This window comes from Miscanthus floridulus, chromosome 17 (genome assembly GCF_019320115.1).
Source record: "Miscanthus floridulus cultivar M001 chromosome 17, ASM1932011v1, whole genome shotgun sequence".
NCBI lineage: Eukaryota > Viridiplantae > Streptophyta > Magnoliopsida > Poales > Poaceae > Miscanthus > Miscanthus floridulus.
The window spans coordinates 81,560,630-81,631,007 of record NC_089596.1 but is presented as its reverse complement, the minus strand read 5'-3'; the positions used below and the strand labels follow the sequence as shown (position 1 = coordinate 81,631,007).

The window sequence follows — 70,378 nt, the reverse complement described above, 5'->3', positions numbered from 1 at the left end:
AAATTTTTTCCCATTGTCACTTCTTATCTTCTTGAGCTTCACTTCAAATTTATTTTGTGCTCTCTTGGCAAACTTCTTGAAGCAAGATGCAACTTTGGATTTGTCATGAAAGAAGAATACCCATGTATACCTTGAATAATCATCAACAATCATAAGACAATAAAGATTTCCTCCCAAACTCTTGTATGTTGTTGGTCCAAATAAATCTATGTGAAGGAGTTCTAGCACTCTTGCGGTTGACATGAAAGCTTTTGTTGGATGGGTATTTGCAACTTGCTTGCCGGCTTGACATGCACTACAAAGCTTGTCCTTCTCAAACTTCACATCCTTCAACCCTCTCACCAAATCATTCTTCATAAGCTTCTTGAGTGAGCTCATCCCAACATGAGCAAGTCTTCTATGCCATAGCCATCCAAGTATTGTTTTGGTGAATAGGAATGTCTTCAAGTTTGCATCTTCGGAGGTGAAGTCCACTAGATATAGGTTGTTGTATCTAAATCCTTTGAATATCACATGATCATCATCCTTCTTAGATACAACAACCTCCTTCTCGGTGAACAAGCATTGGAAGCCAAGATCACACAATTGTCCAACGGATAGCAAGTTGAAGCTCAATGAAGCAACATATAGCACATTTGAGATAGAATGATCATTTGATATTGCTACTTTGCCCAATCCTTTAATCTTGCCCTTTGAATTATCTCCAAATGTGATTCTTTCTTGTCCATCTACTTTTTCATCTAGTGAGGTGAACATACAAGGATCACCGGTCATATGTTGTGTGCAACCACTATCAATAACCCAATGACTTCCACCGGTCTTGTAGTTCACCTACACACAAGAGATCAAGCTTTAGGAACCCAAACTTGTTGAGGGCCCTTCACCTTCTCAACAAGTGACTTTGCAACCCAAATTTTCTTAGGCCTAATCTTATTTGGAGGTCCTAAGAACATCACTTTCATCTTTCCACTAGAATCCTTTCTAAGCATGTAGTGAGCATTGAAGGCAAAGGGTCTAGCATGCTTGGTCAAGGGTTATGGTGGTGGAGTTTGGCACTCATGAGCAAAGTGGCCTTCTTGTCCACACTCAAAGCATCTCTTTGGCTTTGATTGTTGTTGTTGAGCTTGAGCCTTCTCTTTGTTTGCCATGTACCTAATGCCACTTCTATCCATCTTCATGATGGTGTTCATTAGAAGCTCACTTTGAAGATACTTGCCTCTAGTGAACTTGCTCAATCCAATCTTGAGATGCCCTTTTTCCAACTTGAGCTTCTTGTTCTCTTCCTTGAGTGCATCACTACTTTTATCTTCCTTGAGTGCAACATTGTTTCTCTCTTCCTTGAGTTTCTTGTTTTCTTCTTTTAGCTTCTCATTCTCAAGAATCAAGTCACCATCATGATTAAGAGTTTCTAGCACAATGGTGTTGTGAATTTTGAACTCTTCAAACTCTTTCTTTAGCTTTTCATTGTCATGCTTGAGCTTGACATACTCATCATAGTCATTGCACTCAACCACTTGCTTGCCTTTGCCACTAGATCCTTGCTCAATGCTCTCATCAATTAAATCATCACATGATGTAGCTATATCAATCTTAACAACATCGTTAGTAGCATCATGTGGCTCATTGGGTAAAAATTCTTGAGTAATAACAAGATTGTCATGATTAATCTTGAGAGTAGTATATTCATCTTTTAGCTTGTTATGGCTAGTGATGAGCTCTTTGTGCACCCACTCAAGTTTATCATGTTTATCTTTAAGCTCTTTCTTAGAAGATTTGAGCTCCTTGAGTTTGGATGACATAGCATCATTTGCTTCTCTAAGCTCAACACTAGCCTTTTTTACTATCTCACATTTAGCTAAAAGAGAATCATTCTTAATCTCAAGCTTTTCATTTTTAGCTCTAGTCTTTATAATGATCTTAGTGTATTTCTTTAGCAATTTAGCAAGATCATCATAAGTAGGTGACTCATATTCATCATCATCGCTATCACTATCACTATCATCATTATGAGCATGATCATCACCACTACTATCATTATCATGTGATACCTTTCGTTCACCTTTGGCCATAAGGCATGGGTGTGTAGAGGATGATGGCGGTGGCGGCGGTGAAAATGATGAGTCAATAGCAATGGCGGCCACCTTCTCGTTGTCACTCTCATCATCGGATGATCCACTAGATGAATCAATGTCCATGAGCCAATCACCGACGATGTAAGCCTTTCCACTCTTCTTCTTCTTGTGGAAGTCCTTCTTGCCATCTCTCTTCTTGTATGGCTTATTCTTTTTCTTCTCATCTTCATCTTCATTGCTTGAGTCATCTTTCTTGCCCTTGTTCTTGTTCTTGAACTTGTCTTTCTTGGGCTTTGTGCATTGGTGAGCTAGATGACCAAGTTCTCCACAATTGTAGTAATCCATTTCGGAGATTGGCTTCCTTCTAGAGCTAGTGAAGAACTTCTTCTTCTTGCCATCAAACTTGATGCTACTCTTGTTTAGCTTCTTTAGCATCTTGGTGGTCTTCTTCACCATGAGAGCAAGACTTTCATCATCAACTTCATCATCACTTGAGCTCTCATACTCAAGTCTTGCTTTGCCCTTCTCTTGACTAGCTTTGAATGCTAAGTCCTTATCTTTCTTCTTGGTAGAGGATGAGCTATCTTGTAGTGTGATGTGCATGTACATCTCATGAGCATTGATCTTTCCCAAGATTTGTGTCGGTGTAGCGGTGGAAAGATCACCTTGATGTAGCACGGTCACAATATGCCCATATTTATCAATGGGGAGGACACTCAAGATCTTTCTTACAACATCGGATGGTTGCATTTGAGTGAGTCCAAGCCCATTGACTTTCTCTACAAGAACATTCAAACGTGAATATATTTCATTAGCACATTCTTTAGGAAGCATTTCAAAAGAGTTGAGCTTTTTCATGACAAGATGATAGCGTTCCTCACACTAAAAGGTCCTAATGGCTAGAGGGGGGAGTGAATAGCCTAATAAAATCTCTACAACAACACTTAACAAAATGGTTAGACAATTATGAGGCGAAGCAAGTGTTGCGCTAGCCTACTCAAAATGTAAGCCACCTACCACAATTCTAGTTTAGATAGTGTCTATTCACACAATAGCTATGACACTATCCTATGTTAGTGTGCTCTCAAAGGCTAACTAAAGAGCCACACCAACCAAGCAAGCAAGCTCTCATAACTAGCTACACTAAAGAGCTTGTCAACTAGTTTGCAGTAAAGTAAAGAGAGTGATCAAGAAGGTTATACTGCCGTGTTGATGAAGAAACCAATCAATCACAAGGATGAATAACAATGAAGACCAATCACCTCGGAATCAATGATGAACACAATAATTTTTTACCGAGGTTCACTTGCTTGCCGGCAAGCTACTCCTCGTTGTGGCGATTCACTCACTTGGAGGTTCATGTGCTAATTGGCTTCACATGCCAAACCCTCAATAGGGTGCCGCACAACCAACACAAGATGAGGATCACACAAGCCACGAGCAATCCACTAGAGTACCTTTTGGCACTCCATTGGGGAAAGGTCACGAACCCCTCACAATAACCACGATCGAAGCCAGAGACAATCACCACCTCCGCTCAACGATCCTTGCTACTCCAAGCCATCTAGGTGGCGGCAACCACCAAGAGTAACAAGTGAAATCCATAGTGAAACACGAACACCAAGTGCCTCTAGATGCAGTCACTCAAGCAATGCACTTGGATCACTCCTAATCTCACTATGATGATGAATCAATGATGGAGATGAGTGGGAGGGCTTTGGCTAAGCTCACAAGGTTTCTATGTCAATGCAAATGGCTAAGAGAGTGAGCTTGAGCCGGCCATGGGGCTTAAATAGAAGCCCCCACGAAATAGAGCCATTGTACCCCTTCACTGGGCACAACACGGGGTGACCGGACGCTCTGGTCCGATCGACCGGATGCTGGTCCTTAGTGTCCGATCATGTGATTCACGCCACGTGTCCCCTACTTCAAATACTATTCATCAGATTTCAACGGTCGTCTATTGACCGAACGCGTCAGTTAGAAAGTGACCGGACGCTGGACCTTAGCGTCCGGTTGTTTCCAGTAAGGTTCCAAACGCAATTTTTCCTGACCGGACGCGTCTGGTCACACAATGTCTCCTCTGTACGCCCTACGTCAGCGTACGTCAGCACTGACCGGACGCACCCAGCCAGCGTCCGGTCGCTGAGTGACTTAGTGTCCGGTCATGAGACCGAAACGCATGTCCTCTGCTGCCACTGACCGGACGCTCCGGTCCAACCGAGTCCAGCGTCCGGTCACTCACAGTGACCTTCGTCTTTTCTATCTAGGGCGCCGGTGGCACCGTCGGACTGTCCGCGCTCTACGGGCGGACACTCCGCCGGTGGAGTTTCTTACCCTTGCACCCAAACTTCACCACCCTTGATCAAATGTGCAAACCACCAAGTGTATCACCTTGTGCACATGTGTTAGCGTATTTTCACAAACATTTTCAAGGGTGTTAGCACTCCACTAGATCCTAAATGCATATGCAATGAGTTAGAGCATCTAGTTGCACTTTGATAACCGCATTCCGATACGAGTTTCACCCCTCTTAATAGTACGGCTATCAAACCTAAATGTGATCACACTCTCTAAGTGTCTTGATCACCAAAACAAAATAGCTCCTACAAAATATACCTTTGCCTTGAGCTTTTTGTTTTTCTCTTTCTTCTTTCCAAGCCGAAGCACTTGATCATCACCATGCCATCATCATCATCATGCTATGATCTTCATTTGCTTCACCACTTGGAGTGTGCTACCTATCTCATGATCACTTGATAAACTAGGTTAGCACTTAGGGTTTCATCAATTCACCAAAACCAAACTAGAGCTTTCACACGCTCACTCTTAGTTCCCTCATGGAGCACACAAACGTCCGACCATAGTGCATGGGCATCTTTGTGGTTCCTCACCCGATTGAACACATCTTTACAAAGGCCTCTAAAGATAGTGTTTCGAGCCTTTGCATTCCACTTCTCATAATTCACCTCATCGCCTTGTAGGTTAGTGGCATCCCGAGGTTTTGGGAAGCCTTGTGAGGCGGCTCTAAGTATACCAACATCTAGAGCTTCTAGATACGCCTCCATGTGAATTTTCCAATAAGGAAAGTCATCTCCCTCAAAGATAGGAGGAGGTCCATCCCCGTGAGACATCTTGCTCTAGGCGGTTAAGCCTAAATACGTGAGCACAAGGCTCTGATACCAATTGAAAGGATCAAGATGTCCAAGAGGGAGGGGGGTGAATTGGGCTAATTCTAAATTTCTTTGCAATAATTAAATCATATGGTTAGCCCAATTAACCTCTTGTGTCTAAAAAGTGGTTCTAATTGTTCTACCGCACAAAAGACTTGCAACCTAAGTTCCAATCCTACTCTAGCATGGCAATTCTAAGAATGTAAATACATGAATTGAATTGCTCAAAGTAAATAGATAAGGAGGAAAACGGCGATGTTTTGTTGAGGTATCGGAGAGTTGCCACTCCCCAATAGTCCTCGTTGGAGCACCCGCGCAAGGGTGTAGCTCCCCCTTGATCCGCGCAAGGATCAAGTGCTCTCTACAGGTTGATTCTTCGACACTCCATCATGGTGAATCACCCACAACCACTCACAACTTGAGTTGGGTCACCCACAAGCTCCGCCGGGTGATCATCAAGCTCCCAATCACCACCAAGCTATCTAGGTGATGGCGATCACCAAGAGTAACAAGCATGAACTCTCACTTGACCATGACAAACCTAATGAGAAGGTGGATGCACTCTTTGCTACTCTTGATCTTCACTAATGAGGGCTCTTTTTGGGATTCTCAAATCTCAATCACCTCACTAGAACCTTGCTCTTCTTGGCACTCTCTAAGGTGTTTCTCAGCTGTTGGAATGAGCAAAAGTACCCCCACACACGAGTGGAGGTTGTATTTATAACACCGGCTGAAAAACGAACCGTTATGTGCCTCTGCGGGGTGACCGGACGCTCCGGTCATGTTGATCGGACGCACCGGTTAGTATACCCCGAGCTCCAGTGGTTAAGAGTAGACCGGACGCGTCTGGTCATGTTTTCCCCTCACTAGAACCTTACTGATGTCGACCGGACGCTGGACCTCCAGAGTCTGGTCACTTCCTGAGCAGCGTCCAGTCAGTAGTCAGAACCTGATCAGCGTCTGGTCAGCATTGACCGGACGCATCTGATCAGGATTCTCCCTCTTTGGGACCTTACTGGAGTCGACCGGACGCTAGCCCTCAGCGTCCGGTGCCATGACCTCGCAGCGTCTGGTCACTTCCAGACGATTTCACCTTGTTCAAATGAATCTAACGGCTCTCAAGGAGCACATGAGAATCTTAATGATGTAGGTGATGAACCATTGAGGGAGGCTATGAAGAACATTTCGGTTGGAGACATCAAGCCTAAAGATGATGAAGATGATGTACAAGTGATTGATCCACCTTCTTCATCAAGTGTGCCATAAGATGATGATAAAGATAGGAGAGTAGAAAATGAAGATACCCATGTCTCACATGATCAAATGGTGGCACAAGCACAAGATGTTGATGCTCCACAACCTCCTCCTCAAGTGGTCAATAGAAGAAATACACATCTACTACAAGATCATCCACAAGATCTCATCATAGGGAGTCCATCAAAGGGTGAATGACTCGCTCATAAAAACTTGCTTCATTTATTGCTCATCACTCTTTTGTCTCTTGCTATGAGCCTACCAAGGTAGAAGAAGCTCTTCAAGATCCGGATTGGATAAATGTCATGCATGAAGAGTTGAAAAACTTCACCCGCAATGAAGTTTGGACTCTTGAAGAGTGGCCAAAAGGTGCAAGAGTCATTGGAACAAAGTGGGTGTTCCGCAACAAGCAAGATGATCAAGGTATAGTTGTGAGGAACAAGGCAAGACTAGTTGCAAAGGGGTTCTCTCAAGTTGAAGGATTGGATTTTGGAGAGACCTTTGCATCGGTTGCAAGACTAGAAGCCATTCGTATCCTCCTTGCATATGCATCACATCATGAAATGAAACTATATCCAATGGATGTGAAAAATACATTTTTAAATAGCTTTATTAATAAACTAGTCTATGTTGATCAATCTCCCGGATTTGAAGATCCTAGATATCCTAATCATGTTTATAGGTTGTCCAAAGCACTATATGGGCTTAAGCAAGCCCCAAGAGCTTGGTATGAGCGCCTTCGGGACTTCCTCGTTGAGAAGGGCTTTACCATTAGGAAGGTCGATACCACACTATTCACCAAGAAGCTTGATGGGCATATCTTTATTTGTCAAGTGTATGTTGATGATATCATCTTTGGATCATCAAATGAAGAATCTTGCAAAGAGTTTGGTGAATTGATGTCGAAGGAGTTTGAGATGTCAATGATTGGAGAGCTTACATTCTTTCTTGGTTTTCAAGTCAAGCAAATGAGAGAAGGGATTTTCATCTCTCAAGAGAAATATACAAATGATCTTCTCAAGAGATTCAAGATGGATGAATGTAAGCCAATCAAGACACCAATGCCAACTAATGGACATCTCGACCTAGATGAGGGAGGTAACACGGTTGATCAAACTCTCTACCGCTCTACGATTGGTAGCTTGTTATATTTAAGCGCATCTAGGCCCGACATCATGTTTAGTGTGTGTATGTGTGCTAGATTTCAAGCCAATCCTAAGGAAACTCATTTAATTGCCGTTAAAAGAATCCTTAGGTATTGAAAGGATCAATATGCCCAAGAGGGGGGGTGAATTGGGCTAATTCTAAATTTCTTTGCAATAATTAAATCCTATGGTTAGCCCAATTAACCCCTTATGTCTAAAAGTGTATCTAATTGTTCTACCGCACAAAAGACTTGCAACCTAAGTTCCAATCCTACTCTAGCATGGCAATTCTAAGAATGTAAAGACATAAATTGAATTGCTCAAAGTAAATAGAGAAGAAGGAATGCGGCGATGTTTTGCCGAGGTATCAGAGAGTCGCCACTCCCCAATAGTCCTCGTTGGAGCACCCCCTTGATCCGCGCAAGGATCAAGTGCTCTCTACAGGTTGATTCTTCGACACTCCATCATGGTGAATCACCCACAACTGCTCACAACTTGAGTTGGGTCACCCACAAGCTCCGCCGGGTGATCATCAAGCTCCCAATCACCACCAAGCCATCTAGGTGATGGCGATCACCAAGAGTAACAAGCATGAACTCTCACTTGACCACGACAAACCTAATGAGAAGGTGGATGCACTCTTTGCTACTCTTGATCTTCACTAATGAGGGCTCTCTTTGGGATTCTCAAATCTCAATCACCTCACTAGAACCTTGCTCTTCTTGGCACTCTCTAAGGTGTTTCTCAGCTGTTGGAATGAGCAAAAGTACCCCCCACACGAGCGAAGGTTGTATTTATAACACCGGCTGAAAAACGAACCGTTATGTGCCTCTGCGGGGTGACCGGACTCTCCGGTCATGTTGACCAGACGCACCGGTCAGTATACCCCGAGCTCCAGTGGTTAAGAGTTGACCGGACGCGTCCGGTCACGTTTTCTCCTCACTAGAACCTTACTGATGTCGATCGGACGTTGGACCTCTAGAGTCCGGTCACTTACTAAGTAGCGTTCGGTCAATAGTCAGAACCTGATCAGCGTCCAGTCAGCATTGACCGGACGCGTCTGATCAGGATTCTCCCTCTTTGGGACCTTACTAGAGTCGACCGGACGTTGCGGTCACTTCCAGACGATTTCACCTTGGTCAAATGAACTGACCGGACCCTAAGCCAGCGCCCGGTCAGTATTTGACCCTCTATTCACTTCCAACTCTCGAACATATGTGAATGAATTTGCTCCATTGGATCAAAGGGCTATTGTGGAGCTACCTAGTGCTAGTTTTAACAAGTGTTCACCACACCTAACTCACTAGACTCACCTAGGTCAAGCTACCCATTTATACCCCCTTAATAGTACGGCCAAAGGAAAAACAAAGTCCTAAATTACTCTAAGTGTCTCTCCAACTCCAATCGACACTTAGAACTAGTCCATCCTTAACCTTGTCGTCCATCCTTTGAAAAACCGAAACGATTTCCATCGTAGGGGCATGACAACCTTGATTGCCCAATCGATCTCCATTACCGTGAACTAACTCAATTGTTTCTGCAAAACACACGTTAGTCACAGTAATCATGTATTGTCATTAATCACCAAAACTCAACTAGGGGCCTAGATGCTTTCAGGTATCTTAAGCACACACCAAGCATTGGCCTTTGGTATCCCAAAGGAGCTAGATTTGAATTAATTGGCTATTCCGATTCGGATTATGCCGGTTGCAAAGTTGATAGAAAAAGCACATCTGGAGGGTGCCATTTGCTTGGTAGATCACTTGTGTCTTAGTCCTCGAAGAAGCAAAATAGTGTGGCTTTGTCCACCGCCGAAGCGGAATACATTGCCGTAGGTGCTTGTTGTGCACAAATACTTTACATGAAACAAACTTTGCTAGACTATGGTGTAGTTCTAGACAAAGTACCTCTTTTGTGCAATAATGAAAGTGCGGTAAAACTTGTAAATAATCTGATTCAACACTCTCGCACCAAGCACATATTTATCCGCCATCACTTTCTTAGAGATCATGTTGCTAAAAATGATATATCATTAGAAGGTGTAAGGACTGAGGATCAATTGGCGGATATCTTCACTAAACTGCTAGATGAGGTGACTTTTTGTTGATTGCGGAATGAGCTCAATGTTCTTGATTTTAGTAACTTCACTAAAAAATAAGCTTGTGTTGTCCCTTGCATTGCATTGTAATATACAACATGTTTAATTTTTGGTAATGCATATAGGGTTTGTCTAACATGGTTAAGATAACCGCCATAAAGCGTGTGAAGAAGCTTAACCTTGGATCAAACTTGACAAGCAACTAGGTTTATCTTCAAGCATTGCATTACATATGCATGAATGTTGATTTATCGTTTATCTTCAATTGCCCTCTTATTCCCTATTTTCATAAAAAGAATTATAGCCTAAGGCAAAATATTTTTAAAAAACATAAGGGTTTGAGAGAGGTCACTCATATCAGTGCCAATTTGTGTTTATTTGGATCTTATTGAAGTTGGGACTTGATTGGGAACAGGCAACACGAAGGACTTTGAAGTTTTGCTAGAAAAAGAGTGACCGGACGCTGCACCGGACTCTGATGTCCAGCGTCCGATCAGTTCACAAGAGGTGAACCTGCTATGAAGGAGTGACCGGACGCTAGAACAGTGTTCTCCCCATGTCTGATCAGATGGTGATCCAGCGTCCGGTCAATCGAAGACGATGATGGCAGCTTGCACTGGACTCTGGCTGCATCTGGTCGCGATTCCAGGGGATTTGGACCTCTCTGGAATCGATTGGACGCTGGGTGGCAGCGTTCGATCGCTGCCACCGAAGCATCCGGTCAGTAGAAATCGTGCGGGATTCCAACTCTTCTCTGTTTCCTTTCCCGTCACGTTGGTGGCCACTATTTAATCACACTGTGTTCTGCTCTTGAGCCGCAAATCCGCTGCCTCTGCGCCGTCATCGCCTCGAGCTCACCTCTACCCTCGCCACCGTGCTGCCTAGCTCCACATCACCGTGCTACCTAGCTCCACACTGCCGCACAGCCCTGTCCTCCTGCGCTAGAGCCGCCCGAGCCACCGCGCCAGCCTCCCCGCGTCTCCTCCGCTCGAGCCACCGCGCCAGCCTCCCCATGCCTCCACTGCCCGAGCCGCCGCCAAGCACCACAGCCGCAACACTGCTCCCATGCTGCACCACCAGTGCCTCTGCCCTAGCCGCCAAGCTCGTGCCCTAAGTCAGTTCCTCCACATCATCTCGGTCGCTGATTTTCGTTGAGCCAGAACCCTAACCCTAGCTGATTTGGTGGTTCCCCGCGTGTTGCTTCTCATCTCTTCGGATCGCCGGTTCGTCAGGTAGCAAGCCCTCGATTCAATTTCGTACCTAATCGCTTGCTTTCTTAGGGTTTCGTATCTCTAGATGAATAATTAAGATTATTTGTATATCCTCTATTCTATCGTGCAGCGAGTCGGTGCCGTTGTGGTCCTATTTGTAGTTGTCAGTCAACTCGGGGCCAAGCTCGCGAGTACGGATCGAGGCCAAGCCTCGGAAGTGACAGTTGACAGTTGTTTCTTGTCAGTGGCAGTTGTTCTTTTCAGATCCAATCGATGGTTCGCGTCAAGAATGTTGGAGGTGGTCCCAAGGATGAGGATCCGAGACACCCACCTCGCTTGCCTACAGATCCAAAAGGCAAGGCAACGAAGAAACTTGCAACAAACAAGCGGAAGTATCTAGATGCAGACATAGCTAGAGTAGCCATAGTTGCAGCAGTAGCAGAGTGTGCGGAGGTAGGAGATGCTAGGAGTGGAGTCCAGATCGCAGATCAGCTCTCTCCATCTACGAGTGCCGCTCTAGAGCAGGTTGAGCACCGTCATAGTGGTCCAGCTGGGACTATCATGGTTGTGGGATGGCGAGTTGTCTTGGATGAGAGTCAGTCTCAGGGGGGGGTCACAGCGGGAGCCACAGCCAGCAGCACAGACTTAGGAGGTAGAGCAGGCCATGGAGATAGAGCAGGCTCCTCAGCCGTAGCTTCGCCGCTCTAGACGTACCCGTGTGCCAATCACTCTGAGGTCCGAGACTCAACGGAGGGGTTCACGTCCACCGCCTAGACCACAGGGTCCACCCCTAGTTACCCACTTGGATTTGAGGGCCACTACGGCTAAACAGGTTCAACAGCTTAGATTTGTGGATTTTGAGCAGTGGTTTCCGCCGAGGCGGGATGAGCGTGCTTCAGAGGGTTTCTACACACCTCTGTAGGAAGATTTCTATAATGCATATCTTAACAGTGGGGCTGTATTCAGATCTTAGAGGGTGTGTAACATTGAGGCCATTGTTGCAGCAGCTCAAGAGCACATTCACCCCTACCTATCTTACCTGCCAGGGCTGACAGATTTACTTGGACGGACAGGCTTATATGTTCCATCTTGGGTCCGTCAGTTCTATGCTTCTCTCTGGATTGACCCGCAATACAGATTCATATACTTTGCATTTAGTGGTAGAGATTATAGGCTGACGAGCACTAGGGTCAGAGAGATACTCAGGCTTCAGGAGCATCCAGTCCGGCTACATGAGGTTTGCTATGGATAGATAGCACCCCCCAGACGTCCTCATGGCGGGACGGTGCCCCCTATAGATCTAGTCCGCCACTGCTTCACAGAGCCATTCGGCGAGGGGTCTAGCAGGACACCTAGTGATCTCACTCCCACTGCTTGAGTGCTTGATGCCATTATGAGGAGGACACTGCTTCCAAGGATGGGGTATCATGAGGGCTTGACTCGCATACAGTTGTGGCTACTAAACTGTCTGATGCAGCAGACAGTGTTTGATATTTGGGATCTCCTTCTATCAGAGATGGAGGATACTATTGCAGAGGGGTTCAGGGGTCATAGGCAGCTGTCGTATGCTCACTGGATTACATTCTTGATCCATAGGGCAGTTACAGTGAGGCCACCTGAGATGCTAGCTGAGTACAGTGGTGCTACTACAGAGTTTCCTACATATAAACTGACTCAGATGATCCGCCATAGTACACTGAGTGCACCTAGCTAGCCACGTTGTCGTCTAGAGGTGCCAGAGACTGTAGCCCAATAGGATGATACTATCAGGGGCATAATAGCTATAGAGGAGGAGCAGCTTGTCACTCAGTAGGAGGGGATGGTCGAGAGCGACCCTAGTGATAGCTCAGATGAGACTACCGGGATATTCCTCAGATGCCTCCACGTCAACATGACCATGAGGCTGGTAGCTCCAGTTCAGCTCCATCTACACCGCAGATAGACCCCGCTCTACTTGCCATACTTGAGTGAATGAGGCAGGATCAGGCTCGTCAGGCTCAGGAGACCACCGCTACTTTTGCATAGTTCCAGACTCGATAGGATGAGTTTCAGCGGTAGCAGCAGGCCATACAATAGTAGCAGCAGGCCATGCATCAGTAGCAGCTCCTCATGCAGCAGCAGCTCCTTGGATTTATGTAGCATGTAGTGACAGCTATTGGGGTTCCACCGCCACAACCTTCACCCTAGCTTGGTCAGCCTGCCACCACTTCTATGACTCTAGCTTTATAGCCTAGTGGGCTTTAGAGTCAGGGATAGCCACCAGCATAGTTTGCTTCACCTATAGAGCAGGTGTCCTAGTGGTTTGCTTCGCCAGTGTTAGCCCCACAGTTCACACCTCTCCAGACGGGCTTCACACCGGCTCAGACTTCTTTGGTACTAGTGCCAGACACTTTAGTCTCCAGGAGTCTTAGAGCGACTTTCAGTGAGTTGATAGGGCAGCCTACTCTGCCATATCTATATGTCCTAGGTCCTTCTATAGTTGCACCTATTATTGAGACTACAGAGACGCTCCCTTCCTCAGTGGCATCATCAGAGCCGGCAGCTCCAGTCATACTTGTACAATCTATAGCAGTTCCAGTTATTGATCCGACCCAGACCATTTTAGCGTCGCTTCTAGCTATAGAGGGTTAGACTGCTTAGAGCTCTGGTTTAGATGATGATGACACTCAGTTCTAGCTTGCTCCTCATACCTCAGTGCAAGACTCATCCGCTGCAGCCCCGCTGACCGACCCTTAGGTTTTGGTATTTGACGCCAAAGGGGGAGAGGGATCGAGTATGTTAGTCTTAGGGGGAGCGACATATCTAGGGGGAGCTTAGTTTACTTAGACTATCTATTATATTTGGTTTTTATGTGTGATACACATACACTATTATGCATTTGTGTGTTTCCTTTTATGCATCAAACTATATCTATGTGATAGTGATATCTACATAATCGTGGTATATGACATGTGTGCTCTCTACTTCGAATTATTTATATGTCATATCACTTGTGCTATGCTCATTTGCTTTGCTTCCGCATTTTACTCCGATGCAAATGAGCTTTATTACTTGTACTCATGCTTATTTCATATCTTTTGAGTACATCATGTTGGCTTGGGTCATATAAGCTTGCCTAACTCTTTTGTTCTTATTGTCAAAAGCTTATATGAACCAAGCATGTCAAAAACCTCAACTCTTTCACATACTCGAGGTAGTATTGTCAAGAATCACCAAAAAGAGGGAGATTGAAAGCATCTAGGCCCCTAGTTGGGTTTTGGTGATTAGTGACAATACGTGATTACTATGACTAACATGTGTTTTGCAGAGGCAATTAAGTTAGGTCATGGTAATGGAGATCAATTGGGCTATCATGGTGGTCATGCCCCTACGATGGAAATCGTTTTGGTTTTCAAAGGATGAATGACAAGGTTAAGGATGGACTAGTTCTAAGTGTCGATTGGAGTTGAAGAGACACTTAGAATAGTTTAGGACTTTGTTTCTCCTTTGGCCATACTATTAAGGGGGGTATGGATGGGTAGCTTGACCTAGGTGAGTCTAGTGGGTTAGGTGTGGTGCACACTTGCTAAACCTAGCACTAGGTAGCTCCTAAAAAGCCCTTAGATCCATTGGAGCAAACTTCATGCATTATCGAAAGTTAGAAGTGAATGGAGGGTCAAATACTGACCGGACGCTGGCTTTGGTGTGACTGGACGCTGGTGCAGAGTCCGGTTAGTTCATTTGATCACGGTGAAGTCGTCTGGAAGTGACCGGACGCTGATAGGTCAAGTGACTGGAGGCTAAGGGCTAGCGTCCAGTCGACTCCAGTAAGGTTCCAGAGAGGGAAAATCATGACTAGACGTGTCCGGTCACACTTTAAACACTGGAGTTCGGGGTGAACTGACCGGCGCGTCTGGTCACCCCACAGAGGCACATAACGATTCGTTTTTAGCCCATGTTATAAATACTTCCTCCATTCATGTGGGGGGTACTTTTGCTCATTTCAACAGCTGAGAAACATCCTTGAGAGTGCCAACAAGAGCAAGGTCCTAGTGAGGTGATTGAGATTTGAGAATCCCAAAGAGAGCCCTCATTAGTGAGATCAAGAGTAGCAAAGTGTGCATCCACCCTTCTCATTAGGCTTGTCGTGGTCAAGTGAGAGTTCATGCTTGTTACTCTTGGTGATCGCCATCACCTAGACGGCTTGGTGGTGATTGGGAGCTTGGTGATCATCTGGTGGTGCTTGTGGATGACCCAACTCGAGTTGTGAGCGGTTGTGGGTGATTCACCACGACGGAGTATCAAAGAATCAACCCATAGAGAGCACTTGATCCTTGCGCGGATCAAGGGGGAGCTACACCCTTGTGCGGGTGCTCCAATGAGGACTAGTGGGGAGTGGTGACTCTCCGATACCTCGGCAAAACATCACCGCGTTCCTCCTTCTCTCTTTAATTTGAGCATTTACTTTGAGCATTTATTTTGAGCAATTCAATACTTGTCTTTATATTCATAGAATTGCCATGTTAGAGTAGGATTGGAACTTAGGTTGCAAGTCTTTTTGTGCGGTAGAACATTAGAAGCACTGTCTAGGCACAAGGGGTTAATTGGGCTAACCGTAGGGTTTAATTATTGCAAAGAAATTTATAATTAGCCCAATTCACCCCCCTCTTGGGCATCTTGATTCTTTCACAGGGAACGACAGTGGTCATGGAGCTCCACTGCTCGATGGTAGCCATGGCGGAACGCGCCCGTGTTCCTACGGTGGTCAGTGAGGGAGTGGGCCGAGGGAGTGAGGGAGAGCGCTAGAGCAAGTGAGGGAGTCTGGGGGAGAGCTTAGGTGTACGCTCATAGAGGAGTAGGGGCGCAACCAGGCGGCAAGGAGGTGGGGCACTGCTGCCCTGCATGGTGGCCACATGCCCATTTCAACGAACAGGTGGCGAGCGACAAAGTGACCGGCTTGGGGCGTGATTTTGGGATGCTTACCGTCTGATCTGGGCCTCAGGCCTTAAAGCAAAATTGTTGCTTTCCTGATGCTCTCCAACTCATATTTAGGGTGCTCGTCCATTAGAGCAATAGATTAGTGGGTAATTAGCGCCCAACATGATAATGTCAGCGCATTGACAGCGATGAGCAAAAATCTAAATTGATGGTCAAACTGATGCCATCTTTTTGCATGCTCTTCCCCAAAACATATAGTCCAACTTTTATATTTGGCTCAACTTGAGTTGCTTAACAAAAACATGAGAACACAACATGTCAATTAAGTGGTTACTAATCCCAGACTTCGAATATTTCTAAGTCTAAAAACAGCCGCAGATTCAATCTTTGAGCCTCTATTTAACAAACTTAGAGGGTGATTTAGGATTGGGTCTTTGAACAAAGTTTGTTTTACACATCTTGCTCTGCAACTTTGCTTAAAGGATGATGGACTGGTTTGGATTGGTTTGAAAGATATAAGGCTCCAAAGTGGGGTACTCGAAACTGAACCCGAAATTCAAATAACTTCTAGGAAACAGTTAGCATTTTCTATATTTGAAATCATTTTTGAATGTCCAAACATGCTTCAAAAGTCATGAGACTTGCTCTATTGTTTCCACCCCAAAGTGTACTTCAACCCATATTAAGGAATCCAATTGAGTTGTCACACAAATCTAGAAGATAAAAATTCACAAACATATCAACTAGCTGCTGTCGATCGGGGACTTAGAAAAATCCTGGAGGGACCAAAACAACACTATATCCAAACTTGAGGCCACTATTTGAGACACTTAAAAGTTGAATCAGGGCTTGGTCCAAAAATAAAGTTGGTAGCGAACAAACTAAAATACAAATTTTATTAAGGGTCAAACTTCACCACTAGTACCAAAATCATGTTTTCATCTTGGTCAAAGTAGCATCACGATAAAGCTTAAATTATCCTTTTTGATCCATTGAAGCATTTTCTGGACATTTGCTCAACATGAACCCTTCATAACTTTTGTTCATGAGTTTAATTAGAGTTGTTTGAGCAAGGTTGCAAGGTTTTGGTTGATATCCCATGTTCTCATTCACTTAGTAAAGCCATTCACACTAGGACATAACTTATCATTTCATGTGACTTCTTGTTTCCAAACTTCATAAAACTCTTCTAGTGATCAATATAGATAGAGATGGATGTGAGACACATGAAGGAGGCTCCATTAGCATCACTCAAGCATACATTTGGAAATGGGCAATCACCAGCAAACAAGCTTTGTCTTTAATTCACAAAAATTAAGTTAGGCCTCATTTCAAAGAGAAGAGGCTTCAACTCACTTGTCACCATTCCAATGTTGTGATCCAAACATATGATCATCACTAGACATTGCTCAATTAAGTCCAAGATCACTGTCCAGCTAGTGGCTAACACCTGGGGTGTTACACGTTTGAAGGCCATTCTATTTCTATATTGTCCAGAATGCCTCTCTGACCTCTACTCGCTCCTGTCACTGAGGCGTGGGCCCCATAGGTCATCTCCCCCACCATATTTAGCTAAACGTGTAGGTTCAACCGGTGGCTATGCACCTAGGATGTTACACGTTTGCCGGTGTCACTCGCTAGCTACAGTGGTGGGGAGCATGTGCCGAGTTGTGGCATGACTGAGCATGAGGCTGTCGGTGCTCGTGAGCTAGGGCAGTGGTGAGCATGCGACAGGTTGCGGCACGACTAAGCGCGAGGCTAGTGGCGCTTGTGAGCTACGGGAGTGGTGAGCATGCGGTGCGCTGCCGCAATGTGAAAGCGCGATGGGTTGCTGGTCGATGAGCACAGCCTATGCAACCAGCAACATGGTAGCCGACATGACATGGGAGGCCACCTACAAGACAGACGCAGGTTGCAGACATCAGCATGGTTTAGTTGCAGGTTGGTGTTGGCCTTCGTAGCTAGTAGTATGGCGATCGTGGTGAGCGGCAAGGCACGGGAGTCCACCTACCAGTGTGAGCAGCCAAGGTGAACATGAGGCGGTATGTCAGCGTGCTTGCACAGCCAAGCTCTGAGGGCCATATGTAAGGAAAATGGACCCTAGGCCCATTTACTTTGGATTTTGGTGTTTGATGACCAACACATCCAAGTTGGACTAATGAATTTGCAAGTGATTGTTTTGTAGTTCAATAGGATGCAAAACATGACTTGGACGAAGGCGACGTGATGATCTGATGATCAACACCATAAGCAAGACCCTAGGAGCACAAGAGAAGACCCAAGATATCAAGCAAAGTCCAAGCACGAAGATAGGAACCAAGCCATACGCAAGATCACAAAGAAATGAGCTCATAGAGATGATCGAACGCTGGACCGGACGCTCTAGGAAAGTGACCGAACGTTCCGATCAAGAGGCTCGACAATAGAAGGCGTCAGTAGTAGCGATCGGATGCTTGCGGCAAATCGACTGAACGGAGGACTGCAGCGTCCGCTCGAGTACAGAAAGGTTCCAGAGCGGTGAAATTGCGACTGGACGTGTCTGGTGGCATGTGACCGGACGCTGGCAGCGCCTGATTAGATGTTCACGGCTCTAACGGTCGGGACGACCGGACACGTCTGGTCAGGACGTGATCAGCGTCCGATCAATAGCAGAAAAGCGGGATTTCATCCCCAATAGCTACTTTCTCAGTGGGGCTTATAAATAGACCCCCCAACCGGCCAGTAAAAAGTGTGGAGCTAAGGAAACATATCAAGGGTGTTGATACACCATTTTAGTGATCTAAACTTGCATAGTGCTTAGTGATTCATTAAGTGATTAGCGTAGGTGCTTTGCGAAGTGCTTAGGTTGATTAGACCACCGCTTATGCGCTTGCTCTAGGTTTAGGCCTAGTGTTTAGTGAGGTTTGCATACCTCTTACCACTCAGTACTTGCACGCACCATTATTGTACATCAGAGGGGCTTGTAGTCTTGTGAGATCACACCAACCGCGGTTGTGGTGTGGCCGCCACCATGTATCAGAGGGAACAAGGCCCGCGGCGTTTCGGCCAGAAGCTTGATAGTGAAGACGGCGGGGAGCATCCGGGAGAGGCTTGCCGAAAGGCATGTCCGAGCCCCACTTGCGTGTGGGGAAGGCCTGAGGCTATCCACGGAGTTACCCGACCAGGAGCTTGGCCCTTGCGAGGGATTCCTTGTGAGGGGCTCCAACGAGGACTAGGGGAAGCTTGCGTGCTTCTTGATACCTTGGTAAAAATACCGGAGTCATCGATGGGAGTTTGCATATCTCTATCTTGCTCTTTAGCTTCCACATTTACATTGATTATATTACCCCTTTTTGCGGTAGAGATAGCAACACACTAGCAAAACTATAGTTGCACATTTAGATAGTTTATCTTTTGCATAGGTTTTGATAAGGTTAGTAAAAGAGGCCATAATTTAGAAGTATAATTTTAAGTTGCCTAATTCACCCCCTCTTGGGAGTCACTGTCCCCTTCACCATAGCTGGCGCAGCAAGCACTGCTTGCATAGGGTGGTGGCGTGACCGTGGCAAGCTTGTAGAGGAACGGTTTCTACACAAGTTCGTTAAAGAACATAGCATCGCGAGTGAAAGGTCCTAATGGCTAGAGGGGGTGAATAGCCTATTAAAAAATTCTACAACAACACTAAGACAAGTGATTAGTAAATAAGATGGTGAAGCGAATTTTGAGCTAGCACTACACTTGTGTTGCAAGCCACCTACCCAATTCTAATCTCTATGATCTTAGTATATCACACAAGGGCTAAGTCACTAATTTACACCTAGGTGAACAAGCTAGCAAGAGAACTACAACTAAAGAGCTACACTAGCTAGCTACAACTACCACAAGCTCTACACAAGTAAATACACAAAGTAAAGCAAGAGAGTGGTAGAGGTGATATATCGCCGTGGCAAGTGATCCATCACAATGAATACCAAGAATACCAAGGAGACAATGATGACACAATCAATTTTTCCTCCGAGGTTTACTTGCTTACCAGCAAGCTAGTCCCTGTTATGGCGATTCACTCACTTGGAGGTTCACGCGCTAATAGGCATCACATGCCTAGCTACAACCAGGTGCCGCACAACCAACACAAGATGAGGATACACAAGCCATGCGCAATCCACTAGAGTTGCCTTTGGCGCTCCACTAGGGAAGCCACAAGAACCCCTCACAATCACAATGATCAGAGCTAGAGACAATCACCTTCCTCTGCTCGACGATCCACCAATCACCGAGCCATCTAGGTGTCGGCAAACACCAAGAGTAACAAGATCTTCATCAGCCCAAATCGCCCAACTGGTGCCACATGATGCTAGAACACTAAGCAATGCACTAGAGGCTCTCTAATCTCACTCAAGATGATGAAATCAAGTGTGCAAGTGAGTGAAGTGGTGTGCTCCACTCTCAAAGGGTGTATGCAGCTGTTAGAAGTGCCAAGAGAGTGGCCAAGGCCGGCCACAAGCTCTATTTATAAGACCACAAAAAATAGAGTAATTACCCCTTTGAGTTAGCTTTCTGCATGGTCATCGGCCCGACACGGTGATGGGCCATCAAACAGGGGGTGGCGGTGACCCTCCAATGGTCATCCATTCACTAGCCATTGGGGCACCGGACAGGCAGCGGTGGCACCGGACAGGGGGTGGCGGTGCCACCCCAACCCAGCTGCTCGTTTTCCCTACTCTCTAGAAAATTAGGGTGATGCACCGCCATTGGGTGGCGGTGACCACGGCGGTGCCTGAGCCAGTTACCCCTACTCTCTATTGAAAAATAGTGGTGCCACCGGACAAGGTGGCGGTGCCCTCGGCAGTGCACCGTCGTGCCTGGGGTAGTGTACACCATCACTAACGGTGCTAGCCCCTCACTTCTCTTCTCTCAGCCGAGTCCAAGTGGGCACCACCCTAGGGGTGGCAGTGCCATGAAACAAGGGATGGCGGTGCCCCCTAGAGCAACACCAAACAGCCCCCTCTCAGCCTCCAGCCGGTCACTGCCCTAGAGGTGGTGATGCACCGGACAGGGGGTGACGGTGCCCCCCAGAGGCAGCACCTCATCCCCTTCTTTGCCTCCTTTGCTACCTTTACAAATGTGCCAACACCACAAGTGTTTCACCATCACGTGCAAGTGTGTTAGCATTTTCACAATCATTTTCAAAGGTTAATCACTTCTCACTGATTGTGCACTAGGCCTAAAATGCATATGCATGTTTTCCAATACCTAGTGGCACTAGATGATCGAGTTATCCGATAAGAGCTCCCATCTAAAAGGTCCTTGTTTGGTTTTGGTAATTGAGTGACAACCCTAGGTGGACTAATTGTGTTTATATGAGATACATAGGTGATTAGTCCACAGGTACATGTGTGTGGGCAACATATGCCATGGAGGTGAAAATAGCTTGGAGATGTTGTAAAGCTCACACATGTGATGATGAAGGAGCTCATTACACATGAAACACGACATTGAGTCATGTGATCAAGGTAGAGAAGATCAAGACAAAGCTTGGCTTGATGGACCGGTTCCAAATGTGAAGGGCAAGTTAGAGGCTTTGGAGTGATGGACCGCGTGGCGGTAAAGCTTGAGCAAGACTTGGCACCGATGGACGAAGGCAACGGTGAAAAGCAAGTAAAGTCAAGATCGATGAACAAATACGATCATATGATGATATGAAGTGGATCATGTCATTTGGTGATTGGTTGGTGCATATGTTGCATCAACATTGGAGGAGATGGAATGGAATGCACAAGGCAAAGGTATAACCTAGGGCATTTCATTTCACCGGTCATAGGTGTGTAGAGAAGTTTATGACCGGGTTTAGGATAGATGGCCGTACTATCAGGAGGGGCAAACTTGTTTGCATATCGGTCATCTAGTGCCACTCGAGTGATCTAACTTTGCATCGTCGCTAGGATCGAGTGGCGTGGCAAGCTGAGTGGCTAATCCTTTGGAAAATATTTATGAAAAGCTAACACACATACACATGGTGGTGTACACTTGGTGGTGTTGGCACATTTATAAAGGAGAAGAAGTTGGAGTTGATGTGGATCAACTCGGTAAAGGAAAGGGTTCGAAACTTCACATGCGGAGTGTCCGCCCATAGAGTGCAGACAGTCCAACATTGTCACCAGCGCCCTGTATAGAAAAGATAGGGTTTCATAGAGAAGAGGAGAAGGACCAAACGCTGGAGTCCTACGTCCGGTCAATGGCAACAGTGAAGGCGTAGGCGTTGGTCTTCGACCGAAATGCTGGATGGGTACGTCTGGTCCCGCCGATGTGGCAACACAGAGAAGAGGAGAAGGATCGAACGCTGATGTTGCGTCTGATCGTTACCGACCGGACGCGTCTGGTCGTAGTTGAGTGTCTCTGGAACCTTACCGGAAGTGATCAGACGCTGGAGTCATGCATCCGGTCTTGGCACTGTGCTGCGTCCGGTCATCATTTGACCGTTGAGATCAAGTTACTCAGGTGGAATAGAGGTGACACATGGCGAGCATCCGTTGACCGGACGCTGAGGTCCTGCGTCCGGTCACCCCGAGTTGTGCCCAGTGAAGGGATACAATGGCTCTATTTTTGTGGGGGCTATAAATAGAAGTGGTGGTCAGTCTTTGGATGTTAGCTTGGTAGAGTTAAGCACACTAGAGCCTTGGTGGCCTATGTGGTAGTGCTTGGGAGCCCTCTAACTCACTCTAGCTTGATAGTGTTCATCCGATTGAGTGAGTGAGCGATTCTAGTGCCGCTGGGTCACTTCGTGACCGGACGCTGGGTGGGTGCGTTCGGTCCCGCTGATGTGGCAACACAGAGAAGAAGAGAAGGACCAGATGCTGATGCTACATCTGATCGTGACCGACCAAACGCGTCCAGTCGTAGTTGAGCGTCTCTGGAACCTTACTTGAAGTGACCGGACGCTGGAGTCCTACGTTCTGTCTTAGCGCTATGCTGCGTCCAATCATCATTTGACCGTTGAGATCAAGCGACTGAGGTTGAACAGAGGTGACACATGGCGAGCATCCATTGACTGGACGTTGAGGTCCTGCGTCCGGTCGATCTGACCGGAGCATCCAGTCACCCCGAGCTGTGCCCAGTGAAGGGGTATAACGGCTCTATTTTCAGTGGGGGCTATAAATAGAAGTGGTGGTCAGTCTTTGTCCATCAGCTTGGTAGAGCCGAACACACTAGAGCCTTGGTGGCTTATGTGGTAGTGCTTGGGAGCCCTCTAACTCACTCTACCTTGATAGTGTTCATCCGATTGAGTGAGTGAGCGATTCTAGTGCGATTGCATCATGAGGTTGCATCGAGTGGCACTAGGTGGTCATCTTGCAAGCCAGTGGTGTTTGTTACTATTAGAGGTTGCCACCTCCTAGACGGCTTGGTGGTGGTCTCCGTCGAAGCCCGCAAGAAGATTGTGCGGTGCTCAGGAGAAGAGCTTTGTGAGGGGCATTGCGCTCGACTCACGGGAGCCACGAAGAGCGACTCTAGTTGAGTGTGTCATTGAGCTACCATCATTTTTGGGGTAGGTTCTTACGGTGCCCGGCATGCGGGCTTGGCGGGTGATGCCAATTCGCCGTCGAAACACCAAGTGAGCAGTCGACACAACAGGGACGTAGCGTGTTGGCAAACACATGAACCTCAGGAGAAAATCATCGTGTCAACATTGTTCTTCTCGTTGGTTTGCACTCCCCTTACACAAGCTTGTAGTTACTTTCATATATATTGTGCTTGTGTAGTTGCTCTTGTAATTAGTTAGCTTGTTTAGCTCACTAGTTACCTTCTCGCTTGTGAAGCATAGAAGTAGCTCCCTTGCGTGGCTAATTTGGTTTGTGTAACCTTGTTAGTCGCATTGCTTAGTTTGTGTAGCTAAGTAATTTGCGATCTATAATTTGGCTTGTGTAGCCTTATTATTGAGCATTGCTAGTGAGCTTAGGTAGCATTGTGCTTTTGCTTACTAGCATGTGTAGGAGCTCCCTCGTTGCTTAAAGTACTAGAGGAATAGGTTTGTGTGACCTTGCTCCTAGAATTGGATAGGTGAGCTCTAGCTAGCCCGACACCTTATTTACTTAATTAGGATCTTTGCAAGGTGCTAGAGAACATAGATAGAGGGGTGTAGTCTTGGCTAGACTGATTATTTTAATTCCGCACTTGTTTCGGTTGGCCAACATGATTAATTTTAAAAAGGACTATTCACCCCTCTCTAGTCCGCCATCTCAACCCTACACCCTCTTAATAGTACGACCATCTATCCTAAATGTGATCACACTCTCTACAGTGTCTCGATCACTGAAAATAAAGTAGCCCTATGGATATCACCTTTGCCTTGAGCCCATTTTATTTTTCTCTTTCTTCTTTTTCAAGTCCCGAAGCTTGATCATCATCACATGTCCAAACCACCACCATGAACTTCATTTCATGTGGCCATCTCTATCCATGAGTGACACCTAGCTCCTTTACTTGGGTTGGACCATCCTATCTAGTCACACACTTAGATACAAGGATTAGTCCAAATAGGTTTCATCAATTAGCCAAAACCAAACTAGGGCTTTCAGCGAAGCAGACCAATTCCAACCAGAGACGCCCTTTTCAAGAGAAGGTTGGGCATTTAGCTTCTTAGGCTGACTTGCACCGTGATCACTTGACCATCCGGAAGACAAAACCTCATTGGCATGGTTCTTTGCAATGTATCTATCTTAAGGCCCTGTTTAGTCGGAATAGTTCTAATTCTTGCCAGAATCATTAGAATCCATGCCAAACGGGAAGGAGTTGTAACATTTCTGGACGAAAACACTAGAATTGTTTCTCAGGGCCGAAAAGGTGGGTTCTCTCGATTCTATTTCTTACTCCCTGCATTCCAAATTATAAGTAGCTTTGACTTTTTTAATACATCCATTTTGCTATGTATATAGACATATTATTATATCTAGATACATAGTAAAATGAATAAATAAAAAAGTCAAAGCGACTTATAATTTGAAACGGAGGGAGTACATGCTCAGTATAACGGTGCTTGTGCTTTTTAGTTATTCTTTTGTTATTGTAACAAGTAAAAAATAGGTTGTATTAAAGTTGTTCTTCGCCTAAAAAATTATATTTGTTAAAGAATATTTTCATTTACATGATTTTTTTGAAAAATATTTTTTGTTGATCAGAATCTAGCATGCTAGCCAAACGGCACGAAGTGATTCCGATTTATTGTCAGAAACGTTTCTTAAGATAATCTGGATCCGAAACGTTTATACGAGAATATAGATCCCTACCAAACACACCCTAAGTTTAACTAAGTATATAGAAAGTAGGTATGACTTTAATAGATGTATCATGCAAATATGTTTCATGACGTTAATAGGTGTATTATGCAAATATGTTTTATGACAAATCTAATGATACCTACTTAGTACGATAAATATTAGTATCTTTTTATATAAATTTAATTAAACATAAATATGATACTGAATTACATCCTTTTAAAGACGGATGGAGTATTAACAGTACTATACCGTGTGTGCAAGCACATATGGGATCTTTTTCTTGAGAAGATCAGTTGGCCTAGGGTAGAATTGTATTCTTTTATAGGCGGAGAAAATACGTTATTTTGCACTACAGTCTACAGACGACATATAAAACAAAAACAACTCATTCATGTTACTTTAGCAAATCATGGTTGCGAAAAGGTGCTGGTCTTGGCTGGACGGCACCAACCGATTTTTAGGGCCGGTTTGTTTGAAATTATCAGCTGGTTTATCAGCTAAAATCTATAATATTTTTCTCTTACGACACATCAGTTTCAGCCGGCTACCCGCCGAACAGGCCCTTAGCCGCGATCGACCTCCATGTGCGCGTTGTTTAGGCCTGCATGTGATTGCTTAGCAATTCCTTGCTTGGCAGTTACCTCATCAGCGCAGTTTCATTAGAATCCTGGCGGTAAACGTTAGCACGCATGAAAATGGCATCACGTTACCGTGTCCCGGCGTTGCTTTCGCATCTGGTTATGTCTTGGGCCACTTTTCGCGTGCTGTAACTGTAACTGCGTCTAACGAAAAGCCGCTTGCGAGTAAATGAAGTTTTCAAAGGGAGAGGAAACGCATGGAGGCTGCGTGACGACGACACGAATGGGTAATGGCATTGGGGAGTTATTAGGAACCTGAAAACTCAGAAAGCACACCACACCATCGCGCAATCTGCTGCTTTTCGTTTGTCCCTTCCTTTCATACGAAACATTCGGTCTATTCGCTCGTTGGTTTCAGTCAGGGTTTATCAGTCAGTCAACGATGTTTTTCTCTCACAATAAACCAGTACCAGTCGGACTTATCAGCCCAGAAACTGACCAGCGAACCAGCCGATTATCGCAACTTGCCGTCACAGTCACATAGGATGACTACTATGTTAACATGATCGTTATTTCTTCAAGAACAAAAGGATGGTTGTTGATCATACATCCCCTCCTCTCTATGTCCCACAAAGAGTATTATTCTCACTTTTCTAGAAATCAAATATTCCCAACTTTGACCAAATATATACAAGAGAATGTTAATATTTTATAGTGCATAGTAAGTATCATTATATTAATCATTAAATATATTTTTATGATAAACTTATTTGAAGATACAAATGTCGCTAATATTTTTTTATTAAATCTTTTTTTGTGAACAATATTTTTTTACAAATCTAATCAAACTTAAAAAGTTTAACCGGCATAAACCTTATGCGATACTTTTTTATTTTTGTACGGTAAGAGTAGTCAACCTTATACCTCTGGCAGAATAGTCACTACTTCCGACTAAATATATAATTTATTAACACGGGTATGTTGTACTACTAGTAGAGCAAAACATTAGGAATATATACTGATTTTTTTTTGCCAAAAAAGTTATATACTACACAACTGCTTTTTATAATGAATCTAATAAGGCTAATCTTGAGCTCTCTTTTTTTAAAAAAAAAAGAGAGGGAAAATCTCTGCTTATAAGAAAGCAAATGTACTAGATAACTAATCTTGAGCTCTCAATCTATATATAGGCCTTGTTTAGATGGGTGTTAGGAATCAGTATCTGACACTGTAGCACTTTCGTTTGTATTTGACAATTATTGTCCAATTATGGCCTAACTAGGCTCAAAAGATTCGTCTCGTAATTTACAATCAAACTGTGTAATTAGTTATTTTTTTATCTACTTTAATACTCCATGCATATGTCTAAAGATTTGATGTGATGGAGAAAGAGTGAAAAAACTTGCAATCTAAACAAGGCCATAGCTTATATTGTGGTCAAATGTCAACAATTTTTTTTTACTGTAAAATGTCAACATTAGATGGACTTACATTTATGATTAGAACAAGTACTAATGTACTATCTTTCATGCAAGTCTTTTAAACTTTGAACTGGAGTCGTGTCTCCTCATTTCTCAACTTCTCATAGCACGTACTAGCAGAAAACTGCAGTTGTGGCCGGCATCTCCATTAGCGCAGAATAACATCCAGTGTCAGGCTTAAGCTCACCGGTCGGTGGCTGCGCGCCTCGGGTTAAGCACCTGCACCGCAAGTAACCCAACCCTGTCTTACAATGCAAGTGACTGACCCCACCCATGCCCATCATCATAACATAACACACGCTCATGCGCCCGGCGAATCAAATCACCACCCGATTTGTTTACCCCCGAAAATTTGCCGTCTCCTCGTCTGATCGTCTCGCTCCCCTCCCTGCGCAGCCCGCCCCCAGATCCGGCACCGCCCGCTCCTCGATCCCCGCACCCCACGCCCGCAGGTGAGCCCCACCGATCCGCCCGCGCGCGCCGCCCCGCTCGCCGCCCCGTCGCCGCCATTCCTTCCTTCCGTTTGCTCACGACGCGTGCGTGCGTTCTCTCTGCAGGCCGGGACCGGTGGGGGCGCGCGCCGGGTAGTAGTAGGAGGAGGAGAGGAAGGGCGGCATGGCCGCGCCGCCGGCGAGGGCCCGGGCCGACTACGACTACCTTATCAAGCTGCTCCTCATTGGGGATAGCGGTGGGTGCTGCTAGATCTCTCTGTCTCAGTAAACGGGTGTGTAAGGGCGCGCGTTCGTCGGATCGGAGTTGGATTCGGGCATATGCGCGGTGTGGATCTTGGTCCTGTTGCCTGTGGTCGTGTTCGCTTCGCTCGATTGATCCGTCTTCCGTCTGGGGTAGGGAGTGGATGAGATGTTGCTTGCTGGTTCTTCAATTCTTTGTGCTTTCTACCTAACGTACCATGCGTTAATCAGTAGGTTATTAGCATCTGGCGCATCAGTCTGAGATGCGAAATTGGGCACTAGTGAGAAGGATGGATTGTGCCTTCCTGTGAGTTTTGAACATTCATTCACTTGTTCAATTGCTGTGGGTGTTTTTTCCCCTTCGTTGATGAGCATTCACTCGTGGAACTCTTTGGTTAAAGGAAGATGCACATTGGAAATAGTCCAATTTGTGGAAATGTCCTTTCAAGGCTCCATGTTCTGCAGATTAAGTTTGTAGACTGGTTCAAAGGTTGACATGTTGAACTGATACTTCCTGGTTAAGCGATTATTTGTTTTACCCGTTCTTGCATTCAGCAGAGACTGGAATATTCACTTCAAACTGCACCCACTTTAGGGGCTTTAGACAATGTAGAATTATTTATTGTGATGTTGCTTGCTGTTCTATCTTCTATAATTATTTGCTTGTTAGTGTGTACCATGTAACCATGAAATTTATGAAACACATGAGTTTTTGTGAGGCAGATGGATTGTAAAAGTGGCAGCTGCTGGATGTTTGGCGGAGCAGTGAAATGTTGAACGGATTATCCTGTGTTGGAAACTGCCTCGGAAATTTAACTGAGGCTTAGCCAAGAAATATGCCTCAACTAATTAATTGCGTTGTCGTGTTCTCTCTATCTTATACTTTATTATCTACATTTCCATCTTTCCTGGATATCCTTACTGCCGAGACTGACGAAGTGTTTCTCGTCACAAAATGGTGATGAGTTCCATTGTCATCCAGGTCTGTATGCAATGGTTTTGAGCTTATCTAGTTTTTTTATTGAAGTTTGTTGAATCCTGACATAACCTTGGCATTGTACCTATTCCGGAGTCTCTCCAGTAGCTGTATTGTGATAACATGTAAAGTGTAGGTGATGGTAGCTACAGTACAAGGTTATGTTTGGACTGAATAGTTCATTCATAAGCTAGTGGCATGTCCATCAGTAAAGTTTTTTATTACGTCAATGCGTGATTTCTTTTAATCCTTATCTATGTTCAGGTGTTGGCAAGAGTTGCCTCCTGTTGCGGTTCTCTGATGGTTCCTTCACTACAAGCTTTATTACCACAATTGGGTAGGTCCCTTTGGTGTTGTCAAGATTGTTAAACTGGTCATCATGCTTTCTTACGTCAAATAGGAATTCAGCATTTGTTATTTACTCCACAATGATTTTGGACCTGTTACTGTGCAGTATTGACTTTAAGATACGAACAATAGAATTGGATGGCAAGCGTATAAAGCTACAGATTTGGGATACAGCAGGCCAAGAACGCTTCCGGACTATTACCACTGGTATGATGTTTTGTTTCATTTCTGATTGACATTTTCAAATTATACGATGACCCTTCTGATCCAATGGGCTTTATTTTACCTCAGCGTACTACCGAGGAGCTATGGGCATCTTGCTGGTTTATGATGTCACTGATGAATCTTCTTTCAACAGTAAACTCTTCTTAACCATATATTCCAATTCCTTAATGCTTCCATTTTAAACTATTTTACCATTTATTCGCAATTGGTTCATCTAAAATACAGACATCCGAAACTGGATTCGGAACATTGAACAGCATGCCTCTGATAATGTCAACAAAATTTTGGTTGGCAACAAGGCCGATATGGACGAAAGCAAGAGGGTACATGCCTGAACTCATTGTTTCCTTGAATGTTTGACTGTTTTCACTCTGTATTTCTTGTTTGAAATAAGTAGTTAGATGCTTAATTCTTTTCCTTCAATTAGCTAAATAATAAATCTTACTGCTACTATTGCTTCAGGCTGTACCTACTGCAAAAGGACAAGCACTTGCTGATGAGTACGGGATCAAGTTTTTTGAAACAGTATGTTGCTTGCCAGACTTGCATGACACCTTCAGTGAACATTTTTTTTTAATAAAAAAACAGAGTTTGCAGTTGTTTTACTCTCACAGATTTCTGTATCTTTCAGAGTGCCAAGACAAACCTGAATGTGGAGCAAGTGTTTTTCTCCATCGCACGTGACATCAAGCAGAGGCTTGCGGAGACTGATTCAAAGCCAGAGGTACAAATAACTGTGCCTAGTTGTGCTTGACATTCCACCATTCATCGTGTTCAGTGTTCTGAGCGATATTTCCTTTGCACTGTAGGACAAGGCAATCAAAATTAACAAGCCAGACCAGGGTTCTGAGGCACCAGCTGCCCAGCGATCTGCCTGCTGTGGCTCATAAGCAGATACACAATGGCCATAATCATTGGTTATTTGACATTATTTATTTCCCGCTTGGCTGTTATAGGAAGAATTTGAAGAAGCCACTTATGATATACTGATGTGGTTGTACTCGTGTTTGCTTCCATTCTTCGAAGCAACCACCTCTTGCTGTTGACGTAGCTATTGCTATTGCACTCTGGATTTGGATCCGTTGGAAAAACCTCTCCCCTCCCTACAGTGTGTAATGAATGAAATCCATGTCGTTGGGTTTGCATCTTATCGATCAATGCATGGAATAACGTGTCGCTCTGGTGTGAATTGTTGTGTGCTTTTTTCTGTTGCCGTTCTATCCCACAGAAATTCAGAAAGTTTGAATATTCGATTTTTTTTAAGAAAAGGAAACGTAATTGGAAATAAGCCCGATGCGTAATGTTTGGAAAAAAATTCTAATAAAACGTATACAGTTGTACTACAAGGCCTCTTCTCAAAGAGGAGGGCAATCCAATATCAGCGATTTGCGCACGCCGTGCACCGTGTTGCCAGGCACAGTGTTATTCCGGCATTTGGCGCAGTTCTCCGACGGCGCCAGGCTCAAGTCCAAACAGATTCCACTGGCACAGCATCCAGCGCCAACGTCGGCTTCCTCAACCGACGTGGCATCCCCAGAGCAGGAGTCGGCTGCCGCAGTCCGGTGCCGACGCATGTGCCCGCCCAGCGCCTGGCCGACCGCGAACTCGAGGCCGCAGACGGGGCAGCCGTGCAGCCTCGACGACCCCGCCGGGGCGCACTCGCCCTCGTGCGGTTCATCCTGCAGCCTCGCCCGGCGTAGCCCCGGTTCGCCGCCGTAGGGGTAGGTGTAGGGCTTGGGGCGCCTGTGGCTGGCGCGGTGCCCGCCCAACGCCTGGAACGTCGGGAACCTCCTGCCGCACGTCTTGCACTCGAACACGCGCCCGCGCCCGCGCCCGCGCGCGCCGAGCCCCGCCGTCCTCGCGCCCCCTTCTTGTTGCCGCCGCGAGAGCAGCATGAGGACGCTGGCCGCGTCCACGCCCACGCCAGTCTCCATCTCCTCGCCGCCCTGACGCCGGTCAGGTGCACGGCTGCACGCTCTGCTAGCTAGCTAGCTAGCTCGCTGCTCCGAGCTACCCAATGGTGCAAGTGCAATGCGAATGCGATGCTGTCCGATGAGAGCCATGCGACGTTGGCCACTATATATAGCGCGACGTGCGGGTAGCTTTACTTGAGTATTAGTACTGGGAATTGACTCGAGAGTGTAAAAAGTTTCTAGATGTCGGTATGCCTTTTCCACGCTGCCGTTTGAAGGGCTTAAATTGGGCTCAGTAAGAAACGCACACGTAGAGGAGCGCAAAGCACCACCGAGCTGCCTTAATTAATGAATGCGAGCTGCCGTGCGAGCGTCGTCGGCCGCCGTTGGATCGCCCAGGTCCCGCATCCGCGCCGGGAGCAGCTCGCGTCAGGTGGTTCGGCGTTTCACACCTGGGTTGGTGGCTCAAACTGGACTGCCGGAGTGGCAGTGGCTTACTGGCACGTTAGCTGGACCCTGACCTGAATTCCATGTCTCGGAAGTCAGAACACAGATTCAGCATTCAGCAAGCGTCAGTGACAGGTACATGAACTGGTGGTTCAGGTTCAATGGCCTAGTCAGCGGTTCTCGATCGATCGCCTGAATCGGGTTGGTGCGGTTAAGCCCCCGGTCTCTTTGACCAATTTGCAGGGAACGTTGCTTGACAGTTGATGCTCCACTACTTTTGTAGTATAACACAAAGTCCACCAACCACCGTGAAATTTGTTCATTCGATCGGAACTGACTACCTGAGAGGGTGGCGAGCAAATGAAGTAGGCATTACTTTGATTTGAACTGTATAGTCGTGTATACAATCGTGCAGATTAGACACCACGACAGCGCATCGAAGACCCGGAAATGAACCACAGGTCAGGTTGGTTCTGACCAGGTTCCAGTCACACCAACCCCTTACGTACGTAGTACAGGCTAGCATCCTGTACGGCACATGTAGGAGCATACCCCGTATCAGCGAGAGCAGCCTGAACGAGCTGCAAGTTTGGGAAATCGGCCGTGACGCAGCGAGACAGACAGACGCGGAAAGCCAGGGGCATCTACACAAGTCGTCGAGCGTGGCTTTCAGTTCTGAACTGGGGTGAACTGAAGCTGCGCGGCACCGGCTCATCGCTGGATGCCACGTTCAGGCGGGCGGCGCGCCGTGCGAACGAGATCCGTCTCAGGCGGCAACCACAAAGCCACGTAAGCTGCGGGAAAGCGCGGCCGGTCAACCAGCAGCTGTTCGACGCTTTTCCTCACCCGACGACTTCAGACATCTGAGCGATGACGCTCGCTCCTGTCACTCTGTCATATATATATTTTTTGAGCAACAGTCAGTCACTCACTCTGTCGGGTGGTCATGGTCGGAATCGTCAAAACAGGGCCCTAACCCGTTTTTTTCACGAGAGGCAGCTTGGGCCGAACCTGCAAACCCAAAGACGGCAGCACTGTGGCGGAGCCGCGCAAGCCTCTCAAGTGTGGCTTCTCCGGCCCCCTCTCTCTCTCTCTCATGGCTGAAGGAGACGGAGCCCCTGCAGAGTTGTATACAGGGCACCACAGTTCCGCACAGGAGAGGAGCTGGAGCATGTCGGATGGGAGCCGTGCCAAAGACGGTCTTATGCTACTCCCTCCGTCCAGTTTATTTGCATTTCTAGAGCTGATCGTGGCAACCAAGATAGATGAAAAATTATCAAAATACCCCTACAGATGTAGGGCCGGCTGCAGCGGTGAACTGATGGCTGTGGGGAGGTGGAAGGGAGTTATAGGAAGCGTCATTTCACCTGTTGAGGGCAGCAGCCTTTTTTACTATTTTATTACGGCAAGGATGGGTCAGTGGCTACGACCAACTTGTGGATGGGCCGACGATGGAGCCTCCGTTTATTTGTCTTTTTGTGGTTGAGTATTTTTTATTGATTTTTTTGGTCGGACACGCTGGCGCTGTGTGGCTGTCACTGTCTAATGCTGCACTGCTACGATAGTTCACGCCACTGCTACGCTCTGCTGCTCCAAACGTGATCGATTAATTTGGGAAAAGTTTTGAACTCCAGACGTGCAAATAAACCGGGACGGAGGGAGTACACAATTCACTGCGTCATCAGGTGATACTGACTATATATTCGCTCGTTGGTTTCAGTCAGGCTTATTCAACCAGACAACAGTATTTTTCTTTCACAAAAAACCAGTACCAACCAGCCTAAACCAGCACCAGCACCAATCATCGAACATGGTGTGATATGTCACTGCTAGTTCTTTACACCTCAACTGCACTGTAATATTAAACCCCTCGCTGTCAGACTTTTTATCGTAGTAAAAGAGGTGCAATGCAAGGATGATCGTTTCTATGGGAGCGTGTGTACTGACAATAAGCGGGACCTACAAGCCTAGAGTGGCTAAAAATGATTTGTTAGGCCGCGTTTAGTTTCAAACCTAAATTCTCAAAAAGTGCTACAGTAGCTATCACATCGAATCTTGCGATACGTGCATGGAGCATTAAATGTAGACGAAAAAAAACTAATTGCACAATTTGGTTGGAAATCGCGAGACGAACGTTTTGAGCCTAATTGGTCCATGATTGAACACTAATTGCCAAATAAAAACGAAAGTGCTATAGTAGCCAAAATTTCAAAATTCGGCCAACTAAACACGGGCTTATTTGACCGGCTTCTAGCACGAGAAGGTACCCCCTCCACCGCAGAAACAATAATGATACGCTAGGGACCGACCCACCCGCGCCGCTCACATGCGCCGCGCGCATCCCGTCCCACTCCGCCTCGCTTGCTCCCTCCCGTCGCGCACGCAGCCTGCTCCCACTTGTTGCGCCGCCTGCTCGATCGAGCCAAGACCGGAGCTAGTGATACTGATGATGGTGGTGCTCGCGCGCGCCACTGGTGGTGGTGGTGCTCATGTACCACCGGCTTCCACCTAAAGCCTGGAATCGACCAGCACCGACCTTCCTTATGTTGCAAAACGTATGTTTCAACTGTTTCAGAGGTTTCAGAGTTGTGTTTCAAATGGATGTTGCAATAGTAGTTTTTGGATGTTGCACATATTGTAATGGTTATATACGTACGTTGCAAGAGTTTGTTCAAAAAATGTTTTATTTGTTTTTAGACGCATGTTGCAAGTGTTTTATTTGGATGCTGCATATGTTGCAATGGCTATGTTGCAAATGTATGTTCCTAATGTTTCATCTGTTTTCAGATGTATGTTGCAATTGTTTAATATGAGTGTTGTAAAAGTAGATCTAGATGTAGGGTTGTTGAGCGAGGAAGAGAGAGTTAGCGCGGGAGCCATGGCGGCGTCGATGTGGGGAGGAGGCGTAGGCCACACGGCGCCGGTGTAGAAGAGGCGGGGAGTCATCCGAGCGGCGTGGAAGAGGTGAGCGCGAAGCGATGGGGAAAAGGTGGACGAGACGCCGGTGTGAAAGAGACGGAGCCAAGTCATTCTGACGACATGGGCAGTGGAGTAGAATGGAGCCGTGCGAACGCGGGGCGAAGGGAAGCGTCCGAGCGCTAGTCTGGCCCGAAACACTTCCAAGTGAAATTGAGCCATGAAATCGAGACATGGAATCGTCGAAATAAGGCCGAAGCTGCACGTCGGCCTAGCATGGAAGACACCAGTAGAGACAGTTTGGGCCGGACCTGCAAGCCCAACGTAGACTGGGCTACCGCCACGTGCCACCGTGGCACGGCAGACGGCACACAACCTACCGCTACCGGCTTCCCGGCTTCCCTTCCGTTTCTTCAACCTCAATCGTCCGCACGCCGTCTTCCCCATCTCGCGCAGCGCTACTGCCGGCTGTCCCGAGTCCCGACCACCGTCCTCCGCTCCCCGCCGCGAATCCATCCTCCTCCGGCTGCGATGGTAGGTGGTCCCGTCTCCCGCCTTCGTCCTCCCCCGTTCCTTCTCGCTCTACGGCACGGGCGGCGCTGCTGCCGGTCTCTTGATCTGCCCCGATCCATCGCTCCGAGATCCAGCCTTTTGTGGCGGGCCACGTCGTTCTCTCCTCGCCCGTGTCCCCAGATCCGGCTGTCCCTTTTTCTCTTTGCTGCAAGCGCTATGGGATCTGCGAATGGTGGTGGCCTCGATTTGTTTAAAGGGTTGAACCTTTGTTTGCTGCAGGAGACCTGCCCGTCGGTGAAGAACATCCTCTTGTTGGACTCCGAGGGGAAGCGCGTCGCCGTGAAGTACTACAGCGATGACTGGCCTACTCTCTCCGCGAAGCTGGCCTTCGAGAAGTCGGTCTTTGCCAAAACCCAGAAAGCGAATGCTGGAACGGAAGGTAATTTACATCTGATTTCGCTTATACGGAAGGAGTTGTTTTCCACCGATGGTGATCCTCGGTCAGTGTTGTTGTGTTCGCTTAAGGTAGTCCAGAGTACTTGATTAGCAGCAGTAGTGATTAGCAGTATCATCTCATAAAATGAACTCATGAGCGTGATGTATTGTTATGATCCATTCTATATATGCTGATGCTGGGCAAGAGTGCTTCCATGGAATATGACTTTTTGTATAGGGGTAGAACCACTTCTTGATGTTAAAATACACCATTCTTGTTTTGATTCTTTTGCTGCGCAACATGTAAGTTATGCTGCCTATGCCATTTTATTTATTGCTTATTTGACAAGGATTATATACACATTTACAAATCATCTACTCCTCTACTCCATCCATTCCAAATTGTAAGATGTTTTTGCTTTTCTAGACATATAGCTTTTGCTATGTACTTAGATATACACTATGTATAAATACATAGTAAAAACAATGTATCTAGAAAAGCCAAAATGTCTTACAATTTGGAACGGAGAGTATATATTTTTCATGTCCTCCCTTGTATCCTCTTTTAACCTTGGTCACAGCACTGTTTGTACTATCTCCCACTTGCACCTGGTTACGATAAGGACGACTAATCGTGATTAATCGCGATTAGTCGTCCGATCTGAAAACATTGGCCTGGGCTAATTTTACATCTGACTGGCCTTAATTTCTCCTTAAACATGCAGATGTGACTGTTTGAGTTATTTTTTTCTTTTCTTCAAGTATTTCATATTTTTATTTGTTTCTCTTTAACAGCTGAGATTGTAATGTTTGATGGTCAAATTGTCGTATACAAGTTCATCCAAGACCTGCACTTTTTTGTTACTGGAGGAGAAGAGGAGAATGAGCTTATTTTAGCATCAGTTCTTCAGGGATTCTCTGATGCTGTCGAACGACTTCTCAAGTTATTTTCCCTCAATTAAAGTTTATCTTTTCAACCGCTGTTTGTTCTGTTACATGTTATTGTGTTAATGCTGATAGTATATGAATGTGTTTCCAATCTTGGTGGTTTCAGAAACATGGTTGACAAAAGGACAGCACTCGAGAATTTGGACCTGATCCTATTGTGTCTTGATGAAATTGTTGATGGAGGGTAAAGCCTTGTCTTACTACATACATGATATTAAGGCTTCTTTTCTTGTTCCCTTTATTGTGTACTACATTTATCCTTCCTTTGCTCTGAAATCACCTGACTGTCATCTGCCGCATGTTTGATTTTTGGAGTGGGGCCATGGCAATAGAGTTCTATTAGGGCCTCTATTTTGTAATGGTTGTATCACTGGATTCTAAGCTTTTGTCTGGTGTTCTGCTTCTGTACCCCAAGCCCAAGCATGCCTTACCTTTTAATGGGGTTACACAATTTGATATGTGAAACAATGGCTTGTTCTGCTATTAACAAAACAAACATCCTATTCCATTGATATTTTCGAAATGGAACAACACTGATTATCTACATGAGGAATTGTATATATTTGATTTTAAGTTTGAGATCTTGAATGACTGCAGCTACCACAACCTTGCACTCGCCTCAATGGGACTTAGATAACCCATTGATGTCTGAACTCTGAAATGTGAGAGTGATAGGATGATTCTTTGTCAAGCTTATAGAGAGATGAATAACATCGAACATTGTAAGCAACATGTAATTATTTGCTGCATTACACCTAATTTTTTTTGAATGATTACACAGGATTGTACTTGAAACAGAAGGAAGAGAGATAGCTGAAAAGGTGTCTGGTCATGGATTGGAGGGTGCTTCATCAGCTGAGCAGGTAGGCAGGCTGCATCTACTTCAATTTTGAACTGAAGAAACTGGTGTCTTTTAACTTACTAGCTTTCGTTATTTGCGTGCAGACTCTAGTCAATGCCCTAACGCAAGCAAGAGAGCATTTGGCGAAGTCTCTTCTCATGTGATGCTGTGCTTTATATTTTGGGGTGCCAATGGGTATCTATTATTGTGTCTGGATAACACATTCTTTTTGTTAGCGATGGAGAAAGAAAAATATCTGGAATCTATGAATGTGTGGAATGGCATGGTGTTTCCAAAATTCTCATGTTCATTTTGTAAGCCTTAAAAGTTGTGTAACATGATTCTAATTTTGACTGGTTCAGTTATTGGTCGTTTAGTTTAACCTCGTCCTGTTGGAAACGGTAAAATAGCATGCTTATGAAGATAACTTGGCATGGCCTACCTTAACGAATTAGGGCTACACTTTCTTCAAGATGGTAATAATGTCTCGCTGAAACCAAACATTATTGTAATCTGCCAAAACTCAACTTACAATTCTGTATCCAACTATCCATGTTCTATATTAATGGGTGCAAAAAGCACAAGGGAACCAGGAAGCTGACGGTGAGTGTTTACTCGCCGGCGGTGACATGCTGAGACAGGTCGTCTCTCTGCTTGACTGCATTGTCATCTGCGACGTTACTGAACTGCTGCTTGTAGCCATGGTCATGGTTGCCTGAAAACAGCTTGTCTTTGCTTGGAGTCCCTACCATGTCGATGATGATGTTGGTTATCAAGCAGCAGACGAAGATGATCCTTGGCAGCCGGTGTTTGTCAGGCCTCCACAGCTCTCCCTGGATGACACGCCACCTCCCCTTGAGTGTCGCCAATGCTGTCTGCACCACCGCTGTTGCCGCTGTGTGCCGCTTGTTGAATTCCGCCTTGGCCGCCGGGAGACCATGTCCCCGGTACGGGGTCATAAGCCAGGGAAGTAGAGGGTAGCTTGCATCTCCGACTATGTACTCCCTAACCGCGGAACCTCCAGGAAGCTCCATCTGCCCCTCAAGCCTAAGGCCTTTCTCACACAACCTGTACAGGCCTGAAGTGCGAAGGATGCATGAGTCGTCCATGCTCCCAGGCCAGCCACTGACGATGTCTCTGAACCGCATGTCTGCATCCACAACAGCCTGCAGCACCATACTGTTTTTGTTCTCATTGTCCAGCCAGACCTTGCTGTTGGGCTGAGCTGAGGAACACATGAGGATGTGTGTGGTGTCAATGGCACCGCAGCAGTTAGGGAGCCCGTAAATCTTGTCAAATCTTGCCTTGATTGTTGCCATCTCCTCAGGGCTCGGCCATTTCAAGTGACAGATGGCACGCTCCTCCACGGACTCAATGAACCGCCATGTGATGTTCGAGATGGCTGAGTGATTCATGCCAAACCACATTCCTATGTTCTGCAGTGACTCACCAGTTGTCAGCCTCATCAGAGCCACCGCCACCTGATCCTCCACCCCTAGGATTGTCTTGTCACCAAACCTGAAGTTTCTGAAACCGTATGTCTTTGTTGTCAGGTCCTTCTTAACAAGTGAGCAGACGTAGTCGAAGGTCTTTCTTGACATCTTGAGGACAGACTCCATATTCTGGTGTTCTCTTGGAAAAGGGGAATGTCCTGTGAAAAGAGAAATGGCGTAGTATTGTTACTAGTGAAATATTACATCTCTTGCGCATCAGGAACATGAAGGCTACTACGGAAGGCAAATAATTTAAATTTTGAGAAACAAGATTATTTAACAGGAAACGCTAGGCACATGTTTTCAAACTAGAGTGAAACACTAATGATACTGACTGTTATGCAATCGTAAAACATAACCATTTTAAGAACAGTATAATAGACATGTATGCAGCATTCTACTACAAAATCAACGTTCAAGGCAGATAAATTGTTCGATTATAACATGCATATCAAGATATGTGCATGAATTATGAAGATTACAATATCATTTTTACAATATTCCCCAAGAACGTGCAAGAGATATGCACATCTTGGAATACAAACTCAAGGATATAGTTTCACCTTTAACCCTTAAAGTATTCATTAAAAAAATGAACTTAGAGTTTCAGGCTCATATTTCTAGAAGTTGATGAGTCCATTTGATTTTAAAATCTGAATAACTTCTAATGCTTGGCATATCTTTTAAAATACACCTGAATGATGCAGGGTGTACCAGGCATTCCCAGCTCTTACTGGTTAGTATCAGTTTAGCAGTCAGGATACCTGACATGTATAGAACTATGGCATCCAAAAATTTTCTACTGAAACAAAGGACATTTTTACAGAAAGATTTCTTGTGGTTGCCACAATTGACCTCTGAACTTGAGTAGTCACACTAAACACTGTGCGGAGATCCCACAATGAATAGAGCAAAAGGATCATGAAAACTATCGAACTGCATGGCCATTGTTCCTTTAAGCTCATCTGTCAAACATAACACTGACAATTCACCAAGCACTGAAGTTTCAATATATGATGTAACTTATCAAGCATCAGCAAGTTCCACAAGTACAATTCGAGCTCTTAGTGCTTGTATGAACCACATTAATCGACTCCTAATTTAGATTCCAAAAGCATACCCAAGGTTTAGCAACAATTCAATAAATAGTAATGAATCTCTACACCTAAAAAGACTCTAAAGTAATCATCTACCCGGTGATACCAAATCTCGCTCCTTCTCATGTATCCACGTCCGATATGAATCATCCTCCACTCGGAGCTCACGTGTCCGCGTCTCATACGAAATCCTCGGAGCTCAAGCGTCTGCGTCCGAGTGATGAGGTTCAGTCCAAAAATAATAATAATCCCGGTGCAACGCACGGGCATATATCTAGTAATTAGTTGCAATTACACCACTATTTGTTTATAACTAGCCTTCAGTTCCCAAGATTTCAGTGTGTAGAGGCCGATGTCTAATAAGGGGAACCTAATCACAACAAAATGTCTACAATATTTTCAAAAACATCGCAGAAATCGTGATATAGCTTCAAACAGCAAAATCATAGCCTGGAGGTTCAGTCAGCAATCCATCAAAGAAGCTTTAAAAAAATAATAGGTTCTGGATGGCATTGTTCTTTCTTTTCCTTTTGTGTTCACTACTTTACTTTCCCTTTTAGCTTAAGATACCAAAAACTCCATTCTGTAAGGAAAATTTTAAGATACTTTTGTGTAGATCATCGATAGCTGCATTGAGAATCAGCTTCCTCGTAGCTGGTTCTGGATTGAATTGAATCAACAAAAGTGAGCAAAAACCGATGGTGCCTAGATTCATCGTCTGCTCAAAGTGCGATTTCTGCAGGTTTACAGATCTGGATTCCGGAACAAACATGGGTAAACAAGAAGAAATGGAAACCAAACGCTGAATTCCCAAAATAATCCTCTACTCAAAGGATGCTACAGAAGCCACGAGCAATCGCGGGAGCTGCCACGGTCTGAAGCTCTCAATCCATAACACACCATTCCAATGCATCAAGCCCCTACGCACCGGCATCTTCAAAGCCCATCTAGAGCAATCAACCGATTAAGCTACACATCGACTCCCACAAACTGCAATTCGAACTCCCTCCAGATCCACCCACGGACTATGTCAATCTCTGGGGGCACACACATGCATTACCAAGAACTAGATACTTTCCTACGATGCCACGGCGATCAAGCTTACAGCGACGAAAGGAGCAAGGAAGCGCACATGGTTAAACTCTACAGAGCACAGCGATGCAGGCAAGGAAGGAGGGTAGGGAGAGGAGAGGCGACCTGCAACCCTTCGATAGAAGACGCTCCACCAATCGCTACCGTCCGGCAGCGGCGGCAGCGGCAACCCTGGAGCCGGCGCCGGGGCGGGCTTCTCCGGCCGCTTCCTCTTCCTGGCACCTCGCACAGGAGCCATGGACGCGAGGAGATCAAGAAAGGCACAACGAGGACTCGAAGACTGGAGGTCTGAGATGTTTTGCCCCCGAAAATAAAGTGTTTTTCTGAACGGGTTGGGTGTTGGCCGTGGTGTGCAGTGCAGCTACGAAAGCGCTGTGCAGAGCATGCAAGGAAACTCCGAAGCCCCGCTTCGTGTTCCTGTGCAGTGTGCACCCTGCGTGACTGTGTCTGCGTGGAACATGAGACAGTCATGCCACGCACAAGATTTATTTAGTGAAGATCGGCTCAGATCTGTCTGGCATGCATGATTTAGAGCCAAACCGCTTCTCTAGCACGCGGTATACCATTTTACTTTTAGATCCATATTAAATTAGATATATGTAAGTTGATCGGTACACGATATATCCAAGATTTGTCTAGCGGAGATCGGCTCAGGTGGACTATCAGGTGTGCATTGATTTGCGGCTAAACCGTACCTCTAGCCCGTAGCAAAGGGATGCGACACGCAGTATATCGTTTTGCTTTTAGATCCATATTAAATTAGATATATGCAAGCACTGGCGGAGCCAGGGGGGGGCTGGCAGGGGCCATGCCCCCCCCCCCCCCCCCCAATGTTTGACAACAAAAAAAAATTAGTAGTCTAACTTAATATTTTTTATTTATATTAAGAGGAAGATTATATAAAATTCTTGTCATATATACCTATTAATATCTTCTAGATAATATAATCATACAAAACACAACTAGATAATAAAATTATCGTAATGAAAAAGATCGAGCCGGCCCCCCTAAGTATAATTCCTGACGGCCGGCCCCCCCTGACTATAAATCCTGGCTCCGCCACTGTATGCAAGTTAATCAGTACACGACATACTATTTTCCTTTTAGTCCATGCTATTATCAGATATTTCAAGTTAGCTTTTAATGCGGTAATATCAACACGCCAATTTACTCTGCATTGTTGTGAACTGCATTGTTGTGAACTTTTTTTTAAAAAAAAGAGGAAAGCAGCATAGGGTAGGGCACCTACTGTATGCATACATCTAGTAGCAATTTTGTTTGAGGAGCGTGAGTCTTTCCTTTTCACCAGATACATCTATGACATGTTATTGACTTAGGATGACACCATATCTCTGAGCTATGACTTGCGGTGTGTTACTTATTTATATTTAGATCCACACTAATTTGGATATCTCTAAGCTAGCTTACGTATAACAGATGGCATGTCATTTTGCCTTCACATCCAAATTGAATTTGATATCTCTAAATTAGTTTATGCGATGGTAGCATGTGGTGTATCATTTTAGTCTTGAATTGTTGTGAACTCTAAAGAAAAAATCATTTGAAAATCAATATGCGATGTGGGCTATGATCTTCATAGGAACAGTTTGTGCAAGATATTCGCCTTTGCTTTATGCTACACTATGATTACAAACAAATAATATAGATTGATGAGTATATATTGTGTGCCACCTACTACAACGTTGTGGTAGTATGCTACCTTTTAAATGGCTTACTTATAGTGTTGTGGTTGATAACATTGTTGCACATATATCTCTCAGCTACGTTCGTTGTCTAGGTATAATTATAGGTTTGTTCGTATACGTGTGTGTGCGAGGTGTGCGTGTGTGGTGGTGTGTGTCTGTATCCGAACAGATTCTACAGCTGTACTTAAGATAAGAGGCCAAAAAAATGTCTACAATTAAGTTGTGCATGTCCATATATCTATGTCATTCTAACCTCCATAAGTTTACAAACAAGTGAAAAAATAAAGATTGGCCAAAAAACTATCACAAATGGAGGGACGGGACCACTTGTATGATGGATTTTTTAAGTACCTATGTATATTTATTATTAGTCCTAATTTTTTAAATACTTTGCAACCAAACACTCGGTTTTCGAGGCCTGGTTAAGTCAAATGGTGTTTTTGGTTAAAAACAAGGTAGCCAGGATAGCAACCAAACATCCCCTAGGAGTAGGAAAGATAAGAACATAAAGGGGGGCGTTCATGGGATTGGTACTGTTTTAGAGTTTAGGATAATGAAAGCATGGTTTGGTCAGGGGATATTGGGTGGCACAAAGGGTAAAGTCACCTATACCAAGAGGGTATGGTCATGTTGGAAAATAGGAAAAATGATCACCCGGTGGCTGTTTCCTTGTGCACTTCTTCGGATGGGATTTGATTGAACAATGAGAAAGGGTCGTAACGAGGACATCAATCCTTTGCATACACACATCACTTATCAAGAAGGGCCAATTACTAGAGTTCGAGCATAGAAATTTAATTGCTCGGTGAGTTCATTCCTAAGTACTTATTTTTGTAATTATGGTAATAGACTAGGTAGCGTGCCCGTGCGTTGCTACGGGATAACTAACAATTTATACTAAAAACACACGGATCGCACGATAAGATAACAATACTGTTAAATTAAATACCAACGTTAAAGTGACATTTAATCCAAAAAGCAAAGTTTATGAATTTAACACAGTCACGGAGTGCGCGGCGTCGCAGGCTCACAAACTCTAGAGCTTCCAGAGATTAGGTCGAATCCAACCTAGAGCCTCGGAACCCTGCATCTTTTCCTAGACGGGCTTCACTTCGGATGCGCCGGTAGCAATATCAACGATCTCCAGTCGATGGACCAAGTCGTATGGATCCCCATACAATGGCTCAGACATATAGATTTTGTTTTCCTTGTACTTGAATACACTTGTTCCACTAAAGCTTTCATTGAAATGTTTAGACACGAACAGTGTCTGATCACCGATGTCCCTCACCCTGGACCACTCCGGCGTATGGTCATGGAGGTTGCACTTGTAGATCGCGCTGCTGTAGGTGAAGCTCTGTGTCTCATGGAACGTGCTCACCATGGCACCCACAATGTGCAACTCACCGTTTGATTCTAGGTAGCTGCGGTGGTAGAGCCCCGCAGGTGGCGACAGCGATGGCAGCAGCGTCGCGGTTGGAGTAGCTCCAGCGGCGTTGCTGCTGTAGACGGAGATTTCTCCAGTACAGTCGATCGCCAAGAACTTGTCTTTGGCAGTGGACGATGGACCCTACGGAGAACTCCAGTTTGGTGTCGAGCAGCGTCCATGCGCTGTCGACTCCAACCCGGCAGAACGTGACCTCCGTGGAGCACCCAAGCATGGCCATGGCCACACACTCACGGCCGGCGGCGTCAGGCGGCGCCGAGAGCACGATCTCACGGAAGAACACGTCCCTCATGTCTTCTAGCTTGATGGCTATGCCTGCGGCATCCACGTCCCCGTAGCCGTTGGTGGGATGGAGGACCCACCGGCCATGGACCCTAGACACGTGTTCCGATGAGGACGCCGCCGCGACGTATTCGCCTACTGGCGGGAGCTCAACGCGGTGGGCACGGGCACCGGTGAATGGATTCAGTAGCGTCACGGACGCCGCCTCGTCCATGAGCACCAGCCACCCACACGCCACCTTGCCGCGCACGTCGGGCAGCGTCTTGGACAAGACCTTCTTCTCCGGGACGTAGTAGAAGCCGACGTGGTCCGAGTCGGGGTCGAACGGGAGTAGCAGGATGTAACACCCCGGCGTTATGCCTACATTTAGGCACTGCAAATCACGCATATCATGCATCATCAAGCCTCCAAATCATACATGCTTAATCGTGTGAATAACAATTGAAACATCGCCTTGAAACATGTGAAACATGATTATGAAACAAGAGTATCATTTCAAGTGTTTTTCATCATTTCAGTACCTTTAGTGCTTGATTATTGTATGACCAATGTGTGGTATAGCTAAATCTATTGTTAAACATCTTAGCTATGCTTAGAAAGTCATTAGGAACAATGTTCATGTTGATCATTTTGCCCAATTAAGATTTCAAATCATGGTTTGACTTGTTTTGACCCTAGGACTTTTTGGTTTGACTGTTTAAAAAGTACCACTTAGAATGTTTGCATGTCAGAGCAACCTAAAACAAAGTTGTAGAAAATTACATAAGGAACAAAAGTTATTTTGTGACCAAGTCATGAAAATGTGCACAACATGCTCTAAATGGTCCCACAAGTCAGAAATTGGGTTGGGTTCAACACTTAGAAATTTCTAAGTATAAACTCCAGTTTTCAGTTTCTTGAACCCGACTTTGGCATGATTTTACTCTCTGTCCTTTGCAAATTAGGTCTTGATCATTTCAGACGAATTACAGATGGTACTTAGAGCTACAACTCTTGTGTAGATGGTATGAGCTAATACTTCACGGTTTAGTAGAAAGAACGTTGTCAAATTGCATCATCAGGCTCTGATCGCGGGTCTGATGGTCGTCTTCGTCAGGCCGAGTGGCCGACCGCCGTCAGGCCAAGTGCGCCAAGTGGAGTCCGTACGCCGTCGCAGCCCCCGCAGGTCAGACCATCGCTGCCACGACATCGCCGCGCGGCTGTTGGCTCGTCTATTTGCCTCGCCTACGCCGTGTCTCGCCTCGTCAGAGCCCGTGGAAGCCGAGCGCAGCGCCCTCTGATTGCCGCCGAGAGCGTTGCGGCCGCCATCTCCCTCGCCACTTCATCCTTGCCACCTTCAGCTAGCCCACAGTGCTGCCGTAGTTGCCTTTAGCGCGTCCACCTCGCGGTTGAGCCGGTGAGTCTTAGTTGAGCTCGCATTTTTCTTCCCCGCGTCGAAACGCCATTGCCGCCGTGAACTCCGTCGAGCTCCCGTGCGCTCGCTGCTGCGTTTCACCTCGCTACATCTTGCCCACAGTTTTCCCACCATCTCCTGTACCTATTCCTCCCTCTGGTCGAGCCTATCGTGCTGTGTCGTTGGCGCTTACGTCGAGTCCGCAGCCGCCATGCTTCGACCTCACCGGAGTTGGGCTCACCGTGGCCGGAGCATTGGGGTCGTCTCCTTTCTCCTTTCTCTTCTTGGATAGCGTCACCATGACCCCGTGAAGCTCATACCGAGCTTGGTCTGGGCAATGAGGACTCGCTGTCGCTGGAGTTCCGCAGCGACCTCGCCGCAGTCCGCCATTGCCGATGCAGTCATAGCTAGAGAGTGGTAGCGGTCGGGAAAAGGGTATGGGTAGGTGCGTATCGTCACTAGGAACACGCCGGTGCCGTCGGTTTCGTCGGGGAGATCACCGTCGGCGAGCTCGACCATCGCCGCGCCGACGTGTGCCGTCTCCCCTGTTCTGTGTCAACGACACGGGGGTCCCGCGCGTCAGTCGCCGAGCCGAAGAGGGAGCCAGGCTTGGGCTGCGCTGTGTCGTGGGCCGTCGGATCCCTTCGGGCCGGCCCAGCATTGTTTAAGTGATTTGATTTCCTTTTATTCTTTATTATTTGAAATCTAAAATGGTTTGAAAAATGTTTGGGGGATCAAATTTGCTCCAAATTTGTTGAAACAAATTTTGCTAGGTTCCTTATCATCAGATCTGCTTGGGAAAATTATTGCATGTCATTTTTGGGATACTTTTCTGTAGAACTTTATTTAATCATGAATATTGCTGATAACTTGAAAAATATGTAGAAAAATCTATAGGCTTCAGAAAAATATGATTCCAAGTTTGTTAATCTTCTTGTGTCATGTACTTCTTAGGAAAAATATGTTTCATGCATGTGCTGTGGGAAAATTTTGAGGTGTAGTTCAAGTACTTTTAATGGCTGAGTTTTGTTATTTTTGCTAGAGAACAAATTTTGTATAAAACATGCATGTGCTGATTTTTGTACAGTCATTATATGCTATAAAGAAAGTAGGAAAAATACTCAATCTGTTGTTTGACACTTTTCATAGTACAAAGTAATTTCATGCTCATTTTATGCTATAGCTTGTCATTTTTGTGTAGGATAGTTTACTTATCCAAATGCCATGAAATTTTTATGGTAGTCTGTTTAGGGTAGTATTATGCTACTGTAATTTTCTTAGATTTTTAGGAGCATCAGAAATATATGTTGCTATTCAAACCTATTATTAATTAGGGTTTAAGCAAGTGTTGCCTTAAGTGTGATTAAGAAATTAGTAAAGCTTTGGTGTATCTTTGAGGCATTTCATAAGATATGTTAACTTAACATATTAGTAGTAGAAGAGAATGCAGTAGATGACATGTGCTTGTAGTATAATTCCTTGGATGATGTTGACTACCTTGCATTTAAACATATCCATTGCATTCATCTCCTTCGATGCACCATTTTCATAATCACTTACGCGCATTGCATCATACAAGATCGCAAACTGAGAACCCAGTCGTCATACCCGAGGAGCCCGAGGAGCAGCTCGAGGTGCAGCAGCAGGAAGTGCCAGAAGCCGACGAGGAGGACGTTGAGGAACTTCCGGAGTGCCCCGATCACCGTCCGAGCTCCTTCGAGAGAGGCAAGCCCCGGAGCATTTTTCTCCCGGTTTGCAATGATTTAATTAAATGCTTTACTTTAATTGATGCATTACGTTCAGGAGTTGTTTGCAACCGTTGCTGCATTATACCTTGTTTACCTTTGTTATACTATATCCTTGTTACCTGGTATCCGCAGTCGAGTCAATGCTTAGCTGGCTTAGACCGATAGAAATCGGGTGATTTCCTGTCACCTGCGAGCTATAGGTGGTTACCTGGATCTGCTTGGATGACTATGAAGTCATGGTATAACTAAGTGTTAAATGAAGTTGAGACCAGATGGAGACTTGCAGAGTTTTGGACTGTAGTGTTTCCATCTGTGTCGATTAAGGACCGACCGTTGTTGGGCCTCGAGTCATGTTGAACGCATGCCTTACATTTAGCTGGCCGGATAAAGTACCTTCCGACCGCGAAGCTAGGAGATTTTTCGGGCCGAGTAGATTGCCCGCAGCGCACTGTACCGAAGCAGGTGTGGTAGGACACGGGGGCGGGATGATAAGACCAAAGTGCAGTCGGTCGGCCCCCGGGTACATGTGGTTCCTGGCAAACTCGAGATACCTGGAAAGTTGACTTGGTGATCAATATCTCACTTTAGCGGGTGAGTGAGGTTTGTGTAAGGAATAAATCACCAGCTGGTTAGGAATCGATTCGAATCGCCATCGCTCCTGGATAGTGAGCACTTGACTTGAGTTACTTCATCGTAGTAATTATTTATGGAACACTTGGACAGTTATAATGAATATGACAGTATGGAAGTTGTTTAATGATCATTGGTTATCATTATCTGCTTAATCACATGTTTACTCTAGTATAGGTGCAAACCTAGTTGACAGGTTAATAATAATTAACTTGGCAATAATGCTTTTAGAAAGGTTCTTGAAATGCTAAAAATGCTTCTTTTTGCAAATGAGTCAGCTACCCTACTATAAAGCCCTTCATAATCCTTGGTGTCAATTATTTTTGGTTATGTCGGGTAAGTCTGGCTGAGTACCTTCTCGTACTCAGGGTTTTATTCCCACTTGTTGCAGATGGGCAGATGTATTACGGCTACTGTATCAACTGCCTTTATCCTGCGATGGGTGATGCTTAGGACCATGGGCATGGTCATTCCTTACGTCTCATCTGATGCTTTTGTTGGAGATGATCATTCGCTGGCACTATATTTAAACTCCGCGTGAGTGTGTGTGTGGTTTGAACAAATGACTTCCGCTACTTTTATTTCGAACTGGTTTGTAATAACTATGTTGAAACTCTGATGTATCTGAGATTGCGAACTTTTATGTAATATGTGATGGTGACCGCTAAACTTATTACGATCATGGCTGGGACACGAGTTGGTTTGAAATCCTTCGTGATTTCACGGACTACCGGGTTATACGGGCTTAAGTTTGCTCAATCGTCTGCTCTGGTGGATGATTTTCTTACTTAATTTCGTATAATTGGTCGGTTCTGTTACAGCTGGTATCAGAGCATGGTTTAGCATGTTACTGTTCACAAGTGTATTTAAAACAAAAAGGCATTTGAAAAACGTGAATTTAAAACTATAAAGTGTGCCAGTGATCATATCCGTTATGCCCAGTTAAGGACTTTAGGTGGCTTAATTAAGTACTGACTTGGGGTTCTTGCATCATATTTCTCTTTCGTCGCTCATACGGCGTGCTATTGTATGAGTGCCACTTGTTTGAGTGGCAATGTATGGATCATTTGCCTCTACGCCTTGGTAAGTGTGAGTTGTGAGAGCATGATCGGATACACCACCGATCTAGGGTGAATGCTTATATGATGCTGGAGTAATTACATGTTCTACGCATGTTTTACAAAGGTATCTCATGTATGGGTCTTCCGTCTGTTGAGGCGATGCCGTCAATAGGACGATGGTTCGGGTAGTTACTACCGTTGTACACGTATCTGGGGATTCGTGTAGAGCGTGTAGATAAAACTTTACTGCTTTTATGCATTCATTGGGAAATGGGCTGAAATGAATCTTCTGCAGGTACATAACAACGCTATCGTGTAGAACGTATTAGCAACGTATTGAGAGATCGTTGTATGCCACCGAATTAGTCGTTAGAAATTATTATTTCTAAGTTTGTGAGAACGTACGGCACGTACATACATCATGTTACTTGTGCATTTCATTCATCTCATGCATTCCTCCCCTTATAAATTGATTATCTCATTTTGATAAAAGATGTATCACCAAAAATATGTTTCCCCGAAGTAATAAAAGAACTTTTGCTACAGATGGCCCGCACGAAGCAGACCGCCCATAAGTCCACCGGAGGAAGAGCACCTCGACGTCCGTTGGCCCTGAGGGAGCACCGCACCACGGACACCTTCTTGAGCGAGTTTGGCATGCCGACCTTGCTTTGGAGAGTGCTCCATGATGTGGGGTACCCAGAGGGTCAAGAGCCGGTGTACTCTTGGAATGAGAACCAGTTAGCAGATGATGGACTTGCAGTGGTGGAGATCACGGTTCCTGCTCTCAGTGATGCTCCAGATTGGGATGGTTGGCATTTGGAGTTTGAGGGTCGCACTCCAGCTGAGGGTGCAGAGGGAGCAGCCTTCCGTGTCATCAGGGACATTATGAGCAGATTTCCCAGTGAGCTTGTTGCAGCTCTGGCTGGTACTTTTCCTAGGGATGATCCTCGTGATGCCATTTGGGTTCAGCCTCAAGGAAGTGCGTTAGTCAGAGGTCCGGCTGAAGGACAGGCTAGCGACAACCAGGCAATGAGTGCTATGTTCGCCGCCATCAGAGCGTATGAGGGTCTCGAGAGTACCTGCTGGACTTTGACTGGCTTGCGTAGTGAGGATAAGCTCAAAGGGAAGAAGCAGAAGAAAAGACAGGCACGTGCTATAGCTAGCTTGCAGGAGCAGTTGGCTGATATGAACTTACAGCGAGATCAGGCGATTGAGAGAGGTGATAGAGCTATGCAGCGAGTGCATACGTTGACTCAAGCCAACAACAATGCAGACCGCATGATTGGACAGTTGGTTCAGGAAAGGAATGAAGCCTAGAACGCAAGAAACCTTTTGCTACAGAGGGTCGATGAGCTAGAGGAATACAACGGCAACCTGCACGAGGAGTTTCACGCGCTCTACAATGGGGTTGGCCCATATGCTCCACCGAACGCCGCTGGCATGGACATCGACGACAACAACCAGGACGAGCCTGCAGTTTCACCTGGGGGCGATGGTGATGTCTCCGATCCCGACGATGGCCCCGAGGAGTAGGCTAGTTGCTTTGCGCTAGTATCTAGGTCCTGTCGCGATGACCTTTCTTTTGTTGGCATGTAATCCATCGTATGTTGTTTCGAACGTATGAGACTTGGTATGTGGTTGGAACTTGATTCTCGAATGCGATATCTGAACGCATAAAAAGTCCAGTGTATGTATGCTGGCAATGTGATTGTATGGACGCGATGTTTGTCGTTGAAGTAATTTGATTAAGTGCTGTTGTTTTAATTGGGATGCGATTGTTGTGCCTCTGTTTTATTGCATGAATTTATTCTCTCCAGTAAATTCAGTACGGCATAATTTTTCCTTCACTCGCAATTATTACAGCTTCACTCAATCGTTACTTGTTGCTGAAATATGCAGATGACAAACACTCGTCGAACCACGTATGAGGCCGCTGAGCCCGGTGCCAACGGTGCGGGGACCGGTGGTGGTGGTGGTGGTGGAAACCATGGCAACAACAATGAGCCTCCCCATGAACCGCATTTGCCACCTCCTCCCTCGTTTACCCCCGAGATGTTCCTCGCACAGCTGCTCGGGAGTCAGCGCAACACGGAACAATCCCAGAAGAACATGGAGGATTTTCTGCGCACCATCGCCAACAACGTGCAACGTGGTAACAATCAAGGTGGTGGAATGGGAGTGAACCAATATAGCAGCTTCAAAGATTTCATGGACACCAGGCCGCCAGTATTCAAGGAAGCGACCGAGCCACTCGATGCTGAGGAATGGATCAACACGATGGAGGATAAATTCCGTGTGTTAAGGATGACAGAGGTTCTGAAAACGGAATATGCTGCACTTCAATTGCAGGGACCGGCGGGAATGTGGTGGAAGCACCATCGCACCACCTTCCCTCCAAATGCTCAGATTTCTTGGAGAGAGTTTGCTGAGGCCTTCCGTGGAGTCTATATTCCACCAGGGCTGACCGAAATGAAGTTGGGAGAGTTTCTAGCATTGAACCAGGGTACCAAAACCGTGACGCAATACCTGCATGCCTTCAACAACTTGTGTCGCTATGCTCCCGACATGGTTGACACAGATGCCAAAAGGATAGCCAGTTTTAAGAGGGGTCTCAATCCAAAAATGATGAAGCATGTTGGTACCAACAACCGCGTCAGATTCAACGACTTCATCAGCGACTGTCTGAAGCAGGAGAAGAATAACAACGCCAGCACCGCATCCAAGACACGCAAGAGAGCCTTTGAAGGTGGGCCATCTAAAGCTAGAGCACCTATGGGAGGTCGTCCTCCTTATCGCCCATCGGCACCTGGCGCTAGATTCAGGCCACCTCAGCCAAGAAGCCAGAATTTCCGTGGACCTCAAAAGCCGTACAAGATGGCAGTACAGCCCAACAAAGCAGCCGCAACTACGATGCAAGGCAGTTCCAAGGGAGCTGTGGGATCTGCCGAGACGGTGAGAGGACCCTGCTATAACTGTGATCAACCCGGTCATTTCTCGAAGTTTTGTCCGTACCCGCCCAAGAAGAAGCAGCAGACTTATAATGCTAGAGTGCACAGTACAACAGTGGATGAAATCCTAGAGGGAGAGCCCGTCACTGCTGGTAAGTTTACTGTCAATGAAAACCCTGCAGTTGTTCTATTTGATTCTGGATCATCGCATTCTTTTATGAGTCAAGCATTTGCACAGAAACATGGACAACTATGCACAGAATTGGGGTATGGGTACCGTATAAGTTCAGCAGGGGCTGATGTTTTGACCAACCGGATGGTTCGAGGGGCAACCCTTGAATTAGGTAGCCGAAAGTTCCGAGTGAACTTGATAGTTATGCCTGGGTTAGTCTTGGATGTCATTATAGGGATGAATTTGATGAAGGATTGAGGAGCAGTCATAGATACTGGAAGTCGAGTACTTACCCTTAAGGATCCCCTGGGTGAGGGTACTTTCCAAGTACCATTGCCTCGGAGAACAGACCTGATAAGTGTTACATGTGCTACGGTAGTCGTTCCTATTCATCAGATTCCGGTAGTATGTGAATTTCCAGATGTATTCCCAGATGAGCTACCTGGTCTCCCGCCAGATAGGGAGATTGAGTTTGGAATTGAGCTAGTCCCCGGAACAGCTCCGATTTCAAGGAGACCCTATCGGATGCCTCCAGATGAACTAGCTGAGCTAAAGAAGCAATTAGAAGATTTGTCGAAAAAGGGGTTTATTCGGCCAAGCAAGTCTGAATGGGGATGTCCCGCTTTGTTTGTGAAGAAAAAGAAAGAGGGCACGTTGAGAATGTGCGTAGATTATAGGCCACTCAATGCTGTGACCATCAAGAATAAATATCCCTTGCCACATATTGATGTTCTGTTTAACCAATTATCCAAGGCCAAGGTGTTCTCAAAAATAGATTTGAGATCCGGTTATCATCAGATCAAGATTAGGCCACAGGATATACCAAAAACTGCATTTTCCACCAGATACGGGTTGTATGAGTATCTTGTCATGTCTTTTGGCTTGACAAATGCTCCTGCCTACTTTATGTTTTTGATGAATACAGTTTTCATGCCAGAATTGGATAAGTTTGTGGTAGTGTTCATCGATGACATTCTGGTGTACTCCGAGAATGAGAAAGATCATGAAGAGCATCCTGAGAACTGTCTTGACCAGACTTAGAGATCATCAATTGTATGCTAAGTTTAGCAAATGCGAATTCTGGTTGAAGGAAGTTCCTTTCCTCGGTCACATTCTGTCAGAGAATGGAGTTTCAGTCGATCCAAGTAAGGTGCAAGAAGTTATGAATTGGAAAGCACCGACCACAGTTCCTGAGATTAGAAGTTTCTTAGGACTAGCCGGTTATTAAAGTCGCTTTATACCAGATTTCTCAAAAATTGCCAAACCGATGACAAGCCTCCTACAGAAGGATCACAAGTTTGTGTGGACAGAGGAGTGTGAAGCAGCTTTCCACACTTTGCGGAAACTGTTGACCACTGCTCCTGTTCTAGCACAACCAGATATTGAGAAACCATTTGATGTGTTTTGCGACGCATCGAAGACTGGATTGGGTTGTGTTCTTATGCAAGAAAGGAGAGTCATAGCTTATGCATCACGTCAATTGAGAAAGCACGAGGTCAACTATCCAACACATGATCTGGAACTTGCTGCAGTTGTGCACGCCCTAAAAATTTGGAGACATTACCTACTTGGTAATGTGTGCAATATTTTCACGGATCACAAGAGTCTTAAGTATATCTTTACCCAACCAGAGCTAAACATGAGACAGCGTAGATGGTTGGAATTGATCAAGGATTACAACTTGAATGTGCAATATCATCCTGGAAAAGCCAATGTAGTGGCAGATGCTTTGAGCAGAAAGTCACATTACTTGAATGTGCAACCATTACTTGAAGATGGGTTCGATCTAATGCATCCTGCTGTGTTACATAGTATTCAGATTAGTTGCTCTTTGGAGAGTAAGATAATAGAAGGCCAGAAAACCGACAAGAGGATATTCCACATCAAAGAGAAAATAAAAGAAAAGCCGTCTCAACACTTCAAAGTGGATGAACAAGGCGTGTTGTGGTTTGACGACCGTCTTGTGGTTCCCAAGGATCGAGAGCTTAGGAATAAACTCATGGATGAAGCTCACCTTTCTAAGCTATCTATCCATCCCGGAAGTAGTAAGATGTATCAAGAACTAAGATCTCGTTATTGGTGGACCAAAATGAAGAAAGAAATTACAGCATATGTTGTCCAGATGTGACACCTGTTGTCGAGTGAAAGCCATTCACATGAAACCTGCCGGTATGTTGCAACCCTTATCAGTCCCTAGTTGGAAGTGGGACGATATCAGTATGGATTTTATCACGGGTTTACCCACTACTCAAAAAGGACATGATTCGATTTGGGTAATTGTGGATCGTCTTACCAAGACCGCTCATTTCTTGCCGGTCAAAACAGATTATCGACCACCTCAATATGCCGAGAAGTATATCGCAGAAATTGTGAGGTTGCATGGTATACCAAAGACCATAGTATCTGATAGAGGCTCACAGTTCACGGCTCATTTTTGGGAACATTTACACAAAGGCTTAGGAACTAGTTTGATTCACAGTACCGCTTATCATCCTCAGACAGATGGTCAGACTGAACGAGCGAATGCTGTTTTGGAGGATATGTTAAGAGCCTGTGTATTATCTTCTAAGGGATCATGGGAGTCATGGTTACCGTTAGCTGAGTTTTCTTATAATAATAGTTATCAAGAAAGCATCAAGATGGCCCCATTCGAAGCTTTATATGGCAGAAAATGTAGAACACCATTAAATTGGGTTGAGCCTGGTGATAGAAGGTATTATGGCATTGACTTTGTAGAAGAAGCCGAGAAGAAAGTTCATATTATTCAACAGAATATGAAAGCTGCCCAATCACGTCAGAAATGCTATGCAGACAAAAGAAGGAGACCCCTTGTGTTTGAAGTTGGTGACTATGTTTATCTGAAAGTTACGCCAATGAAGAAGAAAAGGTTTGGAATCCGAAGAAAGCTTGCCGCAAGATTCGTAGGACCATACAAGATCTTGGAACAAAGAGGTCCGGTAGCCTACAAGTTAGAGTTACCTGAAATAATGAGTACAGTTTTCCCAGTTTTCCATGTATCACATCTCAAGAAATGTTTGCGTGTTCCGGAGGAAAGAATAGAACCTCGAGGTATCCAACTCAAATCAGATTTGGTGTATCGTGAACAATCAGTCCGGGTGTTAGACACTAAGGAACGTCCTACTCGGAATAGTGTGGTGAAAACATACAAGATACAGTGGGATCATCATGATGAGGGAGATGCAACTTGGGAAACATGAGAGTATCTACAAAAAGCTTATGAAGATTTTTATAACAAATGGTTCGTAACCCAAATCTCGGGACGAGATTTTTATAAGGGGGGAGGGCTGTAACACCCCGGTGTTATGCCTACATTTAGGCACTGCAAATCACGCATATCATGCATCATCAAGCCTCCAAATCATACATGCTTAATCATGTGAATAACAATTGAAACATCGCCTTGAAACATGTGAAACATGATTATGAAACAAGAGTATCATTTCAAGTGTTTTTCATCATTTCAGTACCTTTAGTGCTTGATTATTGTATGACCAATGTGTGGTATAGCTAAATCTATTGTTAAACATCTTAGCTATGCTTAGAAAGTCATTAGGAACAATGTTCATGTTGATCATTTTGCCCAATTAAGATTTCAAATCATGGTTTGACTTGTTTTGACCCTAGGACTTTTTAGTTTGACTGTTTAAAAAGTACCACTTAGAATGTTTGCATGTCAGAGCAACCTAAAACAAAGTTGTAGAAAATTACATAAGGAACAAAAGTTATTTTGTGACCAAGTCATGAAAATGTGCACAACATGCTCTAAATGGTCCCACAAGTCAGAAATTGGGTTGGGTTCAACACTTAGAAATTTCTAAGTATAAACTCCAGTTTTCAGTTTCTTGAACCCGACTTTGGCATGATTTTACTCTCTGTCCTTTGCGAATTAGGTCTTGATCATTTCAGATGAATTACAGATGGTACTTAGAGCTACAACTCTTGTGTAGATGGTATGAGCTAATACTTCACGGTTTAGTAGAAAGAACGTTGTCAAATTGCGTCGTCAGGCTCTGATCGCGGGTCTGATGGTCGTCTTCGTTAGGCCGAGTGGCCGACCGCCGTCAGGCCAAGTGCGCCAAGTGGAGTCCGTACGCCGTCGCAGCCCCCGCAGGTCAGACCATCGCTGCCACGACATCGCCACGCGGCTGTTGGCTCGTCTATTTGCCTCGCCTACGCCGTGTCTCGCCTCGTCAGAACCCGTGGAAGCCGAGCACAGCGCCCTCTGATTGCTGCCGAGAGCGTTGCGGCCGCCATCTCCCTCGCCACTTCATCCTTGCCGCCTTCAGCTAGCCCACAGCGCTGCCGTAGTTGCCTTTAGCGCGTCCACCTCGCGGTTGAGCCGGTGAGTCTTAGTTGAGCTCGCATTTTTCTTCCCCGCGTTGAAACGCCATTGCCGCCGTGAACTCCGTCGAGCTCCCGTGCGCTCGCTGCTGTGTTTCACCTCGCTACATCTTGCCCACAGTTTTCCCACCATCTCCTGTACCTATTCCTCCCTCTGGTCGAGCCTATCGTGCTGTGTCGTTGGCGCTTACGCCGAGTCCACAGCCGCCATGCTTCGACCTCACCGGAGTTGGGCTCACCGTGGCCGGAGCATTGGGGTCGTCTCCTTTCTCCTTTCTCTTCTTGGATAGCGTCACCATGACCCCGTGAAGCTCATACCGAGCTTGGTCTGGGCAATGAGGACTCGCCGTCGCCGGAGTTCCGCAGCGACCTCACCGCAGTCCGCCATTGCCGATGCAGTCATAGCTAGAGAGTGGTAGCGGTCGGGAAAAGGGTATGGGTAGGTGCGTATCGTCACTAGGAACACGCCGGTGCCGTCGGTTTCGTCGGGGAGATCACCGTCGGCGAGCTCGACCATCGCCACGCCGACGTGTGCCGTCTCTCCTGTTCTGTGTCAATGACACGGGGGTCCCGCGCGTCAGTCGCCGAGCCGAAGAGGGAGCCAGGCTTGGGCTGCGCTGTGTCGTGGGCCGTCGGATCCCTTCGGGCCGGCCCAGCATTGTTTAAGTGATTTGATTTCCTTTTATTCTTTATTATTTGAAATCTAAAATGGTTTGAAAAATGTTTGGGGGATCAAATTTGCTCCAATTTGTTGAAACAAATTTTGCTAGGTTCCTTATCATCAGATCTGCTTGGGAAAATTATTGCATGTCATTTTTGGGATACTTTTCTGTAGAACTTTATTTAATCATGAATATTGCTGATAACTTGAAAAATATGTAGAAAAATCTATAGGCTTCAGAAAAATATGATTCCAAGTTTGTTAATCTTCTTGTGTCATGTACTTCTTAGGAAAAATATGTTTCATGCATGTGCTGTGGGAAAATTTTGAGGTGTAGTTCAAGTACTTTTAATGGCTGAGTTTTGTTATTTTTGCTAGAGAACAAATTTTGTATAAAACATGCATGTGCTGATTTTTGTACAGTCATTATATGCTATAAAGAAAGTAGGAAAAATACTCAATCTGTTGTTTGACACTTTTCATAGTACAAAGTAATTTCATGCTCATTTTATGCTATAGCTTGTCATTTTTGTGTAGGATAGTTTACTTATCCAAATGCCATGAAATTTTTATGGTAGTCTGTTTAGGGTAGTATTATGCTACTGTAATTTTCTCAGATTTTTAGGAGCATCAGAAATATATGTTGCTATTCAAACCTATTATTAATTAGGGTTTAAGCAAGTGTTGCCTTAAGTGTGATTAAGAAATTAGTAAAGCTTTGGTGTATCTTTGAGGCATTTCATAAGATATGTTAACTTAACATATTAGTAGTAGAAGAGAATGCAGTAGATGACATGTGCTTGTAGTATAATTCCTTGGATGATGTTGACTACCTTGCATTTAAACATATCCATTGCATTCATCTCCTTCGATGCACCATTTTCATAATCACTTACGCGCATTGCATCATACAAGATCGCAAACTGAGAACCCAGTCGTCATACCCGAGGAGCCCGAGGAGCAGCTCGAGGTGCAGCAGCAGGAAGTGCCAGAAGCCGACGAGGAGGACGTTGAGGAACTTCCGGAGTGCCCCGATCACCGTCCGAGCTCCTTCGAGAGAGGCAAGCCCCGGAGCATTTTTCTCCCGGTTTGCAATGATTTAATTAAATGCTTTACTTTAATTGATGCATTACGTTCAGGAGTTGTTTGCAACCGTTGCTGCATTATACCTTGTTTACCTTTGTTATACTATATCCTTGTTACCTGGTATCCGCAGTCGAGTCAATGCTTAGCTGGCTTAGACCGATAGAAATCGGGTGATTTCCTGTCACCTGCGAGCTATAGGTGGTTACCTGGATCTGCTTGGATGACTATGAAGTCATGGTATAACTAAGTGTTAAATGAAGTTGAGACCGGACGGAGACTTGCAGAGTTTTGGACTGTAGTGTTTCCATCTGTGTCGATTAAGGACCGACCGTTGTTGGGCCTCGAGTCATGTTGAACGCATGCCTTACATTTAGCTGGCCGGATAAAGTACCTTCCGACCGCGAAGCTGGGAGATTTTTCGGGCCGAGTAGATTGCCCGCAGCGCACTGTACCGAAGCAGGTGTGGTAGGACACGGGGGCGGGATGATAAGACCAAAGTGCAGTCGGTCAGCCCCCGGGTACATGTGGTTCCTGGCAAACTCGAGATACCTGGAAAGTTGACTCGGTGATCAATATCTCACTTTAGCGGGTGAGTGAGGTTTGTGTAAGGAATAAATCACCAGCTGGTTAGGAATCGATTCGAATCGCCATCGCTCCTGGATAGTGAGCACTTGACTTGAGTTACTTCATCGTAGTAATTATTTATGGAACACTTGGACAGTTATAATGAATATGACAGTATGGAAGTTGTTTAATGATCATTGGTTATCATTATCTGCTTAATCACATGTTTACTCTAGTATAGGTGCAAACCTAGTTGACAGGTTAATAATAATTAACTTGGCAATAATGCTTTTAGAAAGGTTCTTGAAATGCTAAAAATGCTTCTTTTTGCAAATGAGTCAGCTACCCTACTATAAAGCCCTTCATAATCCTTGGTGTCAATTATTTATATTTTTTGAGCAACAGTCAGTCACTCACTCTGTCGGGTGGTCATGGTCGGAATCGTCAAAACAGGGCCCTAACCCGTTTTTTTCACGAGAGGCAGCTTGGGCCGAACCTGCAAACCCAAAGACGGCAGCACTGTGGCGGAGCCGCGCAAGCCTCTCAAGTGTGGCTTCTCCGGCCCCCTCTCTCTCTCTCTCATGGCTGAAGGAGACGGAGCCCCTGCAGAGTTGTATACAGGGCACCACAGTTCCGCACAGGAGAGGAGCTGGAGCATGTCGGATGGGAGCCGTGCCAAAGACGGTCTTATGCTACTCCCTCCGTCCAGTTTATTTGCATTTCTAGAGCTGATCGTGGCAACCAAGATAGATGAAAAATTATCAAAATACCCCTACAGATGTAGGGCCGGCTGCAGCGGTGAACTGATGGCTGTGGGGAGGTGGAAGGGAGTTATAGGAAGCGTCATTTCACCTGTTGAGGGCAGCAGCCTTTTTTACTATTTTATTACGGCAAGGATGGGTCAGTGGCTACGACCAACTTGTGGATGGGCCGACGATGGAGCCTCCGTTTATTTGTCTTTTTGTGGTTGAGTATTTTTTATTGATTTTTTTGGTCGGACACGCTGGCGCTGTGTGGCTGTCACTGTCTAATGCTGCACTGCTACGATAGTTCACGCCACTGCTACGCTCTGCTGCTCCAAACGTGATCGATTAATTTGGGAAAAGTTTTGAACTCCAGACGTGCAAATAAACCGGGACGGAGGGAGTACACAATTCACTGCGTCATCAGGTGATACTGACTATATATTCGCTCGTTGGTTTCAGTCAGGCTTATTCAACCAGACAACAGTATTTTTCTTTCACAAAAAACCAGTACCAACCAGCCTAAACCAGCACCAGCACCAATCATCGAACATGGTGTGATATGTCACTGCTAGTTCTTTACACCTCAACTGCACTGTAATATTAAACCCCTCGCTGTCAGACTTTTTATCGTAGTAAAAGAGGTGCAATGCAAGGATGATCGTTTCTATGGGAGCGTGTGTACTGACAATAAGCGGGACCTACAAGCCTAGAGTGGCTAAAAATGATTTGTTAGGCCGCGTTTAGTTTCAAACCTAAATTCTCAAAAAGTGCTACAGTAGCTATCACATCGAATCTTGCGATACGTGCATGGAGCATTAAATGTAGACGAAAAAAAACTAATTGCACAATTTGGTTGGAAATCGCGAGACGAACGTTTTGAGCCTAATTGGTCCATGATTGAACACTAATTGCCAAATAAAAACGAAAGTGCTATAGTAGCCAAAATTTCAAAATTCGGCCAACTAAACACGGGCTTATTTGACCGGCTTCTAGCACGAGAAGGTACCCCCTCCACCGCAGAAACAATAATGATACGCTAGGGACCGACCCACCCGCGCCGCTCACATGCGCCGCGCGCATCCCGTCCCACTCCGCCTCGCTTGCTCCCTCCCGTCGCGCACGCAGCCTGCTCCCACTTGTTGCGCCGCCTGCTCGATCGAGCCAAGACCGGAGCTAGTGATACTGATGATGGTGGTGCTCGCGCGCGCCACTGGTGGTGGTGGTGCTCATGTACCACCGGCTTCCACCTAAAGCCTGGAATCGACCAGCACCGACCTTCCTTATGTTGCAAAACGTATGTTTCAACTGTTTCAGAGGTTTCAGAGTTGTGTTTCAAATGGATGTTGCAATAGTAGTTTTTGGATGTTGCACATATTGTAATGGTTATATACGTACGTTGCAAGAGTTTGTTCAAAAAATGTTTTATTTGTTTTTAGACGCATGTTGCAAGTGTTTTATTTGGATGCTGCATATGTTGCAATGGCTATGTTGCAAATGTATGTTCCTAATGTTTCATCTGTTTTCAGATGTATGTTGCAATTGTTTAATATGAGTGTTGTAAAAGTAGATCTAGATGTAGGGTTGTTGAGCGAGGAAGAGAGAGTTAGCGCGGGAGCCATGGCGGCGTCGATGTGGGGAGGAGGCGTAGGCCACACGGCGCCGGTGTAGAAGAGGCGGGGAGTCATCCGAGCGGCGTGGAAGAGGTGAGCGCGAAGCGATGGGGAAAAGGTGGACGAGACGCCGGTGTGAAAGAGACGGAGCCAAGTCATTCTGACGACATGGGCAGTGGAGTAGAATGGAGCCGTGCGAACGCGGGGCGAAGGGAAGCGTCCGAGCGCTAGTCTGGCCCGAAACACTTCCAAGTGAAATTGAGCCATGAAATCGAGACATGGAATCGTCGAAATAAGGCCGAAGCTGCACGTCGGCCTAGCATGGAAGACACCAGTAGAGACAGTTTGGGCCGGACCTGCAAGCCCAACGTAGACTGGGCTACCGCCACGTGCCACCGTGGCACGGCAGACGGCACACAACCTACCGCTACCGGCTTCCCGGCTTCCCTTCCGTTTCTTCAACCTCAATCGTCCGCACGCCGTCTTCCCCATCTCGCGCAGCGCTACTGCCGGCTGTCCCGAGTCCCGACCACCGTCCTCCGCTCCCCGCCGCGAATCCATCCTCCTCCGGCTGCGATGGTAGGTGGTCCCGTCTCCCGCCTTCGTCCTCCCCCGTTCCTTCTCGCTCTACGGCACGGGCGGCGCTGCTGCCGGTCTCTTGATCTGCCCCGATCCATCGCTCCGAGATCCAGCCTTTTGTGGCGGGCCACGTCGTTCTCTCCTCGCCCGTGTCCCCAGATCCGGCTGTCCCTTTTTCTCTTTGCTGCAAGCGCTATGGGATCTGCGAATGGTGGTGGCCTCGATTTGTTTAAAGGGTTGAACCTTTGTTTGCTGCAGGAGACCTGCCCGTCGGTGAAGAACATCCTCTTGTTGGACTCCGAGGGGAAGCGCGTCGCCGTGAAGTACTACAGCGATGACTGGCCTACTCTCTCCGCGAAGCTGGCCTTCGAGAAGTCGGTCTTTGCCAAAACCCAGAAAGCGAATGCTGGAACGGAAGGTAATTTACATCTGATTTCGCTTATACGGAAGGAGTTGTTTTCCACCGATGGTGATCCTCGGTCAGTGTTGTTGTGTTCGCTTAAGGTAGTCCAGAGTACTTGATTAGCAGCAGTAGTGATTAGCAGTATCATCTCATAAAATGAACTCATGAGCGTGATGTATTGTTATGATCCATTCTATATATGCTGATGCTGGGCAAGAGTGCTTCCATGGAATATGACTTTTTGTATAGGGGTAGAACCACTTCTTGATGTTAAAATACACCATTCTTGTTTTGATTCTTTTGCTGCGCAACATGTAAGTTATGCTGCCTATGCCATTTTATTTATTGCTTATTTGACAAGGATTATATACACATTTACAAATCATCTACTCCTCTACTCCATCCATTCCAAATTGTAAGATGTTTTTGCTTTTCTAGACATATAGCTTTTGCTATGTACTTAGATATACACTATGTATAAATACATAGTAAAAACAATGTATCTAGAAAAGCCAAAATGTCTTACAATTTGGAACGGAGAGTATATATTTTTCATGTCCTCCCTTGTATCCTCTTTTAACCTTGGTCACAGCACTGTTTGTACTATCTCCCACTTGCACCTGGTTACGATAAGGACGACTAATCGTGATTAATCGCGATTAGTCGTCCGATCTGAAAACATTGGCCTGGGCTAATTTTACATCTGACTGGCCTTAATTTCTCCTTAAACATGCAGATGTGACTGTTTGAGTTATTTTTTTCTTTTCTTCAAGTATTTCATATTTTTATTTGTTTCTCTTTAACAGCTGAGATTGTAATGTTTGATGGTCAAATTGTCGTATACAAGTTCATCCAAGACCTGCACTTTTTTGTTACTGGAGGAGAAGAGGAGAATGAGCTTATTTTAGCATCAGTTCTTCAGGGATTCTCTGATGCTGTCGAACGACTTCTCAAGTTATTTTCCCTCAATTAAAGTTTATCTTTTCAACCGCTGTTTGTTCTGTTACATGTTATTGTGTTAATGCTGATAGTATATGAATGTGTTTCCAATCTTGGTGGTTTCAGAAACATGGTTGACAAAAGGACAGCACTCGAGAATTTGGACCTGATCCTATTGTGTCTTGATGAAATTGTTGATGGAGGGTAAAGCCTTGTCTTACTACATACATGATATTAAGGCTTCTTTTCTTGTTCCCTTTATTGTGTACTACATTTATCCTTCCTTTGCTCTGAAATCACCTGACTGTCATCTGCCGCATGTTTGATTTTTGGAGTGGGGCCATGGCAATAGAGTTCTATTAGGGCCTCTATTTTGTAATGGTTGTATCACTGGATTCTAAGCTTTTGTCTGGTGTTCTGCTTCTGTACCCCAAGCCCAAGCATGCCTTACCTTTTAATGGGGTTACACAATTTGATATGTGAAACAATGGCTTGTTCTGCTATTAACAAAACAAACATCCTATTCCATTGATATTTTCGAAATGGAACAACACTGATTATCTACATGAGGAATTGTATATATTTGATTTTAAGTTTGAGATCTTGAATGACTGCAGCTACCACAACCTTGCACTCGCCTCAATGGGACTTAGATAACCCATTGATGTCTGAACTCTGAAATGTGAGAGTGATAGGATGATTCTTTGTCAAGCTTATAGAGAGATGAATAACATCGAACATTGTAAGCAACATGTAATTATTTGCTGCATTACACCTAATTTTTTTTGAATGATTACACAGGATTGTACTTGAAACAGAAGGAAGAGAGATAGCTGAAAAGGTGTCTGGTCATGGATTGGAGGGTGCTTCATCAGCTGAGCAGGTAGGCAGGCTGCATCTACTTCAATTTTGAACTGAAGAAACTGGTGTCTTTTAACTTACTAGCTTTCGTTATTTGCGTGCAGACTCTAGTCAATGCCCTAACGCAAGCAAGAGAGCATTTGGCGAAGTCTCTTCTCATGTGATGCTGTGCTTTATATTTTGGGGTGCCAATGGGTATCTATTATTGTGTCTGGATAACACATTCTTTTTGTTAGCGATGGAGAAAGAAAAATATCTGGAATCTATGAATGTGTGGAATGGCATGGTGTTTCCAAAATTCTCATGTTCATTTTGTAAGCCTTAAAAGTTGTGTAACATGATTCTAATTTTGACTGGTTCAGTTATTGGTCGTTTAGTTTAACCTCGTCCTGTTGGAAACGGTAAAATAGCATGCTTATGAAGATAACTTGGCATGGCCTACCTTAACGAATTAGGGCTACACTTTCTTCAAGATGGTAATAATGTCTCGCTGAAACCAAACATTATTGTAATCTGCCAAAACTCAACTTACAATTCTGTATCCAACTATCCATGTTCTATATTAATGGGTGCAAAAAGCACAAGGGAACCAGGAAGCTGACGGTGAGTGTTTACTCGCCGGCGGTGACATGCTGAGACAGGTCGTCTCTCTGCTTGACTGCATTGTCATCTGCGACGTTACTGAACTGCTGCTTGTAGCCATGGTCATGGTTGCCTGAAAACAGCTTGTCTTTGCTTGGAGTCCCTACCATGTCGATGATGATGTTGGTTATCAAGCAGCAGACGAAGATGATCCTTGGCAGCCGGTGTTTGTCAGGCCTCCACAGCTCTCCCTGGATGACACGCCACCTCCCCTTGAGTGTCGCCAATGCTGTCTGCACCACCGCTGTTGCCGCTGTGTGCCGCTTGTTGAATTCCGCCTTGGCCGCCGGGAGACCATGTCCCCGGTACGGGGTCATAAGCCAGGGAAGTAGAGGGTAGCTTGCATCTCCGACTATGTACTCCCTAACCGCGGAACCTCCAGGAAGCTCCATCTGCCCCTCAAGCCTAAGGCCTTTCTCACACAACCTGTACAGGCCTGAAGTGCGAAGGATGCATGAGTCGTCCATGCTCCCAGGCCAGCCACTGACGATGTCTCTGAACCGCATGTCTGCATCCACAACAGCCTGCAGCACCATACTGTTTTTGTTCTCATTGTCCAGCCAGACCTTGCTGTTGGGCTGAGCTGAGGAACACATGAGGATGTGTGTGGTGTCAATGGCACCGCAGCAGTTAGGGAGCCCGTAAATCTTGTCAAATCTTGCCTTGATTGTTGCCATCTCCTCAGGGCTCGGCCATTTCAAGTGACAGATGGCACGCTCCTCCACGGACTCAATGAACCGCCATGTGATGTTCGAGATGGCTGAGTGATTCATGCCAAACCACATTCCTATGTTCTGCAGTGACTCACCAGTTGTCAGCCTCATCAGAGCCACCGCCACCTGATCCTCCACCCCTAGGATTGTCTTGTCACCAAACCTGAAGTTTCTGAAACCGTATGTCTTTGTTGTCAGGTCCTTCTTAACAAGTGAGCAGACGTAGTCGAAGGTCTTTCTTGACATCTTGAGGACAGACTCCATATTCTGGTGTTCTCTTGGAAAAGGGGAATGTCCTGTGAAAAGAGAAATGGCGTAGTATTGTTACTAGTGAAATATTACATCTCTTGCGCATCAGGAACATGAAGGCTACTACGGAAGGCAAATAATTTAAATTTTGAGAAACAAGATTATTTAACAGGAAACGCTAGGCACATGTTTTCAAACTAGAGTGAAACACTAATGATACTGACTGTTATGCAATCGTAAAACATAACCATTTTAAGAACAGTATAATAGACATGTATGCAGCATTCTACTACAAAATCAACGTTCAAGGCAGATAAATTGTTCGATTATAACATGCATATCAAGATATGTGCATGAATTATGAAGATTACAATATCATTTTTACAATATTCCCCAAGAACGTGCAAGAGATATGCACATCTTGGAATACAAACTCAAGGATATAGTTTCACCTTTAACCCTTAAAGTATTCATTAAAAAAATGAACTTAGAGTTTCAGGCTCATATTTCTAGAAGTTGATGAGTCCATTTGATTTTAAAATCTGAATAACTTCTAATGCTTGGCATATCTTTTAAAATACACCTGAATGATGCAGGGTGTACCAGGCATTCCCAGCTCTTACTGGTTAGTATCAGTTTAGCAGTCAGGATACCTGACATGTATAGAACTATGGCATCCAAAAATTTTCTACTGAAACAAAGGACATTTTTACAGAAAGATTTCTTGTGGTTGCCACAATTGACCTCTGAACTTGAGTAGTCACACTAAACACTGTGCGGAGATCCCACAATGAATAGAGCAAAAGGATCATGAAAACTATCGAACTGCATGGCCATTGTTCCTTTAAGCTCATCTGTCAAACATAACACTGACAATTCACCAAGCACTGAAGTTTCAATATATGATGTAACTTATCAAGCATCAGCAAGTTCCACAAGTACAATTCGAGCTCTTAGTGCTTGTATGAACCACATTAATCGACTCCTAATTTAGATTCCAAAAGCATACCCAAGGTTTAGCAACAATTCAATAAATAGTAATGAATCTCTACACCTAAAAAGACTCTAAAGTAATCATCTACCCGGTGATACCAAATCTCGCTCCTTCTCATGTATCCACGTCCGATATGAATCATCCTCCACTCGGAGCTCACGTGTCCGCGTCTCATACGAAATCCTCGGAGCTCAAGCGTCTGCGTCCGAGTGATGAGGTTCAGTCCAAAAATAATAATAATCCCGGTGCAACGCACGGGCATATATCTAGTAATTAGTTGCAATTACACCACTATTTGTTTATAACTAGCCTTCAGTTCCCAAGATTTCAGTGTGTAGAGGCCGATGTCTAATAAGGGGAACCTAATCACAACAAAATGTCTACAATATTTTCAAAAACATCGCAGAAATCGTGATATAGCTTCAAACAGCAAAATCATAGCCTGGAGGTTCAGTCAGCAATCCATCAAAGAAGCTTTAAAAAAATAATAGGTTCTGGATGGCATTGTTCTTTCTTTTCCTTTTGTGTTCACTACTTTACTTTCCCTTTTAGCTTAAGATACCAAAAACTCCATTCTGTAAGGAAAATTTTAAGATACTTTTGTGTAGATCATCGATAGCTGCATTGAGAATCAGCTTCCTCGTAGCTGGTTCTGGATTGAATTGAATCAACAAAAGTGAGCAAAAACCGATGGTGCCTAGATTCATCGTCTGCTCAAAGTGCGATTTCTGCAGGTTTACAGATCTGGATTCCGGAACAAACATGGGTAAACAAGAAGAAATGGAAACCAAACGCTGAATTCCCAAAATAATCCTCTACTCAAAGGATGCTACAGAAGCCACGAGCAATCGCGGGAGCTGCCACGGTCTGAAGCTCTCAATCCATAACACACCATTCCAATGCATCAAGCCCCTACGCACCGGCATCTTCAAAGCCCATCTAGAGCAATCAACCGATTAAGCTACACATCGACTCCCACAAACTGCAATTCGAACTCCCTCCAGATCCACCCACGGACTATGTCAATCTCTGGGGGCACACACATGCATTACCAAGAACTAGATACTTTCCTACGATGCCACGGCGATCAAGCTTACAGCGACGAAAGGAGCAAGGAAGCGCACATGGTTAAACTCTACAGAGCACAGCGATGCAGGCAAGGAAGGAGGGTAGGGAGAGGAGAGGCGACCTGCAACCCTTCGATAGAAGACGCTCCACCAATCGCTACCGTCCGGCAGCGGCGGCAGCGGCAACCCTGGAGCCGGCGCCGGGGCGGGCTTCTCCGGCCGCTTCCTCTTCCTGGCACCTCGCACAGGAGCCATGGACGCGAGGAGATCAAGAAAGGCACAACGAGGACTCGAAGACTGGAGGTCTGAGATGTTTTGCCCCCGAAAATAAAGTGTTTTTCTGAACGGGTTGGGTGTTGGCCGTGGTGTGCAGTGCAGCTACGAAAGCGCTGTGCAGAGCATGCAAGGAAACTCCGAAGCCCCGCTTCGTGTTCCTGTGCAGTGTGCACCCTGCGTGACTGTGTCTGCGTGGAACATGAGACAGTCATGCCACGCACAAGATTTATTTAGTGAAGATCGGCTCAGATCTGTCTGGCATGCATGATTTAGAGCCAAACCGCTTCTCTAGCACGCGGTATACCATTTTACTTTTAGATCCATATTAAATTAGATATATGTAAGTTGATCGGTACACGATATATCCAAGATTTGTCTAGCGGAGATCGGCTCAGGTGGACTATCAGGTGTGCATTGATTTGCGGCTAAACCGTACCTCTAGCCCGTAGCAAAGGGATGCGACACGCAGTATATCGTTTTGCTTTTAGATCCATATTAAATTAGATATATGCAAGCACTGGCGGAGCCAGGGGGGGGCTGGCAGGGGCCATGCCCCCCCCCCCCCCCCCCAATGTTTGACAACAAAAAAAAATTAGTAGTCTAACTTAATATTTTTTATTTATATTAAGAGGAAGATTATATAAAATTCTTGTCATATATACCTATTAATATCTTCTAGATAATATAATCATACAAAACACAACTAGATAATAAAATTATCGTAATGAAAAAGATCGAGCCGGCCCCCCTAAGTATAATTCCTGACGGCCGGCCCCCCCTGACTATAAATCCTGGCTCCGCCACTGTATGCAAGTTAATCAGTACACGACATACTATTTTCCTTTTAGTCCATGCTATTATCAGATATTTCAAGTTAGCTTTTAATGCGGTAATATCAACACGCCAATTTACTCTGCATTGTTGTGAACTGCATTGTTGTGAACTTTTTTTTAAAAAAAAGAGGAAAGCAGCATAGGGTAGGGCACCTACTGTATGCATACATCTAGTAGCAATTTTGTTTGAGGAGCGTGAGTCTTTCCTTTTCACCAGATACATCTATGACATGTTATTGACTTAGGATGACACCATATCTCTGAGCTATGACTTGCGGTGTGTTACTTATTTATATTTAGATCCACACTAATTTGGATATCTCTAAGCTAGCTTACGTATAACAGATGGCATGTCATTTTGCCTTCACATCCAAATTGAATTTGATATCTCTAAATTAGTTTATGCGATGGTAGCATGTGGTGTATCATTTTAGTCTTGAATTGTTGTGAACTCTAAAGAAAAAATCATTTGAAAATCAATATGCGATGTGGGCTATGATCTTCATAGGAACAGTTTGTGCAAGATATTCGCCTTTGCTTTATGCTACACTATGATTACAAACAAATAATATAGATTGATGAGTATATATTGTGTGCCACCTACTACAACGTTGTGGTAGTATGCTACCTTTTAAATGGCTTACTTATAGTGTTGTGGTTGATAACATTGTTGCACATATATCTCTCAGCTACGTTCGTTGTCTAGGTATAATTATAGGTTTGTTCGTATACGTGTGTGTGCGAGGTGTGCGTGTGTGGTGGTGTGTGTCTGTATCCGAACAGATTCTACAGCTGTACTTAAGATAAGAGGCCAAAAAAATGTCTACAATTAAGTTGTGCATGTCCATATATCTATGTCATTCTAACCTCCATAAGTTTACAAACAAGTGAAAAAATAAAGATTGGCCAAAAAACTATCACAAATGGAGGGACGGGACCACTTGTATGATGGATTTTTTAAGTACCTATGTATATTTATTATTAGTCCTAATTTTTTAAATACTTTGCAACCAAACACTCGGTTTTCGAGGCCTGGTTAAGTCAAATGGTGTTTTTGGTTAAAAACAAGGTAGCCAGGATAGCAACCAAACATCCCCTAGGAGTAGGAAAGATAAGAACATAAAGGGGGGCGTTCATGGGATTGGTACTGTTTTAGAGTTTAGGATAATGAAAGCATGGTTTGGTCAGGGGATATTGGGTGGCACAAAGGGTAAAGTCACCTATACCAAGAGGGTATGGTCATGTTGGAAAATAGGAAAAATGATCACCCGGTGGCTGTTTCCTTGT

At 45.3% G+C, this 70,378-nt stretch overlaps 6 protein-coding genes across 6 annotated transcripts; 3 read left to right on the top strand and 3 right to left on the bottom strand.

Annotated features, from left to right (window-relative positions):
• Nucleotides 1-27,473: 27,473 nt before the first annotated feature.
• On the top strand, nt 27,474-30,610 carry LOC136516431 (ras-related protein RABE1c-like). The gene is made up of 9 exons (XM_066509825.1): nt 27,474-27,632; nt 27,738-27,868; nt 29,113-29,185; nt 29,303-29,403; nt 29,488-29,553; nt 29,647-29,744; nt 29,884-29,946; nt 30,053-30,145; nt 30,231-30,610. The coding sequence occupies exons 2-9, from the start codon at nt 27,796-27,798 to the stop codon at nt 30,309-30,311; spliced, it is 648 nt and encodes a 215-aa protein (XP_066365922.1). The 5' UTR covers nt 27,474-27,632; nt 27,738-27,795; the 3' UTR covers nt 30,312-30,610.
• Nucleotides 30,611-30,776: 166 nt separating this feature from the next.
• On the bottom strand, nt 30,777-31,355 carry LOC136515858 (zinc finger protein ZAT12-like). The gene has a single exon (XM_066509331.1). The coding sequence runs from the start codon at nt 31,353-31,355 to the stop codon at nt 30,777-30,779; it is 579 nt and encodes a 192-aa protein (XP_066365428.1).
• Nucleotides 31,356-35,009: 3,654 nt separating this feature from the next.
• Nucleotides 35,010-37,816, top strand: LOC136517876 (coatomer subunit zeta-1). The gene is made up of 6 exons (XM_066511533.1): nt 35,010-35,231; nt 35,490-35,649; nt 36,441-36,588; nt 36,700-36,777; nt 37,375-37,456; nt 37,539-37,816. The coding sequence occupies exons 1-6, from the start codon at nt 35,229-35,231 to the stop codon at nt 37,596-37,598; spliced, it is 531 nt and encodes a 176-aa protein (XP_066367630.1). The 5' UTR covers nt 35,010-35,228; the 3' UTR covers nt 37,599-37,816.
• A 72-nt stretch (nt 37,817-37,888) lies between these two features.
• On the bottom strand, nt 37,889-41,700 carry LOC136517875 (protein ALP1-like). Its single transcript, XM_066511532.1, has 2 exons — nt 41,222-41,700; nt 37,889-39,085 (listed from the first exon to the last, which is right to left on the bottom strand). Exons 1-2 carry the CDS (start codon nt 41,352-41,354, stop codon nt 38,046-38,048), a joined length of 1,173 nt encoding a protein of 390 aa, XP_066367629.1. The 5' UTR covers nt 41,355-41,700; the 3' UTR covers nt 37,889-38,045.
• A 20,192-nt stretch (nt 41,701-61,892) lies between these two features.
• Nucleotides 61,893-64,699, top strand: LOC136517887 (coatomer subunit zeta-1). Its single transcript, XM_066511541.1, has 6 exons — nt 61,893-62,114; nt 62,373-62,532; nt 63,324-63,471; nt 63,583-63,660; nt 64,258-64,339; nt 64,422-64,699. Exons 1-6 carry the CDS (start codon nt 62,112-62,114, stop codon nt 64,479-64,481), a joined length of 531 nt encoding a protein of 176 aa, XP_066367638.1. The 5' UTR covers nt 61,893-62,111; the 3' UTR covers nt 64,482-64,699.
• A 72-nt stretch (nt 64,700-64,771) lies between these two features.
• LOC136517886 (protein ALP1-like) lies at nt 64,772-68,583 on the bottom strand. The gene is made up of 2 exons (XM_066511540.1): nt 68,105-68,583; nt 64,772-65,968 (listed from the first exon to the last, which is right to left on the bottom strand). The coding sequence occupies exons 1-2, from the start codon at nt 68,235-68,237 to the stop codon at nt 64,929-64,931; spliced, it is 1,173 nt and encodes a 390-aa protein (XP_066367637.1). The 5' UTR covers nt 68,238-68,583; the 3' UTR covers nt 64,772-64,928.
• Between the last annotated feature and the right edge of the window lie 1,795 nt (nt 68,584-70,378).

What these genes read in the sequence shown, in the direction of transcription:
- LOC136517875 (XM_066511532.1), bottom strand. Translation starts at nt 41,354, where the DNA reads ATGGCTCCTGTGCGAGGTGCCAGGAAGAGGAAGCGGCCGGAGAAGCCC. An exon ending in CTTCTATCGAAGGGTTGCAG is followed by an intron (nt 39,086 to 41,221) that starts GTCGCCTCTCCT and finishes CTCTTTTCACAG; the next exon opens with GACATTCCCCTTTTCCAAGA.
- LOC136517876 (XM_066511533.1), top strand. An exon ending in GCTGTCGAACGACTTCTCAA is followed by an intron (nt 36,589 to 36,699) that starts GTTATTTTCCCT and finishes TGGTGGTTTCAG; the next exon opens with AAACATGGTTGACAAAAGGA. An exon ending in GTGCTTCATCAGCTGAGCAG is followed by an intron (nt 37,457 to 37,538) that starts GTAGGCAGGCTG and finishes ATTTGCGTGCAG; the next exon opens with ACTCTAGTCAATGCCCTAAC.
- LOC136517886 (XM_066511540.1), bottom strand. Translation starts at nt 68,237, where the DNA reads ATGGCTCCTGTGCGAGGTGCCAGGAAGAGGAAGCGGCCGGAGAAGCCC. An exon ending in CTTCTATCGAAGGGTTGCAG is followed by an intron (nt 65,969 to 68,104) that starts GTCGCCTCTCCT and finishes CTCTTTTCACAG; the next exon opens with GACATTCCCCTTTTCCAAGA.
- LOC136516431 (XM_066509825.1), top strand. Translation starts at nt 27,796, where the DNA reads ATGGCCGCGCCGCCGGCGAGGGCCCGGGCCGACTACGACTACCTTATC. An exon ending in GCTCCTCATTGGGGATAGCG is followed by an intron (nt 27,869 to 29,112) that starts GTGGGTGCTGCT and finishes ATCTATGTTCAG; the next exon opens with GTGTTGGCAAGAGTTGCCTC. An exon ending in GGATCAAGTTTTTTGAAACA is followed by an intron (nt 29,947 to 30,052) that starts GTATGTTGCTTG and finishes TGTATCTTTCAG; the next exon opens with AGTGCCAAGACAAACCTGAA.
- LOC136515858 (XM_066509331.1), bottom strand. Translation starts at nt 31,355, where the DNA reads ATGGAGACTGGCGTGGGCGTGGACGCGGCCAGCGTCCTCATGCTGCTC.
- LOC136517887 (XM_066511541.1), top strand. An exon ending in GCTGTCGAACGACTTCTCAA is followed by an intron (nt 63,472 to 63,582) that starts GTTATTTTCCCT and finishes TGGTGGTTTCAG; the next exon opens with AAACATGGTTGACAAAAGGA. An exon ending in GATGAAATTGTTGATGGAGG is followed by an intron (nt 63,661 to 64,257) that starts GTAAAGCCTTGT and finishes ATGATTACACAG; the next exon opens with GATTGTACTTGAAACAGAAG.